This window comes from Sorex fumeus, unplaced genomic scaffold (assembly GCF_029834395.1).
Source record: "Sorex fumeus unplaced genomic scaffold, SorFum_2.1 ptg000122l, whole genome shotgun sequence".
NCBI lineage: Eukaryota > Metazoa > Chordata > Mammalia > Eulipotyphla > Soricidae > Sorex > Sorex fumeus.
This window is the reverse complement of record NW_026606179.1, coordinates 10259943-10327849: the sequence shown is the minus strand read 5'-3', so window position 1 is coordinate 10327849 and position 67907 is coordinate 10259943. Positions and strand designations below refer to the sequence as shown.

The 67907-nt window shown below is 53.9% G+C and overlaps 5 protein-coding genes and 1 non-coding gene across 6 annotated transcripts in view; all 6 read right to left on the bottom strand.

Annotated features, from left to right (window-relative positions):
- The window catches only part of LOC130043356 (kallikrein-7-like), a 4142-nt gene extending 2338 nt beyond the window's left edge, over positions 1-1804 (bottom strand). Inside the window, exons 1-3 of the mRNA XM_056135609.1 lie at positions 1741-1804; positions 1265-1428; positions 1-220 (exon numbers count right to left, since the gene is read on the bottom strand). The exon at positions 1-220 is cut by the window's left edge and continues 21 nt beyond it. Coding sequence (XP_055991584.1) covers positions 1-220; positions 1265-1428; positions 1741-1804 — 448 coding nt within the window. The remainder of the gene's footprint in view (positions 221-1264; positions 1429-1740) is intronic.
- A 17490-nt stretch (positions 1805-19294) lies between these two features.
- On the bottom strand, positions 19295-19397 carry LOC130044641 (U6 spliceosomal RNA). Its single transcript, XR_008795476.1, has one exon. It is a non-coding gene; the product is annotated as a U6 spliceosomal RNA (small nuclear RNA).
- Positions 19398-21014: 1617 nt separating this feature from the next.
- On the bottom strand, positions 21015-25045 carry LOC130043355 (kallikrein-8-like). The gene is made up of 5 exons (XM_056135608.1): positions 24967-25045; positions 24386-24545; positions 24005-24264; positions 22104-22237; positions 21015-21170 (listed from the first exon to the last, which is right to left on the bottom strand). Exons 1-5 carry the CDS (start codon positions 25043-25045, stop codon positions 21015-21017), a joined length of 789 nt encoding a protein of 262 aa, XP_055991583.1.
- A 1478-nt stretch (positions 25046-26523) lies between these two features.
- On the bottom strand, positions 26524-32324 carry LOC130043351 (kallikrein-9-like). Its single transcript, XM_056135605.1, has 5 exons — positions 32278-32324; positions 32003-32159; positions 28384-28649; positions 26965-27101; positions 26524-26715 (listed from the first exon to the last, which is right to left on the bottom strand). Exons 1-5 carry the CDS (start codon positions 32318-32320, stop codon positions 26563-26565), a joined length of 756 nt encoding a protein of 251 aa, XP_055991580.1. The 5' UTR covers positions 32321-32324; the 3' UTR covers positions 26524-26562.
- A 4844-nt stretch (positions 32325-37168) lies between these two features.
- On the bottom strand, positions 37169-40173 carry KLK10 (kallikrein related peptidase 10). Its single transcript, XM_056135613.1, has 5 exons — positions 40092-40173; positions 38727-38910; positions 37960-38234; positions 37622-37755; positions 37169-37346 (listed from the first exon to the last, which is right to left on the bottom strand). The coding sequence occupies exons 1-5, from the start codon at positions 40165-40167 to the stop codon at positions 37194-37196; spliced, it is 822 nt and encodes a 273-aa protein (XP_055991588.1). The 5' UTR covers positions 40168-40173; the 3' UTR covers positions 37169-37193.
- Positions 40174-42673: 2500 nt separating this feature from the next.
- LOC130043298 (transmembrane protease serine 9-like) lies at positions 42674-52177 on the bottom strand. The gene is made up of 12 exons (XM_056135553.1): positions 52128-52177; positions 51981-52036; positions 51354-51513; positions 50778-51037; positions 49826-49959; positions 48323-48467; positions 47038-47179; positions 45493-45560; positions 44993-45149; positions 44431-44696; positions 43724-43860; positions 42674-42910 (listed from the first exon to the last, which is right to left on the bottom strand). The coding sequence occupies exons 1-12, from the start codon at positions 52154-52156 to the stop codon at positions 42758-42760; spliced, it is 1707 nt and encodes a 568-aa protein (XP_055991528.1). The 5' UTR covers positions 52157-52177; the 3' UTR covers positions 42674-42757.
- Positions 52178-67907: the final 15730 nt, after the last annotated feature.

The window sequence follows — 67907 nt, the reverse complement described above, 5'->3', positions numbered from 1 at the left end:
CCCAGCCAGAGACCTGGCAGCTGGTCCCTGGGGGCTCACAGCGGGATGACAGGTTGACAGTCTTCAACTGGGCTGACATTCGTGCTGGCCGGTCCAGCCTGACCAGCATGAGGTCGTTGGCGTGGGTCTGTGTGTTGTAGTCGGGGTGGCGGAAGGACTTAGAGGCCTTGATCTTCTGACCGCCTTCACTCAGGGAGTCGCTGCCCATGTGAACCACGTACTCGCTGGGGGAAGAGCGGCCTCAGTCAGAGGGAACGGAAGGGGACAGAGGAGGACAGACAGGGGGACAGGGATAGGGTAAGGGGAACAGAGACCCAGAGAGAGGGACAGAGACCCAGAGAGGGGGACAGAGACCCAGAGAGAGGGACAGAGACCCAGAGAGGGGGACAGAGACCCAGAGAGAGGGACAGAGACCCAGAGAGGGGGACAGAGACCCAGAGAGGGGGACAGAGACCCAGAGAGAGGGACAGAGACCCAGAGAGGGGGACAGAGACCCAGAGAGGGGGACAGAGACCCAGAGAGGGGGACAGAGACCCAGAGAGAGGGACAGAGACCCAGAGAGGGGGACAGAGACCCAGAGAGGGGGACAGAGACCCAGAGAGAGGGACAGAGACCCAGAGAGGGGGACAGAGACCCAGAGAGGGGGACAGAGACCCAGAGAGAGGGACAGAGACCCAGAGAGGGGGACAGAGACCCAGAGAGGGGGACAGAGACCCAGAGAGAGGGACAGAGACCCAGAGAGGGGGACAGAGACCCAGAGAGGGGGACAGAGACCCAGAGAGGGGGACAGAGACCCAGAGAGAGGGACAGAGACCCAGAGAGGGGGACAGAGACCCAGAGAGGGGGACAGAGACCCAGAGAGAGGGACAGAGACCCAGAGAGGGGGACAGAGACCCAGAGAGGGGGACAGAGACCCAGAGAGAGGGACAGAGACCCAGAGAGGGGGACAGAGACCCAGAGAGGGGGACAGAGACCCAGAGAGAGGGACAGAGACCCAGAGAGGGGGACAGAGACCCAGAGAGGGGGACAGAGACCCAGAGAGAGGGACAGAGACCCAGAGAGGGGGACAGAGACCCAGAGAGGGGGACAGAGACCCAGAGAGGGGGACAGAGACCCAGAGAGAGGGACAGAGACCCAGAGAGGGGGACAGAGACCCAGAGAGGGGGACAGAGACCCAGAGAGAGGGACAGAGACCCAGAGAGGGGGACAGAGACCCAGAGAGGGGGACAGAGTGTGGCAGGGGCAGGTGACAGCGCGTGGGGACGTGCCTCATCTTGCAGTGTGCAGCTGTGATCACCCAGCGGGGGCTGAGTAGGGCCCCCCCGCAGTGCAGACTGTTCCCCTTGAGCAGCGCCACCTGCCAGGGGTTGGAGCCTTTCTTGCAGGGAACGCCATCGATGATCCTGTCTCCACTCTTGTTACCATCGTCTGAGAGAGACATGGAGAAGAAACGTGGGTGTCAGAATCGGGGACACAGATGCAGGACAGAGCCTGACGGGGTGGGCGGGGCCAGACGCCACCGCAGAGACCGGCGAGGGGCGCAGCTGCGGCTGCAGGCAGGGGCGCCGGCGGGACAGCAGTGGGCTGGGCACCCGGAGATCGTCTCCCCCCAACCCCCCTCCCGCTCAGGGTCGCACAGGCAGGAGGCAGAGTCTGGACGCTCTGGGGACGAGGGCGTCCGTCTCAGGATCCTGGGACAGCCACTGGGCAGGTCAGTGGGGTGGGGGCCCATCCACTGACCATCCTGCGCGGCGGACGCCGAGGCTAACAGCAGGAGCAGCAGCTGGACGAGGGGCCCCGCCATAGAGACTCCCGGGCGGCTGCAGTGAGGAGGGTCTTTCTGGAGGCGCTGGAAGGACAGAGTTCAAGAGGCCAAACCTCAACCCAGGCCTCAATGCCTCCACCCTCAGACTCTCAGGCTTCCTCCCTCAGACCCCCAGCCCCTCCTCCCTCAGCCCCAGGGGTCCACACGCCCAGCCCTGCTTCCCGTTGGGACTGAGAAGTTTGCCCCCATCACTCTGGTCCAGGAGTTCCCTGCGCCCCCAGATCCCAGGCTGGGACCTGGAGCCCCGTCCCAGCCCCCGCCGCGCCAGACCTCTCAGCCCGAGCGTCTCCGTGCAGGGTGCGTTGCGGGTGGGTGAGAACCGGGCTCCAGGTGCGTCTCTTATAGGCGGCCCCGCCCCCGCGCCCGGGGGCAGGTGGAGCTGGCTCGGGGACGCCCCTTCCTGAGCCGAGGGTTATCTCAGCGCCCCGCGGCTCCAGCCTCCTCCCCCGCACGGTCCGCAGGACCCGCCGAGGGTGGGAGCGGACTGCCAGGACCAGGACCCAGGGTGGCCGGGGGCCCCCTTTGGGGGGCTGCTTAGACCCTGAGGTCTCACGGGCCTGTGACTGTGGGAACTTGTCGAAGCTGAATCGCATCCCCGCCGTGCAGCCTGAATTGACTCCCAAATCTCAATAAACGAAGGATATGAATTAAAAACTGGGAGGCAGGGGCTGGAGAGCTGGTTCAGCAGGGAGGCACTTGCCTTGCGCGCGGCCGATCAGGATTAGGTCCTCGGCATCCCATAGGGTGCCCCGAGCACAGCCGGGAGTGATCCCTGAGTGCAGAGCCAGCCCTGAGCTCATCTGGATGGGGCCCCATAAACAAACCAACCAACAAAACCCTTGAGGGGCTGGAGCAGCAGGACAGCCCGCAGGGTGCAAACGACCTTTGCACATCACGGACTGGGATTCTATCCCTGACACCACATAGGGACCCCTGAGACCACCTGGAGTGATCCCTGAGCACAGAGCCAGGAGTCAGCCCAGAGCAGCGCCAGGTATGGACGCCCCAAAGAAAGGTGAATCCAGAGATGGTACCCATATGGTTTAGGGATTAAGGCTTGTCTGGCAGGAGGCTGACCCAGATCCAGTTGGAACTTTGTGTTCCACCGAGCACTGCCAGCATGGCCCAGTAATCCCCAGCACACGGACTCAGCAGCACCCCAACCACAGTCGAACAACTCCGTTGCTTGAGAATTGCCAAGTGGATCCCTGGGCATTCAGAGCACAGCTTGGGGAGGTGCCACCCCCCCAAACAAAGTGAGTATTGTGTGCTCTATCTGCACCCCACTAAATGTCACTGTAACCCAGCTGGCCTGGCTTTGCCTAGTGTACACTGATCTCTACATGCATACTAGTGTTTGTACAAAAATATCTGGGCGCCTCAGACGTGGCACAGGGCCTTAAGCTCTCCCCTTGCAAGTGGCCAGCCTGGCTTTGCTTCCTGACATGGTGTTAGGTGCGTGGAGCACCACCCAAGGAAATTCTGAGCACAGAGCTGAGAGCAGTCCTCAAGCACTATAATTTGCATTTAAGGCCAGAGAGATAGCCCAGTGGTCTGAGTGGGTGCTTCGCATGCATAAACATGGTTCCACCCGCTGATAGAACGTTCTTGTTTGTTTTTGTTGGATCACATCTGTTAGTGCTCAGAAGTCTACTCCCAGCTCAATTCTCAGGGGTCACTCCCGGAAGTGCTGGGGAACATGTGATGCCAGGGGTTGAACCTGGACCTCCTGCATGCCAAACATGTGCTTCAGATGTTGGAACATATCCCTGGCCCTAACGTAATATTTTTGCTCTCTGTAAAGTATCTTCAGCAATTTTCACTCTGCATGCACTTACTGGACAACTGTTTCCTCTTTCCTTAAACAATTGCATATTGTCTGGACCTTGGTTTATGCAATCTGTTTCAAATTCAAGAATCTTTGGGGCCCAGAGAGACAGCTGTGGGTGTGGAGGAAGGGGACTGACAAGTGCTTTGCATACAGGAGATCTGGGTTTGATCCCCAGCACTGCTGGGAGCCAAAATGAACACGGAGCTGGGAGGAGCACCTCTGGCAATGCTGCAAAGCCACAGAAATGAAAATCCAAAGGGAAGAAATTTTGATAATTTTAACTGTCATGAGGGTGAAGTTCCTGGCCTGTTCATGAATGCATTGAATGCTTGTAATTTATTTAATTGTAATGAGGTATTGGATATGCCAAACACAGTAACAACAAGTCTCACAATGGAGACATTACTGGGCCCGCTCGAGCAAATCGATGAACAACGGGAGGACAGTGCTATACAATTGCATAATTAATTAATAAAATATATAAATGTAATTTGTGCTAGAAACTCAGGTAGTTGAGGACATAGCCCCCAACAAAAACTAAACAAGCAGACCTGGCAAAATAGTACAATGGATAGGGAACTCGCCTTGCCCGGGGCAAACCAGCACTCAATCTCAGCATCCCATATGGACCCCCAAGTCTGCCAGAAGCAATTCCTGAGTGCAGAACCAGTAACCCTGAGCACTGCCAAGTGTGGCCCCCAAAACAACAACAACAAAAATCTTTTGTTTTTCATTTTATTTTCCCCTTACTCCTTATATAAACACTGTTTCTATAAAGGTTTACAAAGTTGTTCATGATGATTTGTTACAGACATTCAATATTCCAACACCAACTCTGCACCTTCCCACCACCAGTACTCCAATTTTTCCAACCACCCCTTAAGCCTGCCCCTATAGCAGGCCCTCAATAATTTATTTTATAATAAATTATAAGTTGAGTGAATTATAAATAATTATAAATTATATTCAATATGCCAAACACAGTAGCAATAAGTCTCATGATGGAGACGTTACTGGGCCCGCTCGCGCAAATCGATGAACAACGGGAGGACCGTGACTGTGAAATATAAATATATATAATTATAAATAATTCACTAAAAGAATGGTCAGAAAAATGTTTCCTTAGAAGAAGGTTAGAAAAGATTGTTGTATCTCATCATGGAGCCAGTAAGTCTTTGTATAAGAGATTACTAAGATGTTGTTGCAGGTTAAGTCTTCTGTATTTATATTTTGTTAGTCGAAATTGGTTGCTGTCTACATTACATCCCATTCAATCTGGTGTGCTGCTCCTGGTTTATCAGTGTTGTAGAATTTGAAATGTTTCATATGGTGAAAATGGCCATGTGCTCCAGGAAGTCCAAAGTTTTTCATAGAATAATACGGCTGAAGTTAAATTTTTAACTGGGTGGCAGTTTTGGGCATTTGTACGAATGCCAGGGCATCCGGAAGTACAAAGAGATGGTGGGAGGTTGCTCATCCCTGACTCCATGAAAGCCTGGAGATTCCAGTTGCAAAATTCACATACCTGAGACTTTCAGCAGATTAATTTCTGGATGAGGCTCATCCCTGGCAGTGAGGTCTGGCCCAGAGCATGGGAGAGATTATGGAGTGTGGAGGATTTCCACTGCCGGGCTCAAGCAACAAAAATCTAGACAAACAAACAAACAAACAAACTTTCTTCTTAAAGGCACGGATACTAGGTGAAAACTGAGTATAAAAATAGCACAAGGGGGTACGGTGCCACCAGCAGGTCAGTCTGTACCTGTGAGGCGAGTGCATCAGCAGCCTGATGGCACCTTCAGACTTCCAGATACCCCAAAATTGCTGCTGTGCCTTTGGCCAGACCCCAAAAACTTGGGGCAAAGTTTACCAAGAAAGTACACGGTCAAAAGTTAGGTATGTGGGAGACACACCCACAAACCACCTCCGGCTCAGCTATATAATTGGAGGTACGGCCTCTCTGGTTCCTGATTGAACTGCTTAATGGCCATGATCCCAGAGACTCAGAAACAAATCTCGAAACCCAGCGGCTTTTGGCAGAAATGCGTCCGGTCCCTGCAGTAGGTTACAAGTGCGGGGCCAACCCAGATGGGAATACATTTCGTGCCTTGGCCTGTCCCCCCTGGCGGCCCAGTGGTCGCCATCCTCCAGAGGCCACTGAACAGTCAGATTTGGGCCTGCAGTGACGAGACACACAGGGCCTCACGGGGTGGGGGTGGAGCTGGTCCTGTCCACCCCACCCCAACGAGACCCCAAGTCATCGCCCACGAACGGCTTCTCTGGCTCCTGATCAAGCTGTTTAAAAGCCATGATCCCAGAGACTCAGAAACAAATCTCGAAACCTTGAAACCCAGCGACTTTTGTCAGAAATGCGTCCGGACCCCACAGTAGGTTACTGTCGCCGGGCCACCCCAGGGTGGAAAGGGTGTTGTCACTCCGCCTGCTCACCCTTGGCGGCTCGGTGGCCATCATCCTCCAGAGGCCATGGGACAGTCAGGCTTGGGCCAGCAGTGACGAAACTTGTTGGGCCTCATGGGATGGGGGTGGAGCCAAGCTTGTCCTCCCCATCCCAAGGAGACCCCAAGTCATTGCCCACGAACGGCCTCTCTGGCTCCTGAACAAGCTGCTTAGTGGCCATGATCCCAGAGACTCAGGAGCAAATCTCAAAACCCAGTGGCTTTTGGCAGAAATCCCTCCAGATTTAAGTGTTGAAATTTTGGAATTTCAAAATCACGCGGCCACTACTACAGCTGTGTGACATCATATGTTATTCATAACCAGCAATAGAAAACAAATTGTCTACAGTTACCTTTTCAGCCGATCTGAGTGTTGGGGTAAAATCTCAAATAATAATGGTGGGTCTGGTGTCAAAATATTGAATGTGATCAAAGTAGAGAGAGAGTAATGTGGAAATCATCTGCCCCCACAGGTAGCGGGGAGGGTGTGGGATGGGGGTATACTGGGGTTGTTGGGGGTGGAGAATGGGCACTGGTGAAGGTATGGATGTTTCATTGTATGACCGAGACTTAGACCCAAAAGCTTTGTAACTGCTCTCATGGTGATTCAATAAATAAAATTATAAAAAATGAAAAAATATAGCATATAAGTTTTTACAAAAACAAGCTTCTTTGTTGCTAAGACTTGAATGGTGAATTCAAGCCTCAACTCACATCTCCTCTGATCCCAAACCAGGAATGCAAACCCCATTCGACCTCTAGGATCTTGGAGGCACATGAATCCACAAACTCACTCCAGCCTCCCAGTGCCTCTCAGACCCAATCCTTTATGCCTCTAAGAGATACTCATTTTTAAGAAGAAATACTGAGGCTGGAGAGATAGTACAGCAGGTAGGGCTCTTGCCTTGCACATAGTTGGCACCAGTTCAAACCCTGGCACCATATATATAGGTACGAGCCTGCAGTGATAAGAGACGCAGGGTCTCATGGGATGGGAGTGGGACCAGCTCCTCTCCCCGCCCAGATGGGACCCTGATTTGCCACCCATGAATGGCTCCTCCGGCCCCAGAATGGCCATGATCCCAGAGGCACATAAACCAATCTTGGAACTCAGCAGCTTCTGGCAGAAATCCCTCCAAACTTAATCACTTAATCACTTAACTTCCCGTTAGTCGTCGATTTGCTCGAGCGGGCGCCAGTAACGTCTCCATTTGTCCTTGTCGCATGCTAGTGTAGCCCAATGGCATCTGTTCGCTCCGGGAACATGAAGGGCCTCAAACCGATCGTTCATGATCTTGACGAAGAAGTCTGACCATCTGGTAGGTGGGCGGCCACGCGGTCTTTTGACATCCCGTGGAATCCAGTCGGTAACAGCTCTAGTCCAGCGGTCGTCTTTAAATCTCATTACGTGACCAGCCCATCTGATTTTCGACACCTTGGCAAATGAGACAGCGTCCCTGTAACTACAACTGGTCTCATTCACCTGACCCTCCAAACTTAATTACTAAAATATCAGAAATCCAAAATCTGCTGCGCAACATCATATGCTCTTCATTATCACTGTCACTGTCACTGTCCTCCCGTTGTTCATCGATTTGTTTGAGCGGGCCCAGTAACGTCTCCACTGGAGACTTTGTTGTTACTGTGTTTGGCATATCGAATACGTCACGGGGAGCTTGCCAGGCTCTGCCATGTGAGCGAGATACTCTCGGTAGCTTGTTGGGCTCTCCGAGAGGAGCGGAGGAATCGAACTCAGGTTGGCCATGTTGGCTGCGTGCAAGGCAAATGCTCTTCATTATCAAAAATAGAAAACAAATTATCTAATGATGCCTTTTGGGCAGGTCTGATTGTTGGGGGAAAATTCCAAATAATAATGGTGGGTCTTTTGTTGAAAAATTGAATGTAATCAAAGTAGAGAGAGAGTAAAGTGGAAATCATCTGCCGCACAAGCAGGAGGAGGGGTGGGATGGGGGATATACTGGGGTTCTTGGTGGTGAAACATATGCACTGGTGAAGGGATGGGTGTTTGATCATTGTAGGGCCAAGACTTAAACCTGAAAGCTTTGTAACTGTTCTCACAGTGATTCAATAAAAAAAAATTTAAAAAATAAAAAAAGAAATACTTTTTTTCTTTGTATGAACTTGGGGCTTTGCCCAGCTCTATGTTCAGGGGGTCTATCCACCAATTCTGGGAGGCCTCTGCAGTGCTGGGAACTGAACTCAGGCTTCCTGGATACCAGTATGCATGCCAGCCTATGGAATGCACTCTCTAGCCCTTAATAAGTACTTTCTCAGGGATTGGAGTGTAGAAAAGTGGGTAGGGCCCTTGCTTTGCACTTGGCCGACTGAAGTTCAACCCCTGCATCCCATATGGTCCCCCAAGCATCGCCAGGGGTAATTCTTGAGTGCAGAACCAGAAGTAACCCCTGAGCATCATCAGCTGTGAGAAAGAAAGAAAGAAAGAAAGAAAGAAAGAAAGAAAAGAAAAAGAAGGAGAAGAAGGGAAGGAAGGAAGGAGGGATGAAGGGAGAGAGGGAGGGAGGAAGGAAAGAAGGAAGGAAGGAAGGAAGGAAGGAAGGAAGGAAGGAAGGAAGGAAATAGGAAATCCTTTTTCATCTAGGAACTGGAAGTCTAGGGTAAAAGAAAATATAGATCGACAAATACAGAATCATACACAAAGTGTGCACTGAAAGAAAGGAATAGAGTTTCATGAAAATCCTTCTAGGACATTTTGTCCCAGGGAATGACAATGAACTGAACTGTCTCTCTCTTATTTTGGGCATTATGGTTTGCAATACAGATACTGAAAGGTTATCATGCATATCCCTTTACCTACTTTCAACACTCAGTTCTTATCCAGAGGGATAATTTCCAACTATTGTTGTCACACTGGAAGATCAGTAAACTTTAAACTGGAAGAGACTATAAGGAACCTGTGGAGTATATTGTGTTGCAAAACAGCACATGCTAAGGTCCTGAGACAGAGATAGGGGAATGGATGGAGCTCAGAGCACAGAGGTTGGCTGGCACCTTAGAACCAGACAACAATCTTAGACACAATGGTGAGTATGACTTTACTCTGCCTGCAATGGTGAGTTAATAAGGTTTTAGTCAGGGAACTGACACAGTAAGATTTGTATTTTCAAATCTGGGGCCAAAGAGAGAGAACAGCAGGTAAGGTGCTTGTCTTGTGCGCAGCTGATCCAGGTTTGATCCCTGGTACCTCATAAGGTCCCCCAAGCACCACCATAAGTGATTCTGAATACAGAGACAGAAATAACTCCTGAGCATCGTCAGGTGTGAACCAAAAAAAAAAAAAACAGACAAAAAAATCAAAATATTGATCTGGCTGCCAAATGAAGGACAGATTTTAAGGAGCTGTGAGGACCACTTCTGGTGTCTGAATAAGTTGATGGTGACATGCATGAGAGGCAGGATGATATGGTAGCAGCTGACAGAGTTATGCAACCCTGGTGATAAAAAGAATGGAGGCCATGTGGAGGAAGATGGGTGAGGGGGGACAACTTTGGGGCTCTTGTTCCATGGATGGTGGCACAATTCATTTTTTTTTCTTTTTAGGTCACACTCAGCGATGCACAGGGGTTACTCCTGGCTTTGCACTCAGGAATTACTCCTGGTGGTGTTCAGGGGACCATATGGGGTGCTGGGAATTGAACCCAGCAAATGCCCTACCCACTGTGCTATCACTCCAGACCCCTGGCACAATTCATTGAGGAAGATGATTGGATGTGATTGGAAGTTTGGGAGAGGATTGCATTCTAATCTAGTCCTTACTTTGCTGTGACTCTTGACAGTAATTTTTTTTTATTCTTTTTTTTTATTATTAGTGAAACACCATGAGGTACAGTTGTAGATTTACTATTTTTTGTGCTTGGGTTTCGATTATACAATGATCAGATACCCATCCCTCCACCAGTGCCCATTTTCCACCACCATGGATAATATCCCCCCCCACCCCCATCCCCCCAACTCCCCCTGCCTCTGTGGCAGGGAAATCCCCTGTGTTCTCTCTCTCTCATTTTGGGTGTTGTGTTCTGCAAAAGAGGCATTGAGTGGCAAACATGTTCAGTCCATAGTCTACTTTCGACATGCATCTTCCCTCCTGGGAGGATCCTCCGAACACCCTTTATTTGGTGCTCCCTTCTCTATCTGAGCTGCCCTTTCCCCTAGAATACCCGGCTGGCCTCTAAGTTATGGAGTAATCCTCCTGGTGCTGATCTCAGCTATTCTTGGGTATTAATCTCATATTTTGTTACTTTATATCCCCCAGATGAATGCAATCTTTCTATGTCTATCCCTCTCTTTCTGACTCATTTCGCTTAGCATGATACTTTCCATGTAGTACCACTTGTATGTAAATTTCATGACTTCATCTTTTCTAACAGCTACATAGTACTCCATTGTGTAGATGTACCAAAGTTTCTTTAACCAGTCATCTGTTCTTGGGCATTCAGGTTTCTTCCAGTTTCTGGCTATTGTAAAGAGTGCTGCAATGAACAAACAAGTGCAGATGTCACTTCGACTATACATTTTTGCCTCTCTGGGATATATTCCCAGGAGTGGTATTGCTGGGTCAAATGGGAGCTCAATTTCTAATTTTTTGAGAATCGTCCATACTGTTTTCCAGAAGGGCTGAACCAGTCAACATTCCCACCAACAGTGAAGGAGTGTCCCTTTGTAGCCACATCCGCGCCAGCATCGGTTGCTTTTGTTCTTTTGAATGTGGGCCAGTCTCTGAGGTGTGAGATGGTATCTCATTGTGGTTTTGATCTGCATCTCCCTGATGATTAAAGATGTAGAGCATTTTCTCATGTGCTTTTTTGCCATTCGGATTTCTTCTTTGAGAAAGTTTCTGTTCATTTCATTGCCCCATTTTTGGATGGGGTTGGATGTTTTCTTCTTGTGGAGTTTAACCAGTATTTTGTATATCCTGGATATCAACCCCTTGTCAGATGTGTATTCGGCGAATATCCTTTCCCATTCTGTAGACTGTCTTTGTATTTTGGTCACTGTTTCTTTGGAGGTGCAGAAGTTTCTTAGTTTAAGATAGTCCCATTTATCTATCTCTGTTTTCACTTGCTCAGCCAGTGGTGTGGCATCTTTGAAGATACCATTAGCTTCAATGTCATGGAGGGTTTTGCCAACTTTGTCTTCAATGTACCTTGTGGTTTCTGGTCTGATGTTGAGGTCTTTAATCCATTTTGATCTTACTTTTGTACATGGTGTTAGGCAGAGTTCTGAGCCCATTTTTTTGCATGTAGCCGTCCAATGATGCCAGCACAATTTGTTAAAGAGGCTTTCCTTACTCCACTTCACATTACTTGCACCTTTATCAAAGATTAGATGATCATATGATTGAGGGGAGATGTCAGTGTATTCAACCCTGTTCCATTGGTCTGCAGTTCTGCCTTTGTTCTAGTACCATGCTGTTTTAATTATTACTGCTTTGTAGTACAGTTTGAAGTTCGGGAGGTTGATTCCTCCCATTTTCTTTTTCCCAAGAATTGCTTTACTATTCGTGGGGGCTTATTGTTCCATATAAATTTCAGGAGTGTTTGCTCCATTTCTTTGAAGAATGTCATGGGTATCCTTATAGGGATTGCATTGAATTTATACAATGCTTTCGGTAGTATTGCCATTTTGACAATGTTAAGTCTCCCGACCCATGAGCAGGGGATATCTTTCCATTTCCTCATGTCCTCTTTTATTTCCTGAAGTAGCGTTTTGTAGTTTTCTTTGTACAGGTCCTTTACTTTCTTAGTTAAGCTGATTCCTAGGTACTTGATTTTCTGGGGCACGATTGTGAACGGGATTGTTTTTTTCATGTTGCTTTCTTCTCTCTCACTGTTTGCGTATAGGAAAGCCATGGACTTTTGGGTATTGATTTTATAGCCTGCAACTTTACTATACGAGTCTATTGTTTCTAGGAGTTTTTTGGTGGAGGTTATTGGGTTCTCTAAGTAGAGTATCATATCATCTGCGAATAGTGAGAGCTTGATTTCTTCTTGACAGTAATTCTGACAAAAACCTAACCTTCGTCAACCTTCATGCCCAAGCCTACCCACCATGCTGTTTTAGCCAGGCCAAACACAACCTCAGCCTCAACTGGAGGCCAAACCTGGATAAAGTTCTTGACCCCAAATATCTACTCAGGACAAACACCTCAACACCTGATTCTTTTGTTTTTTTAGAATTTTATTTATTTATTATTAGTGAAACACCATGAGATACAGTTGTAGACTTACAAACTTTCGTGCTTGGGTTTCAGTTATACAATTATCGAGTACCCATCCCTCCACCAGTGCCCATTCTTCACCACCAATGATCCCAGTAGCTCTCCCACCCCCCCCCCCACCCCATTCCCCTCACCCCACCCAGCCTCTGTGGCAGGGCATTCCCTTTTTCTTACTCTTTCCTTTAGGGTCAACACCTTATTCTTGACCTGAACCCCTAACTGGGAGACTCAATTGTGATCCAAATATGACTGTCCTCTGGCCTCTGACCCAACCAAACCTAAAATAAACTCAGAGATGCACAGTAACGTTCTCTCCATACTCTCTTCTCCATCCTGTCCCCAACTGTAGCCCAGCTCTAAATCTGGCTCTATTCTGCCTTCCAACTCAGTGTCATTTCTATGACCAATACCTTTCCTTGCCCCCACCAACAGATCCCTTCTGGACTAAAGTCAAGCTAAGTTCCCAAACCTTTGAAATACTTACTTTAAAATTCAAAATCAAATTCAAAATCAGACCCCAGGCTAGGGATGTGGAAAGCACGTGAGACTGGAGACCCCTCCCCACCCTTGCAAACAGATTAAAAATAACATACTAGGGCTGGAAATCTAATAGAGTAGGTAAGGCTCTTGCCTTGCAAACAGCCAACTGGGTTCCATCCCTGGCATCCCATGTGGTCCCCTGAGCCCTGATTCCTGAGCACAGAGCCAGAAGTAAGTCCTTGAGCACTATTGGGTGTGATCCAAAACAAAACAAAACAAAGAAACAACAACCAACAGATCAATTCAGACCCAATATCCTGAAATTGATCCTGGCCTCATTTATTCCCCATTCAGACTCTGGTCATTTTAGTTGTCCTGACTTGAGGTCTCAATAAACTCCAGACCACTTGGTTCCTTTTCTCCCCTGCCACATGCCCAGAATGTCTCCTGCTGTGCTGGGCCTAGCAGATTTTCTGTGGTTTGATGATTTCCTCTGATTCTGTGCTGAACACTGGTCTTCACCAGCAGAGGGAATCCGGGTATGTCAGTGGTCACTGGTGTTATTTTTAGCACTGAGCCCAGATTAGGAACACAGGAGGTGTTTAAATACCAGTTTGCAAAACACTGCTGGTCATAGACCTGCCAGCTTTAGCCTCGGTCCTTCTCTCTCATCCCTGAACCTTTCAGCCTCAGGTCAGACAGAACTTGACTTCCCAAGTCAGACTAACCTCCAGGTGAGTACTGGTTACCTTTCGTGATTTCAGGTAAGAGACCATTTTTGTGGATTGCATTTTGTCTCTCTCTTAAGTGGGGGGGGGGGGGAAGCAGCTACTTCTGAAGGTAGATTGGAGGGTTCGATTAAACTGCCAATAGGAACAGGCTGAGCACCCAGAAGACAGTGAACTAACATGGTTCGTTCCCTTACCCCATTGTCCAGCACCTATCTCCTCATTTCTGTTCCTTGGTGGGTGTATGTGAGGGTGCCCCATTTGATTGATGAGAAAAGGGATTTCCAATGAGATTAGACCACCCAAGAGAAGGTGTGCAAGCAGGAGTCAGAGGATCAGCATTCGGGGGTGACGCCCTGTTCCCACCTCCCTCCCCCACATGCCGGAAGGACATTTACCGGGCAGCCTCATATGCCTCTAGACTTCGTCTGGCTCAGAACAGGGTTGGGCATGAGGCAGACCCCCGTGTCAGTGGAACCCTGCACCCCAACCCTTCCATGCCCTTCGGGCTTCTCCCCAGGGTCTGCCCCGAAGTCCCACCCAGACTCCAGGCTCATCGTTCTCTTGTCCTCAGACCTGTGCCCTAAACTAATCCAGGTGACTCACCTTCCTACTCATGATCTCATCTGAGAACTGGCATCTTGCTCTGGGCCAGGTGTGCCTTGCCCTGTGGGAGCCTGGACACTCTGTAACCTCCTGATTCAGCCTTTGGGCTCTGAAGACCCATTGTTTCCCACCTCCTGGGTCCCCTTCTGTCGCCTTTCACAGACAGCTCACTCCTTTGGGGGAAGCTGCCCCGCTGTCTCTTCTGGTTCTGCAGAAACTGTCGAGCTAGTTCTCTAGACCTACTCACCCACCCTCCATTCCTGGGGACAGGCACGTGACCAGGGCCATGCCAACAAGAGTTTGGCAGCAGCGACTGATCCAAAGGGTGTGGTTAGCTCAAGGTGCACCAATCGACCTTCTGCCCTGGGATTAATATCCAGGTGCAGGAGAAAGGAGATCTTTGTCTCTGTGGGTCGGCCTTCCAGGCCTCTCAGAGCTACTCAGGTCCCTTCCTGAGAAGTGATCCGACTCCAGATGTAAGCTGAAGTCCACAGGAGAAGGAACAAGACGAGCAGAAGAGATGAGCAAGAGACAAAGATAACTCGGAGAGAAAGTACCAAGGGAAACACAAAGACAGCTGGTTGGCTTAGGTCACCAGCTGAGTGTTTGAGACTCTGCTGTCTGTCATTTCCTCTGAGATCTCTAAGCACTGCCACCAGCTTCTTGACCACCTCAGCCAACCAATTCCTCTTCTGCGTAAACCAGTTTGAAGTGGACTCTGACACCTGTGCCCACAAACTCCCTAAGTGGGTTGTTCCTGACTTTTATTCATTTCCGGTGCTCTCGTTTCCGGCCAGGCCATAGAGCCCAGATGAGGCTTAGATCTGATCTCGGATGAGTCTCTTCTCCTCAATCTTAGCCACCTACTTTTTTTGCTGTTGTCTATTTGTTGCTTGTTTGGGGGGTACACCCAGCAGTGCTCAGGGCTCACTCCTCGCTCTGCTCTCAGGGATCACTCAGGGGAGTCTCTGGGGAGCCAGGGATCGAAGCCAGTCAGCTGAGTTCAAAGCATGGGCCCTACCTGTGGTACTCTCACTCTGGCCTATCCTTTTCTAACATTTTATTTTATTTTTGATTTGGGGCCCACTCAGGGCTGACTCCTGGCTCTGAATTCTGGGATCACTCCTGTGGGCCTGTGGGACCATTTGGGTAACAGGGATCTAATCCAGGAGGGCCACAAGCAAGGTAAATGCCTTCCTTATCCTCTGTGCTATCTCTCTGACCTCTCTCTCTCTTTTTTTTAATCATAAATCAATTTTCAGTTCCTCTCTGGTTTGTCTCTCTTTGGTGACAGTTAACCATCACTTAGACATTAGATGGAATTAGGAATTGTTTTCAATTCTTTGTGCTGTGACAATGTCAGGTAGTTACTACCCTACAGAAGGTAGAGCAGAATTGGGCAAATTCATTTAGGATTTTAAGTTTGTGTTTTTTTCCAAACTCATTGTAAGGATTTTGGGGTTTCTGAGCCAAGCGACAGAACTTAGGGTGTTTTATCAGTACTTACATAAGAAGAGAGAAAATTAAATGTCCACTAATTTTTGGTTGAATGAAGTTCAAAGCAATGATTTAGTACAAATTTTTGTCAAACAGGCTGTAAGGGAGAAGAATGGCATTGTTCTGGAGGGTCACATCGGGCTCTGCTGTTATTATTTTATTTTGGGGTCACACCCGGCAACACTCAGGGGTTACTTCTGACTCTGCACTCAGAGATTACTTCTAGCTGTGATCAGGGAATCATGTGGGATGATGGGAAATGAACCTGGGTTGGCCGCATGCAAGACAAGCCTTCTCCCTACTGTACTGTCACTCCAGCTCACATCTGACTTAATAAGGGTGAAAAATTAGAGTGTCTTGGTCTTCAAGTCAAATAATAAAAATTCTTTTTAGGGGCTGAAGAGACAGCACAGCAGGGATTCAGTCCTGGCATCTTTTATGTTCCCCTGAGCACCGCCAAGACTCATCCCGAAGCACAGAGACAGGAGTAAGCCCTGAATACAACTGGGTGTGGCCCCCAAAACAAAATTAAAAAATAAATAGCTCTGCTAGCTGTTTTTGCATCTCCTCTTCTGAAATCCGGGCTGGCCTCCTTTCAAAGCACTCTGTGGACATTATGTTTCCACACCTGAAGGTCTGTGGAAACCCTGTACTTAGAAAGTGTGTTGGTGCCATTTTCTCAACCACACGTTCCACGTTCTTGCCTTCTGTCTCCACATCACACTTAGTGATGGTACACCCATTGTTTTCTCAGACACGGTGTGCTATTGCACACTTAACAGGCTACAATATGGTGAAAACAACTTTTATATGCACTGGAACCCCTCAGAGTCCTATGACTTGCTGTATTGTGATATTAGAAGGTGAAACTAAGCCTGCAATTATCTTCAAGGTGTGTCTGTATATAATGAAATGCTGAAGAATGAAATGACGACTGGGACCAGAGAGCTAGTGCAGCGGGTAAGCATTTGCCTTCCAAGTGGCTGACCCAGGTTTGATCTCCAGCACCCCAACTAGTCCCCTGAGCACCAGCAGGTCCCTGAGTGATCCCTGAGTACAGATCTAGGTGTGGTCCCACACAGCAAAAAAATAAGATAAAGGGAATAGAACGATGGCTGAGGTTTGCTTCCATATGTTCTAGTGTTAGCAAGAGTGAGCAAACAACAGTGCAGAGCCAGGCGTGGGTTTGTACTATTAATTAAGTTGGGTAGTGGTCCATGGAGGTTCCATTCCAGTATTTGATTTTATACATGTAGTTGGAATTTTTTCCGTAACAAAACCAGGACAAAGTAATGCTTTTGGGTGAGCTAACCCTGGGGTTGCCTCTCCAGAACTGCATCCCTGACACTGGGGTTTGGTATCAGGATGAAAGACTTGTGGACAATTTCTGTTGTTAGGGGATACTCACAGGGCAGAGAGAGAGAGAGAGAGAGAGAGAGAGAGAGAGAGAGAGAGAGAGAGAGAAAGATAGGTAGGTAGATAGATAGATAGATAGATAGATAGATAGGGTGATGTAGGTGAGATAGACCAGACCCGCAAGGTGATATAGGCGCCTCATGCATACACACCCCGCCCTTGTGCAGAACAGTTGCCAGAACTGCCGGTTTCATCATGCATGAAGCTGAAAAGCCACTGGCTGCCCAGAGTTGGTCACTTGAGCAGAATGCAGGCAAACCACTGGGCATGCAGTGTCCTAGAAGATGGCCCAAGGAGGAAAGCTGAGATTGATTCCTTTGTTTGGATTCAAAGGAAACCTGCTGTGCTCAGGGCTTACTCCTGGCTCTGTTCAGGAATCACTCTAGACAGGGTTCAGGGAACCATATGGGATGAAGGGAATCAAACCAGGGCTGGTCACATGCAAGGCAAGCGCTTACCCCATGTACCAAATCTCCAACCCTATTTATTTGGTTTTGAAGTGTCATGATTTACAGTAGTGCTATTGTACAATGCGATGGTACTGCACCCCACAGTCCAAGTGCCAAATTCTTTCCCCACTGTCCTTTGATCCTTTCTCATCTGCTTCTCTCCCACCACGCACCCCCCTCCAACACCTCAGCTGTTGTCAGAAGATCTCTCAGATATGAGCAAGATCATCCTGTATTTATCTTTTTTTTCTGACTTATTTCATTTAACATAGCACCACGTAATTTGATCCATGTTGTAGCACAATGCAAGATTTCATCTTTTCTTAAAGCTGAGAGTATTTTACTTGTATATAGACCAAAATTTCTTTTCCCACTTAACTGTTTTATATACTTGGTGGTTTCCAAATCTTCATTATTATAAATAGCATGGCAATAAACATACATGTTTTCAAATTAGTGGATTATAAGTATTGATTTCTGTTATTATTTATTATTATTATTATTATTATTGCTTTTGGTCCATACAAAGTGGTGCTCAGGGGCCATTCCTTGCTCTGTGTTTGGGGGTCACTCTGATGGGACTTATGAAATCAAGTGGTAGCCAGGATTAAGCCCTGGCCTCCTGCATGCAGAGTGTGCTCCATCTGTTGATCTAGCTCTTCAGCCCTATTTTTTATTGTTCTGTTTGGGGGTCATACCTGGGAGGACTCAGGGGCTATTCCAGTTGGTCTCCTGCTTGCAAAATATGTACTCTAGCCTGTTAAACTATCTCTTTGACACAATAAATTGTTAGCTTGGGGGCCACTCCTGGAGGTCCTCAGAATCTATCCTTAGAGAGAGACTCTGTGCTGGGGGGAAGCATGGGAGGTTACTCTTGGCCATGCTTGGGGTTCTATGCAGTGCCAGGGCTTGACCCCAGGCTTCCTGCAGGCAAAGCCTGTGCTCAGCCCATTGAGCTCTCCCCCCCGGCCCCTATTTATTTATTTATTTATTTATTATTTTTATTAGTGAAACACCATGAGGTACAGTTGTAGACTTACAAATTTTTGTGCTTGGGTTTCGATTATATAATGATCAAATACCCATCCCTCCACCAGTGCCCATTTTCCATCACCATGGATCTCAGTAACCCTCCCACCCCCATCCCCTCCATCCCACCCTGCCTCTGTGGCAGGGCATTCCCTTTTGTTCTCTCTCTCCTTTGGGGTGTTGTGGTCTGCAAAAGAGGCATTGAGTGACAATCATGTTCGGTCTATAGTCTACTTTCAACATGCATCTCCCATCCTGAGAGGATCCTCCAAACACCCTTTATTTGGTGCTCCCTTCTCTATCTGAGCTGCCCTTTTCCCTAGCATGCCTGGCTGGCCTCTAAGCCATGGAGTAATCCTCCTGGTACTTATCTAGGCTATTCTTGGGTATTAATCTCCTATTTTGTTACTTTATGTCCCCCAGATAAATGCAATCTTTTTATGTCTGTTCCTGTCTTTCTGACTCATTTCACTTAGCTTGATACTTTCCATGTAGTACCACTTGTATGTAAATTTCATGACTTCATCTTTTCTAACAGCTACATAGTACTCCATTGTGTAGATGTACCAAAGTTTCTTTAACCAGTCATCTGTTCTTGGGCACTCAGGTTTTTTCCAGATTCTGGCTATTGTAAAGAGTGCTGCAATGAACAAACAAGTGCAGATGTCACTTCGACTATACTTTTTTGCCTCTCTGGGATATATTCCCAAGAGTGGTATTTTTAAATTTGGAATGCTTCATGAATTTGCGTGTCATCCTTGCACAGGGGACATGCTAATCTTCTCTGTATCGTTCCAATTTTAGTATATCTGCTGCCAAAGCAAGCATTCTGGTCCCTATTTTTATTTTTTTTCTCATTTTTGGGCCACATCCAGCAAAGACACTTCTGCCTTTGCACTCAGGAGTTAACTGGCAGTGTTTGAGGAACCCTATGGGATACTGGGGATTGAACTTGGATCAGTCACATGCAAAACAAATGCCTTTCCCGCTGTACTATTGATCTATTTAAATATTTTTGAGACGTCTCTTCTCGCTCCTGTTTTTTTGGCTTTTGTTTTCTTTCTTTTTTTTTTTCTTTTTGGGTCATACCCAGCGATGCTCAGGGGTTACTCCTGGCTCTGTACTCAGGAATTATTCTTGGCAGTGCTTAGGAGACCATATGGAATGCCAGGGATCGAACCCGGGTTGACTGTGCAAGGCAAATGGCCTGCCCACTGTGCTATCGCTCCAGCCTCTCTCCTGTTTTTCATAGACCAGTTTACAATTCCACCAACAGTGAATCATGAATCAACACAGTGTTGTAGTCTCTTTCGTAAGAGGCTGGGAGTTCTGAAGCTGTGAGTGTTGTTGAAGGGACCCATTCATAGATTATGAAACAGGGAAGGAGATGAGGCAGGGAAGGAGCAAACACTATGAAAACAGAAAGGAGGCAAGGACTCAAATCATTTAGATTCTGGGCATCAAGAAAGGACTGCGACATGGTGTAGCCCGGTGCAATATGGACTCTGAGGGGAGAGAGTCCCTAATTTGTTGTGATCTATTTATAGCTTTAGAATTACTAATCCCCCTGCCCACATCCCTGCCCTACACACACATCTTTCCTGAGATACATTCAGGAAATTCACCTTTGCTCAGAAAACTCCCCCTCAAATGCCTTTCTTTCTACTCTTTAATTTGAACACCAGCAGTGACTACTTATTGCCTTCTCTGCTGGTACTTACCTCCATGCTGCTCTGTGATACCAAACTGTAAAAAATGTTACAACCTTTTTTTGCTTTTTTGGGGGGGAGGGTCACACCCGGCGTTGCACAGGGGTTACTCCTGGCTTTGCACTCAGGAATTGCCCCTGGCCGTGCTGAGGGGACCATATGGGATGCTGGGAATCGAACCCGGATCGACCACATGCAAGGCAAACGCCCTACCTGCTGTACTATTGCTCCAGCCCCTCAACTTTTCTTGAGAAAAACAAAATACTGCTTCTGGGAATTGGCTGTGCTCTATTTCTTGACCTGGTAACGGTGGTCTCATGGGTGTTTGTGTGTGAATGTTTAAACTGTTCATAGGTAAACAATCTGCATACCTCATCATTATAAGAGCCTGGGAGGAGAAATTGTCTCATCCACCCCCAAATTAGAAATACTCTAGTTGCTCAGAAAAATACACACACTAAAACTCCTCCACATTCACCTTCTGCAGATAGTCCATTGGCTATTTGAACACCTTTACCTGGATTCTCTCTCTTGAAATTAATATCCCATTCCTTCAAGTCTTTATAGAGAAGCAGGTGATGGCCAAAGTGACCACAGGGATCCTGATTTCCCATCAGACTTCCCAGAGGAAGCCAACCTCAGTCCTTCCACCCATCCTAGTCAAAGCACAGACAAGCATGGAGCCAGGTGTAGGGTAGTTTATTTAAGAGGGATCCAGCACTTGTCCTCAGATCAGCCCCTGCTACCGATGGTCTTCTTGATCCAATCCAGATAGCGGCAGACATTGGTGTAGACACCAGGTCTCTCAGGCCGACCGCAGGGGTCTGAACCCCAGGAGGTGATACCCTGGAGGCGGTTATTACACACCAAGGGTCCTCCAGAATCGCCCTAGAGGGTGAGAGTAAGAGTTTGCTTTGAGAATGCCCACAAATTTTCTTTCCCCACAGTATCCAGCCTTGATATCAGTTCTGTAATATAATTGGTCCACTCCAACCAATGGGATAAGAGTATGGTCCCAGAGCTAGGTGATGGAGGGGGTGGAGCTTCCAGGAATGTAGACACAGATTTAAGATGTATAAGAGCAATTGGGGTGATATTAACCAATGAGAGAAGAGAATGCTGTCTGAGCATCCAATCCAGTGAAGAACCGGTAGGGATTACATTTCTGGCTAATGGTGACGGGACGATCGAGTTTTTTTTATCAAACATAGGTCAACCGAGCCAGAATTTCTGTGAGTGCAGCTTCCAGGAAGGGGCACAAAACCAGGGGATCCCATAAGAACTGGAGCTACAGCTAATAGGAAAGAGAACGTTATGTGTGTATCAAATCCTGAGATGTGTCATCTTAAGAACAGGGCGCTCAGGGTACACTGAGGTCAGTGATGCCATTTTTGGGTCAATTGGGAAGAGGGCACTTGTTTCTTTCAAAGAAGCAACTATAGAAAAAGAGAAGACACGCTAGGAGCCCAGCGAGGTCAAAAAGTCAACTGGCTGACTACTAGTCAGCTCTGGGAACCAACGCGTTGAAAGACACAGACACTTACACCCCTGTTACCTCATGCCTGCTCCTTCATGGACCTCTCTTCCCACCCCTTGAGAGCCCACCTCTGCCCTGCACCCCATCTTGCTGGCAGGGTTCCCAAGAAGAGACCAGCGACAATTCAACATTTCCAAGTGCTGCTCTAGGACCTCCAGAGAGAACAATCCTATCTGGAAACCTGCTTCCCATTCTATCAAGACACAGGTGACTTCCTGGGGGGCTCTTTTTCCCCTTCTTTCAAGCTTCAGGCCTGTTCTGCGAGCCAGTTAAAAAACACTCACCTGACACGTGTCAGCCCCAGTGCTGTCCCCTGCGCAGACCATGCCGTCCGTGACTTGGCCGGGGTAAGCTTCCTTACACTGCTTTTGGGAAAAGATTTCCACATGGGCACAGTTGAGGGTGTCAGGAAAGTTCTCTGAGGGGGAAGAGATTGTAAACTCCCAGTTGCAAGTGCCCCGCTCCCCACCCCCCGTCTGCGTCTCTTTTCTTTCTGTGCATACATGTATATTTGAGGGGAGACATTTTATAACACTTCCCTTCTTACCCCCTTAAAGAAATTATGCCCCCTTTTCTCCTTCTAGGGCAGGATTTACCTTTTCTTCCTTGCCCTGAGTCATTTTCAAATGAAGCATCTGGTGACTGGAGTTGCGGTAATTTAGGGGGTGATGTCCCTTGTGGTAACTGATTTCCTGTCCCCATTCCACTAAGTCCTAGTCTGAGCTAAATCTTTGCTTTGCCTAAAAGTCATCTCTTCCCAGAAGGCTCCACTGACTATTCCAAGTAGAACACCATCTCTCCGTCACTCCCTCACCTCAAAACCTCGAAACATTTCTTCATACATTTAATTCTGCCTAGTATTATGTGGCATGTTTATTATCTGTAGGCTTTCCCTAACAAGTGACCCTGTAAGGAACGGGACTTTGCATCTGACAACAGCCGGGTAGACCAGATGCCTACAAATTAAGATTAAATTAACAACTGAAAGTGAATTCATCTTCTGAGAGCCTTTGAGGGACAGATTCCAGTACAGCAAAAGTTCTTCCTGGCACCTCTATATGCCAAAAGTGACATAAGCTCACGACCTCAGTTAATACTCACAAAGGAGGGATTCATTCATTTTCTCGTTCATTCATCCAAACATTCAGCCCACACATATTAATTGCACACCAACAATAAATATCATACATCACACAGGAGCAGACAATGAAGACAAGGAATGTGGTGTGAGTCTTTAAGTAACCTATGGGATTGAAAACTCATTGAAAAATTATTCCCCCTTTGGCAGATAAGGCAAGAGATGAGGGAACCATGACTTGGACGGGTCCTGAACTGGGGGGCTGGGGCGTGTCTCCACAACACACTGTTGCTTCCTTAGAAGATGGATTCAGACTAGGAGGGAGGCAAATCCTGGCTTTTCTGCTTCATGGAGAACCACATCACATATCTGAGCTGAGCCCCAATGTTTTTACAGTGAAACAGAGGAGGGGCTTCCTGGAATCCCGAAGGGAGGATCTCAAGGAATGTCCAGACTTTTGGATCCAGAATGAAGAGCAATCTGCCAACCTGCTGTTGGGGGTTACAGGGGAAGAAGGGCTTGGACTCTTGGGGATAAAGGACAAGGGGATCTGGGGCCAGGAATCTTGGCTTCCAAAGGGAAAAGAGCTTAGGCACTTGTTTTCTTGGGCCACTGAGGAGCCATATCTTTTTCCTGCTAAGGAGGTTACGTAAGAGATCGGAGAGACAGTAAAAGAGCTAAGGCACTTGCCTTGCATATGGACAATCTTGGCTTGCAGGGCCTGAGCAGCATTGCATCCTTGGGTCCTTGCAGTGAACTGGTTGAGAACTGCCCAGAGAAGCCCCTGGGGCTACCTGAGCACTGTTTCGGAAATGCTCCCCCTCCCAAACATTCTATAAAATCCTATACAATAAAGGGTCATAACATGCTATTCTCCTATAAAGGAGGGGTGCATTCATTCATCTACTTATCCATCTACCCATGCATGCATGCATCCATCCATCTACCCACCAAACCATTTTTACAATGTATTCTTCACTCTTTATCCCCCACCACTCAAATGAACATTTTGCCCCTCAGCGTTTCCAACAAGGATGACCTGGGCATGGCAGCCCCACTGAGGAGCAAAGCTGGGGGCCAACCACCTTCTTCTGTCCCCGCCACTACCTTGAGGGCTGGTGACTGTGCCCCAGCCTGAGATGGTGCACTTCTGTCCAGCTTCAGGACAGTGGTCAGGCAGCCTGATGGGCTTCACATTGGGCCCTAAGGAGGCCCGGCCACGCAGTCGAACGAGCATGATGTCGTGGCTGTGGTCCTCACTGCTCCTGTTGTAGCAGGGGTGCGGGATGGACTGGGCCACGGCCATTTCCTGCTCCGTGCCTTCATTGTTCTTCAGACTGTGATCCCCCAGGCGGACACTGTACTTCCTGTGTGTTGAGGAAGCTTGGCACCCCAGCAGGAGGCCCCTGTTCACCCTCCCCCAGAGGCCACCCCACTCCCTCCTGCCGGTGGGGAGGACCCAGCCCCCAGCCCGCCTGCCCCACTCACGGTTTTTTACAGTGGGCAGCAGTGAGCACCCAGCTTTCGTCTATGAGAACCCCCCCACAGAGCAGCGAGATACCCTGGAACAAGGCGGTCTGCCAAGGCTGAGAGTGAGCACTGCACTCCTGACCTTCCAGCACCTTTGAGCCCTGTGCTCTCCAGTGGCCTGGTGGAAGGAGAGAGGGAGAGAGGGAGAGCTTGGTCACCTCTGGGTGATGACCCAGGGAGGTGGGGGCAGGAAACCCAGGTATCCACCAGCCCCTTCACGGGCAAATGCTCTCAAAGCGCGGGGCTCAGAGCTCACCTCTCCACACCATTCCTCAATTCCCCAAAGCACGCTCCCACATGCCTGGGACGTTCTTGCCCCTCACCTTGCATTCAAGGGTGTGTTCCTGCAAATTGGCAACATGCCCCAGACACTCCTTCCTGCTGCGCAGACCCACTCATGCTCACCCCCCTGCTCCCCCTAGCCCAGCAGATAACTGCCAAGGCAGCCTCTCAGGCGCACCCAAGGCCACCCAAAGGCGCACCCATGGCCACCCAAGGCCGCGCGTCCCCAGTGCCTTCCGGGGAGCCATACCCCTCACCTGCCCAGGCTTCTGACGACCACAACAGCAAGAGCAGAAGTGTAGGGGTGCAGGCAGCGGCTGGTGGGGGTTGTTCCATGGCGGGGTCTGGGTAGGGGAGGAGGAAAATCTGATTGGATCTGGGGCTTGGGGAGGGAGCGGGACATCCGGAGCGGCTCTTGGGGTCCGCTGGGGACCGGGATTCCTATGTCCGTGGGAATGGGGATGGGGGAGGGGGCGGGGCGCCTCCCTTCGGAGGTGGGGGAGGCAGTTAGGGCCCGGACCCGTGGTCTGAAGGAGCGAGCCAGGACCTAAGTTAGGGAAAGTGGGATCCTGGGCCCCGTGTCTGGGCTGGGAAAGGAAGGACCCTAGAGAGGGGGTCCCGGGTCCGAGGGGAGGAGCCATCCCGATGCGGGTGCCTGGGAACTTACAGCGTCCAGGGGGCGGGGTCACCTACTGATTCGGACCCGGAACCTCAGTTGTCTGCCCTGTACTGGATCTGGAGCCTTTTAACTGGGAATCCCCGCCCCCCGCTCCGCCCCCTCCACTCCGAGCATCCTGGGCCTGGAACCCCGGCGAGAGTGAGGAGGGGCTGCGCGCCAAGCGGGGCGTCTGGGGAGAAGAGAGGCTGGGGGTTGGGGCTCGGGGGGGCGGGGGCTCGAGAACCGGGCTGGGGGCGCGGACAGCTGCATTCCAGGTCGGGGCTGGGGGAAGGAGCTGGCGATGCCTGGGTGACCGGGCTCTGGATTCGCTGGATTTGTAGACAGAGAAAGACGGAGACTGCGGATGAATTCTCACTTTTATTTTTGCTCTGGAAAGAGGGTTTTGGCGCGTGGGCTCTTGAGGGAGGAGGGGCTCCTGCCACAGGGACGGGTGCCTGCTGGCGGGCCCGCCAGCAGGGCGGAGAGCGCCGGGAGCCGGGAAGGCAGGTTTGGGAGGCGCCGTGACCTGGTTTCCCCTTCCCCGGGGGCGACGGGCCCAGCCCGAGCGGAGCCTGGAGGCGTGCTGCAATCGGATTGCGGAGAGCGGCGGCGGCGCGGGCTCAATCAAAGGTTCCGAGGGCCCCGCCAGGCAGCGGCGGCCCCTGGACGCCCCCTGGACGCCCCCCGCTCAGCCCCACGCGCAGCAGCAGAAAGGCGGGCGCGGCGTCTCACGTTTATTGAACCCTCCCGGTTGGCTCGCAAGGGACACTCCCCACGGCTTCTCCCACGCCGCTTCCCGCCGGGACTTCAAACCCAGGACACGCCCGCGCGGGGGCGGGGCGGACCCAGACAGCTAGAGCGAGCGAGAGCCGAGCCCACCACCGTGACGTCATGGGGAGGTGCCTCGACGTGATGGGCGGGGCCACGGAGGGCGGAGTCCATATCGAGAAATATCATTGGTCCGTATTTTGAGGGGCGGGGCAATAAGGCGGGTCGGTGGGGCGGAGTCCAAAGGGGGTGGGTCCAGTTTGGGTGACGTCACGGAGCCGGGCGGGTCACGACGGGCGGGTACCGGGAGCCTCTGCCCGGGTCCCAGGGTCGCGGCTGAGTGACCAGCGAGTGACCGCGACAGCAGAGGCCCAGGCTGGGGCTGGCGGATACTGGGACTCTGCAGATTCCGCCCGCACTCGAGGGCTCAGTCTTCCTGCATGGTCTTACGGATCCAGTCCACGTAGTGGCAAACGCTGGTGTAGACGGCGGGGCGCCCGGGTCTGGAGCAGGGCTCGGCGCCCCCGGACACTACCCCTGCCAGAGTGCCGTCGCACACCAGGGGGCCCCCTGAGTCACCCTGTGCGCGGAGCAGAACCTGGTCACGATTACATGGGCCGCCCTGCTCCCATCCCCCCGCCCCCACCAAGCCCGAGCGTCCAGCTCTGTAGCGCCTCCACCCTCAGGCTCTGGATTCACGCCCTCCGCCCTCAGACCCTAAAGGCAGCCCCATTTCAGTCCCACCTTTTCCTCTGTTCCTTTGAAGGGGGGGAATCCTGGGCCGGCACCCACGAGCCATGACCCTCCCCGCCCCGTCCACTGCACCTACCTGGCAGGAACCGCGGCCCCCTTCCCACAGGCCGGCGCAGAGCATTCGGTGCGAGATGTGGCCCGGGTAGGCCCGGCGGCAGAGTCTGGGCTCCAGGATGCTGATGTTGGCACACTGGAGCGTGACTGGGTACTCAACTGTGGGCAGCAGGCCAGCAGCTGGTCAGCGGCCGCCCCCACGCCTCAAACAGCACCCGCCCCCACCCCCAACCCCCTCCTGAGGACCACCTGGAGGCAAAGCTTAGGGCTCTCCAGCAGAAGAGCAAGAGACCAGATCTTAGCAGTCAACAGCTGGGAGGAGGGAGAGAGAAGACTAGGCAGAGAGGCCAGAGAAAAGAAGACAGAACATACTAGAGAGACAGACAGACACGTGGACAGACCATGGCCAGAGACAGTTTTTCCAGCGAAACCATGAGGACACGGGCAGCCACAGGCCAGAGATACCAAAGGAGGAGGATGACTCAGGAGAACGTTTACTGTCTTTGAGAGAAGCTGAAACAATGATAGTAGCACAGACAGCCCGTGGACACAGAACTGTTCCTTCCAGAGGACGAATGTGTGTGAGCTCCTGGGCCCCCAGTTCTGATGGGGGGAGGGGTAAGAGAAATAGGAGAGCAGGGAGGACTCTTGCCTTGCACCTGGCATACCCAGGTTCAGTCCCTAGCATCCCATATTGTCCCTTGAGCACCACCAGGAGTGATCCCTGAGCATCACTGGGCGTGGCCCCAAAATAAATAATCCCAAACGCCCCCCCAAAAAAGAAGTGGCTGGTGGGTGGTAGAGGGTGAGATGGGGGTGGAGGGGAGAGCGGTGGAGGTTGGGGTGAACTTTAGCAGGTGCAGAGGACCCACTTCTTGTCCAAGGACGCTGTCCAAGGATGCCTCTGCTGAGGTCAGACACCGGGTTACTCTTCTATGGGAAATGTCAGCCTCCCTGGCCAGCTGGTGAAATTTTTTCAAGTCTCTCCAGATAACTGGTTTGTGCTTAAATCTCTTAGATTAGACACTGGCAGGGAGAGGATTCCGGCCTGTTCACTGCTACATCCCCCTCCCTGATCCAGATAACTGGGTCTGATATTCAAGCCAGACTTGGCAAGGTTGCTGGCTTATAGAGAGGGAGGGATGTTCTAATTCTACTCCAAGGTGAAGATGGGGGGAGCAGTGCTCAGGGTGGAGGGCCACACCTGCCGGGTTGGCAGTGAGCTGCCAGGAGTGTTACACTTCAACGTCTCTGAACTGAAGACCTAGCTAAGAAATGGGGTCCCCAGAGTTCACTGGTGGCTCTCAGTGGGCAGGCAGCCAGGAGGGGGCCTGTTTTATGTCCAGTGTCTTAGATGTGGCGGAATTGCTGGCAGAGGACAGCCAGAGAGCTGACAGAGGGGCAGGCGCAGACAACACAGAGTCAGGGAGGTGCTGTGTACCCTTGGGGCTGGACACGGCCCCCCAGCCTGCAATGAGGCACTCGGTGCCAGGGGACACACAGGTCTGGCTGAGGTTGAGGGGCTTCACGGCCGGGCCCAGGCGTGCCTTCCTGGGCAGGCGGATGAGCATGATGTCATGGTTGTGGTCGTGGGCACTCAGATCTTCGTTGAAGCTGGGGTGGGGGAAGAATTCTGTGACCCGGAACAGCTGCTCCGGACCCTCCCACTGCCACAGGTGGTGCTCCCCGAGGCGGGCCCACAGGAACCTGTTGGCACAGGTGCAGAGGGTCAGTCACATTGGGCCTGCGTGCTGTGTGTCCTCCAGCATCCGCACACCCTCTCTGTTGTGCTTCCCCGCCATCCCTTTCCTAGCCTCCCCCTTGTGGCTCTCCCGCTTCTGGAGCCCTAGGACAGGAGCCTTGTGTGACCTGGGTGCCCTGGAACTTAGTGGGTATGTGGGGGCTCCACCTACCGTCAATAACAGCCGCACCCCTACCCCCACAGGTCAGGCGGCTGTGTGGGGAGTGGCCCAGAGTGTGTAAATAAGTGCAGGAGTGGGAGCGGGTATGGAAAAGTCCTGGGTTGGGGCTCTTGCCGCCTCAGCGCTGTCCTGCCCACCATGTCCCGCACTCCTCGTGCGTGTTTTAACCCTCACCTTCCACCCCAGCTCACTCGTCCTGTCTGGAGCAATGCCCTAACAGTGGACGCCCTCGTCCAGGGGCCTCACTGTCCCCCACTCAGTTCTCTGATCTCTGATTTTAGGCATTGTGTTCCTTGCCACGGAGCAATGCCCTAACAGTGGACGCCCTCGTCCAGGGGCCTCACTGTCCCCCACTCAGTTCTCTGATCTCTGATTTTAGGCATTGTGTTCCTTGCCACGAACTCAGGCTTTGAGGAGTAGGAGAGATTATTTTCTTTTCTTCTGTTATTTATTTTGATTTGGGGGTCACACCTGGATGTGCTCAGGGCTTGCTCCTGGCTCCGTGCTGAGGGATCACTCCCAGCAGATCACTTGGGGGACCATCAGGGATGCTGGGGTTGGAACCTGGGTCAGCTATGTGCAGGGCAATTGCCCTTCCCGCGGTACTACCTCTCTGGTTCCTGAGAGATTATTTGAATTTCTTTGTCCTTCTCTGCCTTGGTTCTGTGTCCAGGAGCCCAGATCCGCTGCTCTACCTTATCCCTGCCCCCTGAATCTCCTCTACCGCCTTTACAGTTTCTCTCCTTCTTTGTCCTTGGGGGCTAAAATCTGAGTCTTGTTCTCTTAACCTGAGGCTCAGATCTGGTATCTGAGGAGCAGTGCATGATGGGAAACCCCCACTCAGCACCCAGCAGCGGTCCTCCATTTGGGGGAAGGAGGGCATAAAGGGCAGAACAAGATGGGTGGTCCCTTCCAGAAGGATGATTGAGTATTTAAATCAAAATAATTTGAATATTTAAATATCAAGATAATTTGAAGATCTGATCCACTCTGGGCTCATAAAATAGATGTACCTCTCATCCAAAGACCATAACACCACAGGAATCCACGATTCTATAATTTTATGGGACTCATATTCTATGTTATAAAAACAAGACTCATACATTCTGTATTTTTTCTTGATAGGGGAGGGGAGTTGTTTGATTTTAACTGTTCCAGGGATCCTTCCCAGGGCCTCATACACACAGCGCACCAGCCCTACCAGTGAGCCAATGTTCCCCGACCCTCACCTGCCCAAGATTCATACATTCTAGATTTTTCTGAATCAACAAAAGTCTAGGAATTTATCATTAGATGAAGGGTTCTAATATACTGGGACAATAGAAATCGTATCCTACCATTCTAGACTCCTGCAAGTCTGTGATTTTAGAACTTAAAAGCCTAAGATCAGTACATGGTCCCCTAAGCACTTCTAGGAGTGCTCCCTGAGCAGAGTCAGGAGTGAATCTTGAGCACAGAGTCAGGAGTAAGCCCTGAGCACTGCTGGTCATAGCCCATAAACAAACAAAACAAAAATAACCACAAAACAAAACACAAACAAAGAAAGCATAGGGCTCTAGTAGTTTGAGACTCAAGAGTTTCTCTGAATGAAATCTCTGGAAACTTTAAGAATCCATCTGTTCTACCATCCTGGGCTCTATCGTCCACAGAGCACAGACACCTATGAACGTGAGCTTCTGAAATTCTCTTGGAGCAAGATTCTGTAGTCCTGCAAATCCCAGGGCTCTGGGGGCAGGGATTCCCAGATGCTGAGACTATCGGCTTCTCAGTGGCCACAGACAGGTTACTCAGGGTCTAGGATTCTAGGGTGGTGCTGTCCCAGTCACTGGGCATGTGGAATGCGGCCGACCCTATTGGGTGGTTCACTCTGGGCAAAATACATGTTGGTGTAAAGGGTTACTGGAAAAAAAAAACCAACACAAACAATGTCATTCACACATACTCAAAAATAGATTGCATGTTAAAATACTATGAGTATGTCTATTTCAATGTTTCAATTAGCAGTAATCAATGTAATAAATTAGTTGAGGCAGACTCCTCTGTCGCTTGCTGAATTCCTGCTTAGGGCACATTCTCTCTCTCTCTCTCTCTCTCTCTCCCTCTCTCTCTCTCTCTCTCTCTCTCTCTCTCTCTTTCTCATGTTCCTAAATAAAACTATTTTACTTCCAAAATCATGATTTTTCCCCCTCATTAACAAGAATTGATTGATTGATTGATTTTTTGGTTTGGGGGGGGCCACACCCGGTAGAGCTGAGTCAGGGCTTACTCCTTGGCTCTGCATTCAGGAATCTGTCCTAGAGGGGCTCAGAAGACCCTATGGGTTGCTGGGGATTGAACTGATGTAGGCCTTGTGCAAGGCAAACACCCTCCCTGCTGTGCTGTCTCTCTGACCCTCATTAACAAGAATTGAATGTGTCACCAGAAAACTTACACCTGATGCCCCTAGCTGCTGTCCTGTCTCCAGGGCAGTGCTGATCTGGATTTTAAAGACTCTTACATGGGGGCTGGGATCCACTCACAGTGGATCCCTGCTTGAACCCGGGCACTGGAGAGGATCCCTCATGCCCCACCAGGAGTGATTCTTGAGTACAGAGGCAGGAGTCCACCCTGCACTCTGCTGGGTGGGCTTCTCTCCCCTCCCTACAAAGGTTCTAAATAGTCTGAATCCATTGAAACCTCTAAAACCAATGTCCGATGTCAGGGGATCTAGGACCTCGTGACCCTGTGGCTCAGAGGCCAGGCTGCCAGGGGGTCTGTTTAGTGTCTTTGCCCTGTTCCAATCAGACAGAGGCGGCTGGAGAGATGAAGCTGCGGAGAAGGGACTTGCCTGGCACGTAGCTAAGCCCAATGCCGCCCCCAGCATCACACAGCATCCCCAGAGCCTCACCAGGAGTGATCTTCGAGCACAGAACCAGGAGTCAGTCAGCCCGAGCACTGCTAGGTGGGGCCCCCAAGAGAACAAACACAGAACCAGAAACAAAAAGCAGATGGTTGAGGACTCCCGGAGAGCCGCTTCTCATTCTGAGAGTCGGACTCAGGGGTCCCATCTCTCCAGCTTCTGCCACCTCCCCTGAGGCCCTGCCCTCGCCCTGTGGCCCTCCAGCCCCCCACCACCCCAGGGGCTGTCCCCTCACTCACGGCTTGCGGCAGTGTGCTGCGGTGAGCAGCCATTGGTCGCTGACGAGGGTGGCCCCGCAGAAGAGGCGAGTGAGGGAGAAGAGCCCCACGCACCAGGGCTGGGAGTTGGGACGACATTCCTCGGCCCCGATGGCACGGGTCTCTGCCCCGCTGTGCCCTGGAGGACAGAAGGATCAATCGCCAACAAGGTCAGAGAGCAGGGTGTGGTGGGGAGGGCCGCAGGGCCCATTGGAGGGACCCCGGGGTCTGGGCCGGGCGGAGGGCAGCGGCCTCACCAGTCAGGAGGGAAAGCAGAGCGCAGGCAAATCCTAGCCTCATGGCCTCCGGGGATCTGGAGCCTCCGCCTGGCTGGGCCCCAGCTTCTTTATGGCAAAGCCCAGGCCATGTTCTTCCTCCTCCCTGGGGCCGCCCCGTGATTAATCTGGGTTGGGAAATGTCCTGGGGGGAGGGGGAAGGCCCCAGAGCCCTGACTGCCCCCCTCCAGGAAGGGGGTGGGGTTGGGGTACCCCAGGAGGCAGAGCAGGGGGACTGAGTCAGGGTGGTCTTGGGGGGCTGTCCAGGAAGAGGGAGGCCTCCTTCCCCAGGACCTCAGGAAGTGCGTCTGGTGCAGGAGGATGAGGAGAGGAGGAAGATCTCAAGGCACTATCTAAGTCTGATGGATGGTGACCCCAGGCCCAGGTCAGGGGCGGCTGGAGGGATGCCCAAAGCAGGTCAGTCGGGGTGGAGAACCAGGCATGTGGGCAGACTGGGGGTGAGGCCAGGTAAGGGAGAGAAAGGGAGGGAAAGGAAGCAAACAAGGAACTGGACTAAAAAATGCAAAGGGTCCAGGGCAGAGAGAAGGGCGAGTGGGCGTGGGAGAGGAGGAAGGAACCCAGAGCCAGGCTTGCTCCTGCCTGCAGTCCCCGCCCCCACACCCCTCACCCAGGATGACAGCCAACCTGCGCCCATCAGAGATGCTCCTTAAGACCACATATGGGGGGCTGGAGCCATGGCCCAGGAGGAGGGGGGGCTTGCCTGGCATAGAACCAACCCAGATTCAATTCCAGAGTCCCCCAAACACCACCAGGAGTAATTTCTAAGCATCACCAGGTGTGGCATAAAAAAAAGAAGAAGAAAAGAAAAGAAAAGATGGGGGCTGGAGCAATAGTACAGCTGGTAGGGCATTTGCCTTGCACCAACCTGGCCAACCCAGGTTCGATTCCCAGCATCCCATATGGTCCCCCGAGCACCACCAAGAGTAATTCCTGAGTGCATGAGCCAGGAGTAACCCCTGAGCATCGCCGGGTGTGACCCAAAAAGCAGAAAAAGAAAGAAGAAAAAAAGACAAGGGGGGAAGACCATATGGCAATAGGGAACATTCTCCAGTTTCCCCCCACCCGTTTCTCTACCTTCCCTCCTCACCAGATGGACAGCCCTCCTTCAGGATCCGCTGTGCAGACTCATCTCTGGCTGCCCTCAGCCGGTCACCCAGGCAGGGCTGGACCCAGGGGAGGGAGATAGTAATTGAATGAGTGTGTCTTTCTCCATATCCTTCTGTTCCTGGTGAACTCCTGTGCAACCTTTAAGAGCGAACCTAAATGCCTCCTCCAGGAAGCCTTCTCTGGTTTCCTCAGACAGAAATCATCTTTTGTTCCCTCTGGGAATTCACATTTTTGTACACATTCTGTTGCCACTCGGGTTGGCTCTGAGTCCCCCTTGAATGTGACCTCACTATTATATATTTTGTATGTGGGCTGGAGTGATAGCACAGCGGGTAGGGTGTTTGCTTTGCATGTGGCTGACATGGCCGACCCAAGTTCAATTCCTCTGTCCCTCTCGGAGAGCCCGGCAAGCTACCGAGAGTATCTCGCCCGCACTGCAAAGCCTGGCAAGCTACCCGTGACATTTTCGATATGCCAAACACAGTAACAAGTCTCACAATGTTACTGGGCCCTCTCGAGCAAATCGATGAACAATGGGAAGACAGTGATAGTGATTTTGTGTGTGTATGTGTTTGGTGTGTGGGGGAGCCAGTGAGGGTGACTCTCTGCTCTGTGCTCAGAGGTCACCAGAAGGCGGTGCTCAGGGCTAAGGATTGAACTTCCTCTGGCTGCACACAAGACCAAAAAGTTTTCAGCCCTGGGCTGTCTCTTTGGCCCAGGTGCAGTGGTTCAGGGTCCGTCTCTGATCAGGGGCTCAGGTCCAAATGTCCAGGCTGACCATGAGCAAGTGCTACAGCCATGAGCAAGTCCCTGGGCTGCTCTGGCTGTCCCATCTATGCAGCATCTGGAACTCTAGGGACCACCAGAAGGGACACGTCTGGACCCCCAGGCGGCCTGGTGCGTGGTGACACCCAAGCCTGTCTGCTGGGAGCCTGCACTGCCGCCTTGGTGCCAGCACGAAGCCCCCTGACAGCACTGTTTGTTTGTTTTTGTTTGTTTGAGGGGTGGGGCACACCTGTGATGCTCAGGGGTTACTCCTGACTCTGTGCTCAGGAATCATTCCTGGCAGTGTTCGGGCGACCCTCTGGGATCTGGGGATCAACCCCAGCTGACCGCATGAAGGCCAATGTCCTCCCTCCTGTCCTCTCGCTCCTGCCCCCAGCCTCTGGCGCAGGTCTCGCAGCTTCTCCCGCCTGGTCACTGAGATCCGACTGAGGCTCCAGGCTAAAGGCTCCACACGTGTGCTTCCCGGGCTCCCTACTGTGCTGTGCGACTGTGCCAAGCAATTAGGCAGGTTTCTAGCCCATTGCTTCCTCACCATCCCCAGAGGCGAACCCCCTGCTTCCCAGAGAGGGAGCTGGGGGGAAGAAGGCACCGGCCGCTTGCTCTGGTCACACAGTAAAGGGCACTTCCCTGCACCCTGAGCTCCCAGTCGTCCCCTGAAGCCTGGGGAAAGGGTTCTCTCGTAGACCAACCTTCCCTAGTGGCTGCAGGAGTCCTTGGGCCCTCCCAGGGGTCCTTCTACTCACTTCTGTCACCCAGTAGTGCAACCATACTGCTCTAGACTCTGCCTGGCAGCCCAGTGGGTAACTCAGAGACGCTGCACAGAGGGCCTGGGTGCAGAGAGGGGGGGCTAGAACAAACCAACACCTCATTTATTTTTGCTTTTTGGGTCACACCTGGTGATGCATAGGGGTTACTCCTGGCTCTGCACTCAGGAATTACCCCTGGCGGTGCTCAGGGGACCATATAGGATGCTGGGAATCGAACCCGGGTTGGCCACGTGCAAGGCAAATTACCTACCTGCTGCTAACACCTCATTTCAGCTGTAACTGCTGCCAAAAATTTTTTTTCCTTAAAAATAAGGACAAATATGAGTGGAACAGATGGGGAGAGAAGGGAGCTCTCCTTGAGCCAGAACTTTAAAATCCTGGAAGGCTTCCTGGAGTAGGTGACCTTTGACTAGGCCCTTGAATGGCAAGAATGTAAGGCTTGCCAGGCTCCCAGACCTGACCAGCAGCTTCCTGAGGGTAGGACCTGGTCTGAATCATCTCCAGGGCCTGGTGTCAGGCACAGCTCAGGAAATGCCTGTGGCATGTGACTGAAGGATGGGGTGAAATGGGTTTTGAAAATGAGCTGGGTTTCTGAGTTTCCACCTACTTGGCTTCTGATTCTCACATGACAAATGTGACAATTTCCTGGTTGTATTTATGGGGTGGGGCAGGCATGTGTGTGTGGGGGGTGGGGGGTGGGGAGAGGGGATAGTTCCTGAAGCCAAGGCTTAGACCAAGGGCACTTGTCCTGGGCGGATTCTGGGAGCCAGAACCAGCACTCAGTGCCAACAGATGCTCAACAGATGGGGGTGCACACACCGTCTGCGCGGGGGGCAGGGGCACTGCCCAGGCCCAGGGCAGGCGAAGAGCACAGCCAGGAGTGCACTGGGCTGTATGTGGAGAGACCCGAGCCCGATACTTGCTCCTGAGCCCTGCCAGGCATGACCCCAGCACAGAGCCAGATGCAGCCCCTGAACAGCACTGGGTGTGGCCTCAAGTCAAAACATAAAAGTAGGGGCTGGAGCGACAGCATAGCAGGTAAGGCGTTTGCCTTGCACGCGGCCGACCCGGGTTCGATTCCCAGCATCTCCTGTGGTCCCTTGAGCACTGCCAGGAGTAATTCCTGAGTGCAGAGCCAGGAGTAACCACTGAGCATCACTGGGTGTGACCCAAAAAGCAAAAGCAAAACAAAACATAAAAGCAAACAACTAGGCTTGGCTCTAGGGTCAGGCAACTGTGCTCTTCCCCGAGTGCTCATCTGTCCCCTGCCCTATCCTGCCCTGCCTGAGAACACTGCAGGCAGAGAAGCATCCCTCCCTCCTCTGGATTGAATTTCCAAGCTCATCTGGGGGCCAGTGGGGGAGGCAGGGATGTGACTCAGTGGCCCAAAATAGACGCCTTCCACTGCATGAGCCCCCGGCTTCAGTCCCTGGCGGTGGTCCACAGGCCAATAGGTTAACTCAGAGCCCGTCGGGAGCTGAGCAGGCTGCAGCGGGAACCCCGAGCGGGGGGTGGGCAGGGCTGCGATTCCCGGGCCCCCCTGGAGGTGGGGCTCTCAGCTCCAGGCGGCTGACCCCTGACCCTCCGGAACTTAGCAAGTGGCCTCAGGTGTGCCTGGGGGCGAGGCAGGTCAGGGATTCAGGAAGGCAGAGCCCGGAGCAGCTGAGTCAGGATGGCACAGGCTGGAGGCGCCGCGGTGGGCGGGCCCGGTGGGCGGAACCGGACGCGCGCAGACAGTGGGAAGGGGTGGAAGCGGCTCCAGGGGAACGCTCTGAATCTGGGGGGTGGGGAATGTGATTCTTCCATCTGCCCAACAGGAGGGCGGGGTGCAGGGGTGGGATTTGAGGTGACCCCTGAGTGTTTCCCTCTGGAGCGAAGTCACACATTCTCGCAGGACCTCACTATGTTCGCGGTCATAGCAATAGGCAGAGGTCAGCGCCCACTGAGTGGTGCTTTCCGTGACAGTTGGCATGGCAGCGCGCGCACACACACGTCATAGCATCATCTCACAACACACCGATGAGGTAGGCACTTCATTGTCCCCATTTTCCAGGTGAGAAAACAGAGGCCCAGAGCCGGTGTTCAGCCGACTCAGCTGAGCCACACAGTGGAAATGGGGAGCGCGGGGTGGGGATAGAGGAAGTCACGCTGGGTGACAGGTCCCTCTTCTCTGCTGTGCCAGGGGGGTCCCAGTGTGGGAGAGTGGGGCAGGGGGGCTCAGTGGGTGCGGATGGTCTTCTCAATCCAGGGCACGTATTTGCAGATCTGCGTGTAGACAGCAGGGTGCTGGACGGAGCCACAGGGGTACGCGCCCCATGAGAGGATGCCGTGCAGGGTCTCCTCACACACCAGAGGGCCTCCGGAGTCACTCTGTGTGGGCGGGAGGAAGGAGAGGGGTCCAGGCACTGTTACCTCCCACGGTGGGGGGGGGGGGCGAGGCCAGGCAGGGGCTGGGTAGACCTGGGCGTTTCATATGAATTGGGGTACAGGGTACAATGTTGGGATGTTGGCTGGGGGCAGGAGTAAGGAGGGCTAGTCTGGGGGTCTGGGGAGCGGATAAGGATGGGGACCCTGGGCAGGGCCAGGGGAGGGGGGCCCAAGGAGGAGGTAAGGGGACCGAGGGACCAGTCGTGTCCCACCCCTACCTGGCAGGGGTCCTCGCCCCGCTCCAGCCCTGCACACATCATGCCACTGCTGAGCACGCCCGGGTAGAAGACGTTGCACTCCTGTGGGCTCAGGACCCGAACTCCGGCACAGTGCAACCCCCTGTTATAGTTCACTGATGGGGAAAGACAGGGTGGGTGAGGGCCGCGGGTCCGAGAAGCAGCGACCCCGTCCCAGCCCCAGGCCCCCAGCCCTCCTCCTGGAGACCCGGAAGTTTGGAACTCCAGCTTCCACCTTCAGACCCAGAATTTTGGGGCCCCCAGCCTCCTCCCTCTGACCCTTCTTCGCAGAGACACAGGCCTCTGGGTCCCCGCCTTGCCTCTTCGAGTGGCCGAGGTGCCCCAGCCAGCCACCTGGCACCAGTCCCCGGGCTGGGCACAGCGGTAGGGCAGGCGCAGGGTCTGCACGCGGGGTCCGAGCACCACGGGCCTGGCCAGCTTCAGCAGCATGAGATCGTGCTCGTCTGTCCGCCGGGGCAGGATGGGGCCCGAGCCCTGGCGGTACTTGGGGTGGAGAAACGGCCGGGAGGTCCGGCGCAGCTGCTCACCCTGGAGAAGCAGCAGGTGGTCGTCCCCGACGCGCGCCCACAGGGGCCTGGGGAGAGAAGCGTGGAGCAGAGCCGGCTCGGCGCGCGCGCAGGTAGCGCCAGACCCGGAGAGGCGGGGCCTGGACACCTGAGTTTCGGAAGCAGAAGCAGTGGGGAGGGAGTCCAGTGGGTGTCGGGGCTGCTGTGTGTGGCAGGAACTGAGGACTAGAGGGGTCTGCACGGGAACCCCCTCCACTAGTCCCTCGGGGGTAATCGAAAGGCGAGCATTTATTCTGACTTCTGAATTCCGACAGTGCTAAGCAGAACCCAAGGAGAACTGGCATGGGATGCCGGCTGGCAGAGACGCATCGAAGAATCACACTGCCCTCTGGCGGCCAAAGCACAGCCCCACCGTTCTCCTATAGGAAGGCCGCCTGGACTGGACAACCCCACTGGGCAGCTGGGAGCGTTTCACCGACTCAAATGTCCCTTCCCTCCCCCGCCGCTCAGGACCTGACTCCACAGCCCCCCCGCGGTGTTCCCCAAGGGCTCCTCCCTACTTGCTGTTCCCGCAGTGAGCGGCCGTGAGCACCCAACTCTTGTCCACCAGGACGCCCGCACAGTGGAACGAGAGGCCGTTGAAGAGTGAGACCTGCCAGGGCTGCGAGCCGCGCGGGCACGGGGAGCTGGAGGCCGCGGGGTCCCGGGCGGTGCCGTTTGCGAGGAGCAGCCCCGCCTCTGCGGCTGCAGGAGAAGGGGCGGAGATCAGACCCGGCGCGACAGCCCGGCTCGGGCGTTCTGAGCGATCCCCGGTGGGTTAGCAGAAAGGAAGATGGGCGGCGGGACCAGGAGAGGACCCCAGGGGAAAACTCAAGGGACGCGGTCATTCCTGAGTGCAGCGCCAGGAGCGACCCCCGAGCATAGCTGAGTGTGAACCCCAACGCCCCCAGTAAAATAAAAGAAAGAAAACGGGACTGATGTTCAGTGGGCGGGGATAGGACGCGAAGGGGCGGGATGATAGAGCGAGAAGGCGGTCGGGGGCGGGGTCAGGAGTTGAGGGGGGTGGGGTTATCCGCGGAGGGTAACGGGGCGGGGATAGGACGCGTGGGGGGGTTGGGCTATAGAGCGCGAAGGCGATCAGGGGGCGGGGTCAGGAATGAGGGGAAGGGGCTAAATGCTGTGGGTAATCAGGGGGCGGGGATAGGCTGCGAGAGAGCCGGGTTAGAAAGCGGCGGGTAATCCGGGGCAGGGATAGGACGTGAGGGGGCGGGGTTAGAACGCAGCCGGCGATTAGGGGGCGGGGACAGGACTGAGGGGGCGGGGTTAGAACGCGGCTGGCGATTAGGAGGCGGGGACAGGACTGAGGGGGCGGGATTAGAAGACGGCGGGTAATCAAGGGGCAGGGACAGGACTGAAGGGGCGGGGTTAGAAGACAGCTGGCGATTAGGGGGCGGGGACAGGACTGAGGGGGCGGGGATAGGAGGCGGCTGGCGATTGGGGGGCGGGGATAGGATCGAGGGGGCGGGGATAGGCTGCAAAAGGGCGGGCCTAGTGAGCGGCTGGGTACGGGGACCCTGCAGACGGCGACAGGGCGGCCCGGGTGTGGTGGGCTTCCCAGGACCGCGACTGACTGATGGCGACTGAAGAATGGGGCAACTGAGCTCGCCGGCGGGGGCTGCGTGGGAACTGGGGTGGGCGCACGCCACGGGCCGCGGGGACAGTCGCGGGCCAGAAGCCGGGAAGCTGGACCTGGGAGGGCGGCGTGAGAGGGGGCGGGGACGGGTGGGCGCGGTCCGGACACCGGTGGGGCGGGCAGCCGGGGCCCGGCGGGCAGGGGCCTGGGTGGAGCGAGTGCCGGGCTGTGCGGGCCGCACGCCCCGCACCTGTCCGGCCGGCGCCTCCCGCCCGCTCCGTCCGCGCCTCACCCCACGGTTGCGCCATCAGCAGCGGCAGCAGCAACTTCGCCAGGGCGGCGGGGAGGTGGCGCCGCGGCGGTCTCATGGGTGCAGTCTGCTGGGGGGTGGGGAGTGGTCAGGGCAGCTGCAGGGGCCGAGACCCCCGCCGCCCGCAGCCCCCCGCGTCGAGTCCAGACCTGCCGGGCGGAAGGACAGGCGGCGCGGCCCCGGCGGCCTTAATAGGCGCAATTTCCCGAGGGACGCCCCTCGCCGCGTCCTCCCCGCCCTCCCGGCGCCCCAGCCCAGCGCTCCAGTGCCGGCCACAGCGCATCCCTTCAAAGAGAACTGTGGCACGAACGGGCTCCCGCCCGAGGTCCCCGGGGGCCCGCTCCGGGTTCCACTCCAGCCTGGCCGAGGTGAGCGTGGCCTCACCTGGGAGAGTCCGGTGGTGGGCGGGAGGGAGGAGGCTTCGCGTGGGCCTTCGGAGCCTCTGCCCGGGACCCCGGCCCGACCTTCCCTTTTAACCCCCGAGAAGCCCGGAAATTTCCCACCCTCCGCTGTGGACTCGCCCCCTCCTCTCTCTCCTCTCCCTAATTATGCCGTGGGTGGGGCTGGCACCCAACCTGGGCCCAGATTCCTGCCCTGGGAGGGGCCCCGGGACACAGCGCTGCTCCCAGGGGCAGAAACGCCCTTTTTGGATCTGGCATCCTTGGGGGATTTCCCGGCGATCCACAGGGCAGCTTCCAAGAAGACGCTGCAGGTGCGGGAGAGGGGGTGGGAGTCTTGGGGACAGTGTTAGAACCAGCCTGGGGAGAATAAATAAACAGAGAAGCATGTCTGGGGGGTCAGTTGCCAAGGAGAGGGGGGTCAGCAGAGCCGCCCAGAAACCAAAGAGGGAAACAGAGGCAGGCCCGGCAGAGGAAGAGCCGTCACCCCGCCCTGGCAGGCTGCTGCAGGCTCGGGGGAGGCACCGTAATGCTCCCTTTGTGGGACTCGGGCCTCTAGGTAGCACTCAGGGCTGTGAATCACACAGGACATGCCACTGTGGCCAACTCCCTTCTTTCAGACCGATGGGAGGCTGAGAGCGGGCCCTGAGTGATAGGAGGTCACACGGCATACCCACCTAACAACCCCGGCCCCGGATCCAGCCCTGGACTCTGGCATTCCTTGGCCAACAGCCTCTCCTGCCAGGCAAGCAGAACCTCAGCAAAGATCCTGACTTCCGGTGCCAGCGAGATAGTGCTTGCCACGAAGGTGGTGGAAGCTGGTTGGAACAGGGACCCTGTTAACACGCAGGGCTGTAGTCGCTCTGAGCACCATGAGCGATGGCTCCCCCCTCCCCAAAGGTTCAACTTCCACACTGGGTGAGGGTGTCATCCCAAGGAAAAGCGGGGGAAACTGAGTCTATCTTGTCAGCACTGTGTTGAGCTGTCAAACCTTCTGGAGCCCTGAAAGGTGCTGTCCAGCTGTGTGAGCCACTGCCAGGTGGGGTGACCGTGTTTGACATATGGCCAGCATGAAGAATCACATTTGGGGTAGTGGGGGGCTTGAGTTGAAATTGCCTCATCCGACAAATAGCCCCATACCAGCCTCATGGGGCTGGACAGAAAAGGATGCTGGACACTCCCACTTTGCTAGATTGAAGCAAAAGACTTAGGGTTCCATTCCTGATGCCACATAGGGTCCCCCCAACCACCACCAGCAACAGTGCTCCCTGAACACAGTCAGGAGTCAGCCACAGCTGGGTGTGGCCCTAAAACAAAAACTATGTAACGCACTGCCTGGAGAGACAGCAGCGGAGGCAGCACTGACCTTGCATCTGCTGACCCTGATTTAACCCTCGGCACCCCATAGGGTCCCTGGAACAACTGAGAGCGCCCGCACCCATCTCCCCCACTGAATTATAAAAAAAAAAAAACTAAGAACAAAACAAATAGCAAATGTGCAGGTTGATATAGAGTGCTCACCTACTTTTACTTGGTCAATTTACTCCAGAGGAAACTGGGTTCCAGGAGTGAGTTAAGCACCTCGCTGGCTGCTGGGACCCAGGACCATCGGGAAGGTGCTTGCTTTGCACGCAGCAAATGGGGTTTGATCCCTGGCACCACACAAGGTCCCAGGAGCCCTCCTAGGAGTGATCCCTGCGTGCAAAGCTAACCCTGAGCACTGCATTATGATCCCCAATAAAACCAAGAAGAAAGCACTGGTCTCAGCTTCCCTTTTATTCACTGACCATGTGAATAAAAATAAAGAAATCTGCCTTTCTGTGCCTCACTGTCTCCATCTGCAGAGAGCGTCTAATGATAACAGCAACCTCCCAGGTGCGGCCCTGTGGAAGCCCCTCAGCCAGAGGCTGGCTCAGCAGAAGCAAACACTTCAGAGAGGTGTCAATCCACTTGGTTTTATTGATGATCCCCCCACCCCCCACCCCGGGTTCTTGTCATAGTTGGAGACACAACAGTGAATCAAATCATGACACCCCCCCACACCTTAGGGCAGTAACTCAGGGTGCCAGACAGGACTTGGACCCTGGTGTCACTCATTTCAAAGCCCGAGTTCATTCATAAAATCTCTCACAGTGAAGGAGAACCAAAGATGAGGCCCTGGCCTGACCTTTATTATTCACTGACTGGTGGAGATGGGGGTTTGGGGTGGGGGAAAATCAGGCGTGTCCTGCTCTGCTGGGCTGGTCTCGGCTAATTCCTGTTCATAGTCTCATGGATCCAGTCCACATATTTGCAGACTTTCGTGTAGACGCCAGGCTTTTTGGTAACAGCGCATGGATCCTGGCCCCAGGAGATAATGCCTTGAAGAGACCCATTGCAGACCAGAGGGCCTCCAGAGTCGCCCTGGGAAAGACAGAGAGAGAACCGGTGAGAGAAGAAGGAGCAAGGACTGGAGCTGGAGCAGAGGAGAGGGCGTTCACCTTCACGTGGTCAACCCGGGTTTCATCCCTGGCATCTCATAGGATCCCCTCAGCCTGACAGGAGTGATCTCCGAGCACAGAGCCAGCAGTCAGCCCTGGGCCTTGCCAGGTGTGGTGCCTACCCTCCAACACCCGCCCCCCCCCAAAAAAAAGAGAAGAAGAGAGAGGGAAGGCCATAGAGAAGGACAAGGGCTAAGCTTAGTGCTGTGACAGGTTGGTCAGGGCAGGGCAGACACTGAGGACGGGGTTGCAAATGGGTCATGGGAGAAAGCAAAGATGAGGGTAGCACTGTAGCACTGTCGTCCCATTGTTCATTGATTTGCTCAAGTGGGCACCAGTAACGTCTCCATTGTGAGAATTGTTGTTACTGTTTTTAGCATATCAAATACGCCACGGGGAGCTTGCCAGGCTCTGCCGTGTAGGCAGGATACTCTTGGTAGCTTGTCAGGCTCTCCGAGAGGGATGGAAGAATCAAACCCGGGTCAGTCGCGTGCAAGGCAAGTGACCTGCCCGCTGTGCTGTCGCTCCAGCCCAAAGATGAGGTAGAGTGGAAAATGAAGTTGGGGTTGGACATGGGTGTGGGGAGAGGAGTCGGGATCATGTTGCAAACAGAAATGGGATCTGGGCTAGAGGTGGGTGCAGGGCTGCTGCGGGGAGATGGGGCTTGGGGCCTGGGGGAGGGGGTGGACATTGAGGCTGGGGAGGTGCAGGGGGTGCTCAGGGCTGCCCCTCTCACCTGGCAGGAGTCTTTGCCCTCTTCCCGGACGCTGGCACACACCATGGTGTCCGTGATGTTGCCAGGGTAGGCGTTCTCACACTCCTTATGCTCGATGATGGTGATGTTGGCGCAGCGCAGGGTATGGGGCAGGTGCACTGCGGGAGGAGCAGGGGGAATGAGTGCGCCCCACTCTCCCCGAGCCCAGCCCTCTTCCTGCCCACCAGCTGCCTGCTCCTGAACAGGGCTCTCCTGCCCACCACCTGAGGGCCTGGCGGTGGGCGTGAGGATTCATTCTCAGTTTGGAGAGAAGAAAAACAAAGAGCAGAGCCATCAGAGTCTGACTCCAGGCCCAAACTTTGGTCTCCACCAACCCAGCTTACTCGTCCCCTCTTCTACTCTTGTTTATTTGGGGGGGGTTACTTGGGGGCCACACCCAGCAGTGCTCAGGGTTTAGTCCTAACTCTTGGAGATCACTTCTGGCAGTGCTCAGAGTTTGCTTGGCAGTACAAGGGATGGAACTGGAGTTCGCTATATCGAAGGCCAGTGCCCTACCCACTAGACTATCTTTCTGGCCCTTCACACTCAACACACCCCATCAACACACTATTGATGCCCCCTCTGGTATCACAGGAGTCCACCTCTGAAGGTTCTCTCTCCTCCTACCTGTCCACCATCACAAATGCCCTCCCCCCTTCCACCCCCACGTGCCCCTCTGGAACCCCTACACTGGGGGCTGGACGTGGTGCCCCAGCCAGAGATGAGGCAGCGGGTGCCAGCCGCGACACAGCGTGATGACAGGGTGAGGGGTTTCACTGCCCGGGTGATGAGGGCAGGCGTGGCCATCTTCACCAGCATGATGTCATTGCGGTGGTCTTTGTTGGGGAGGCTGTTGTTGAAGTCGGGGTGCGGGAAGGACTCCGTGGCCGTCCGCATCTGCTCACAGCCATCCTGTCGCTGGAGGTTATGTTCTCCCAGATGGACCAAGTACTGGCTGAGGTGAGGAAGGGGGTGTTCAGAGACAGCAGTCGGGAGAGGCGGGAGGTGGACAGAGACATGGCGAGATGGACACAAAGGAAGACGCCTGAGCTGAGCCCACCACCTGCCTCGCCTCATCATTCCCCAGGAAAGCCCCCCTTCCGGGGCCCCTCGAAACTTCCACCCACCTTCCCCAGGCACCACCTCTGCTCCAGCCCTGACGTGGGGCTCCCCTGCCCGCATGCACCCTGCAACATCCCCCCACACCCCGTTCACGTCCCCCTCCCAGCCCGCGCTGGCCCCCGCACCCACGGCTTGCGGCAGTGTGCGGCAGTCAGGAGCCATCGGGGGGCGATGAGCGTGGCCCCACACAGCAGCCGGGTTTTCTGGAACAGGGCCACCTGCCAGGGTTGCGAATGGGGGCGGCACTCGTACCCCTTGATGATCCTGGTCTCTCCTCCCACATGCCCTAGAGCGTGGGGGGAAGCAGGGGGGGATGTTCAGACATGCCCAGACCCCTGAGATAGTCAGGGTAAGGAGGCAAGGTCAGCAGACCAGCTGCCCGGAAGGGGCACTGAGGGGCTGGCCAGGGCTCAGAGGGGAAGGACTGCCATGCACTTCCACTGGCTGGTCAGTGACCAGTGTCCCCACCCCCTTCCCAGCAGTCCTGGGACCCTCCTGGCTCCCTCCCCATTCTCAGCTGGAATCACACCCAGACTGTGTCCACACACAGACCCGCTCTGGGTGTGTCTCTACTCTGAGTCTCAGCCCAGTAAACTCCAGACATAGGGGGCCCCGTCACCCCGCCGTACCTGTCATCAGAGCAAGCATGAACAGTCTCACGAGCTTCATGGCCTGGAGAGAGGAGCCCCAGGTGCTTCTAGGAATGGGGGAACACAGGGCCATGTCACCCTCTGGGGAAGTGGGAGACTGTTCCCACTCTCCAGTACCCCTGATTTTCCCTGACTCTCCCCACTCCTCCCGCACCCCGGGAGCCTGACCCTGAGCTCTCTAGCACACTCCAGAGCTTTCCAATAACCCTTGGGTGGAGGATAAACCCTCGGAGGGACCTGCCCAGTGCCAGAAACTTCCAGTCCCCAAGGGTGACACCAAAGTGGCTGAGAGCCCTTGACTGGGCAAGCGACAAACAAGCTTCTGGCCAGGCTGGTCTCCTGACTGTCACCACAAAACGTACTCTGAGGCCCATTTTGGAGAATGTCCCTCCCTGGGACCTGGCCAGACCCCAGCAGCCAGAGACAGGAGGGGAAAGGAAAGAGGGGACCTCCCCAAGATATAGCCCTTTGTGGCATGACGGGGTCTAAGAGAGGGCTGGGGGTGGGGTGGGGGGCCTTCCTCTGCAGAACCCCCGCCCCGCCCATCCTGCGAGAGGCAGCAGCTGGGAGGAGCTCAGGGTGTCCTGGGCTGCCCTGGTCAGCGGGGGCGGGGGTGCAGGGCTGGACCCGGTGACCGGAGCTGAGGTCACAGAGTTGGGGGTTGCATCTGGTAAGAGACCCAGAGAGAGGCCGGGGTGGGGTGGGGGGCTGCCCCGCAGAGCTGACAGGGACAGAGCAGAGCGAGGGACAGAGGGCAGAGGGGAGCAGAGGTGTGCTGTCCCCCCACAGGCAGACACCGAGGGGCCTGCCCTTCCCTCTGGACTCACGGGGCGCTGGGGCTGGGACTCAGGGGGCCGGTGGTGGTGGTGGCAGCTGCGGCAATCTGGGTCTTGGCGCCAGGCAGCAGGCTGGCTGGCCCGCGGCCGGTGACTCGGCCTCCCGGCCCTGCCTGCTCGCCTTGGGGGTGGGGTGTGCGTGGGGGCCCTCCCAGGCGGCCCGCCTGCCTCTGTCACCTCTCCAAGTCCCCTGGCTCCTGCTTCTCTCAGTGCCTCTGCGCCCGCCATCCTCCCTGCTGCTCTCTCCCCGCCCCGTGGCTGTCCCTGTCCGTCTGCGGCTCCTCGGGGCTGTCCCTCTCTCCTCCGGCTCAGACTCAGTCTCCCTGCCTCTCCCCAGCCTCGGTTACCGCCTCCCCAGCCGGGCCGAGGGGGCCTCTCCAGCCTCCCGGGGCCCCTCCCCTCCCCGCGCTCAGGTGAGGGGGGAAACTGGGGCGCCGCGCAGGTGGGGTTGCCGGGGCGGGCGAGGGGCAGGACCGGAGGGTGCGGAGGCAGGTCGGGGCCTGCGGAGCCGCCAGGCAAACGCCGGGCAGCGCCGGCCCCGTTGCCGAGCCCACCCGCCACCCCCGCACCGTCTCCTGGGGGCTCCGCAGCGGCGCGGGTCCGTCCCCGCGCGACCTTCTCTCTGCCCCGTCCGGCTGCGGGACCCCCAGGCCCCCTCCACGTCGGGCCGGGGCTCCCGGACACTTACTGGACTTGGGCCCTCGGTCCGACGACTTCCCGGTTCAGAGGCGCCCCTGTTTCCCCGCTCCTTGGCTCTGGTCTGGGTCTCCCTCGGCTCCGGCCCTCCAAGCTCCCCTCAGCAGCTGTGAAGCAACGTGTGGGGTAGCAGCCTGCCTCTTCCGACCACGGTGACGCGCGCAGCCGGCTCCACCCTGGTGAGGCTCAGTTTCTTCATCTGTGAGATGGGGGTGCCGGCCCTGCCTTGGGGAGAGGGAGTGGGGGGCCACCACGGAGTCCAAGAGAGCCCTTGAGCCTCCTGCTCACCCCTCACCCTCGCCCCCTCCTGAACCTCCCTTCCACACATCTAGGGAGAGGACACCCCAGGTTTGGAGGGTCCGGACCCTCTGAAGACTCAGGCCGAGGGGTTTTTGCTCTCCAGGGCTGCGCCCCATCACCGTCAGCACAGACCTGTTAAAGTGAACCCACATCCCCCATTAAACATAACTGTGCCGGCTCACCTCCAGCCAAGTTGCAATTGGCTAGTTGGAAGAATGTTAGATTTTATAGACATTCAATTAAATGGCCATGAATTTCGATTTTACAGTTTTGTTTGAGAGTTCTGGAGCCCATAATTTCTACCCGCACCCCTTCTGGTCCTTCACAGGTGCTGGGAAGGTTGTAAGTGCTGGGTGCTCTTTCCTCTTGGATTGGCCCTCGGTATTATTGGGTTTTGGTTGTTTATTCCTGTATTTATTGCTTTTATTGTTATAAGAAAGTTTCCCTGACTGCAGAGAGAACTCAGTGGGCTGGATTACATGCTTTGCATACATGAGACCAGGGTTTCCCTCACAGGGGTCCCCTGAGCACTGCCAGGAGCAACAACTTGCACCAAGCAGGGCAGGGAACAGTCCCTGAGCACTGGTGGTGTGGCCCCAAAATTTGTTAAAATTAAAAAAAAACATATATATGTGTATAAAATCTTCTTCCTACTCTATTCCGGTGTACCCCATACCCCAGGGAATGCTCCCTTTCCTGATCTTCACCTCTGGAGGTGAGAGAAGAGACGGTCCATCCTCAAGATTACACCACAGGGGATTACACAGACAGACACATCCTTCCTCTAGTTTTATTGCATTTATTCCAGTCACAGAATTGTTCTTTTCCCAACTGGGGTCTAGAAGGGCTTCCTGGAGGCGGGATGGGGGGTTCAGAAGAAGATTCCCAAACTAAGAAGAGGAAGTGCGGTGATGCTGCAGGAGCTGGAGTGGCCCTCGGAGTGCGTGCTGGACGCCAGAGAGCAGCTCAATTGTTCCTTATGACTGTCCGGATCCAATCCACATATTTACATATATTGGTGTAGACTCCTGGGATGCCGCTCTGGCCGCAAGGCCCCACGGAGCCCCAGGACACCAGACCCTGCAGGACGCCCCCGCACACCAGGGGGCCCCCGGAGTCTCCCTGCAAGGCAGAAGAAGGAGCACATCCAGATTAGGAGAAATGCTGCCCCAGTTTCCCACTTCCCCTCCCGCCCTGTCCATTCCTAGGCCTCGAAGACACAACCCCAGTCGGGTCATCAGAGAAAAGAGCACAGACAGGTTCCTCAAGGTCAGTGCTAGCAATGACTAACCAATAGGTAGAAACATACTGTCCCTAGGGGCCAATACCCAAGAAGGAGGGAGGGGCTCCACCAAGGGTAGCGAGTTCCCTCCAGGACAATGACTGGGTACTGGCCAATGAGGGAAGAGAGCACCCATCATCAATGACCAATCCCAGGGAAGGAGGGCGGGACTCCATGAAGGGTAGAGGGTTCTCTCCAGGACAAGGGCTGGGGGCTAACCAATGAAAACAAGAGGCACCCGTCACTAATGACTAATCCTGAGACGGAAGGCCGGACTCCGTGAAGGAGAGAAGGTTCCCTTCAGGACAATGACTGGGAGATGGCCAATGAGGGAAGAGCGCACCCATCATCAATGACCAATCCCAGAGAAGAAGGGCGGGACTCCGTGATGGAGAAGAGAGTCCCTGCAGGACAAGGGCTGGGCCAATGAAAAAAGAGACATCCATCACTAATGACCAATCCCAGGGAAGGAGGGCGGGACTCCATGAAGGTAGAGGTTCCTTCCAGGACGGGCTTGGAGATTAACCAATGGAAAAGGGTTATCCGCCATCAACGCCAATCCTAGGGGAAGGGGGCGGAGTAATAACCAGGGTTCTGACCAATATCCAGAGACCCCAGACAACTCGCCAATCCCAGGGGAGGAGGGCGGGACTTCATAAGAAATCTCTCAAGGACAAAGGCTAGAGCTGGGGCCCGCAGAGTATAGGGGCAACCTCCTCTCTGGAGGACCCACAGGGCAAGGTGGTCCCGAATTAGAGGTTAAAGAGGCCCCTAGCCTCCCTCCCAGCTCCACCCCCTTTCTGCTCACGTGATCCAGCAGAGTCTGCAGGGTGGGGACCGTTGGCACCTGTCTGCACCTCAAAGCCCAGCTCCTCTCTGCCTCTCTTTGTGTCTCCTTTTGTTTTTTAGTTTTGGGGCCACACCCGGCGGTGCTCAAGCTGACTCCTGGCTCAGCACCCAGGGATCACTCCTGGCAGGGCTCAGGCGACCCTCTTGGGTGCATGCCTGGTGAGCAAGATCCCCGCTGTTCTGGCTCAGCCCCTCTAGTCTTTTCTTGCCTGCTCCTGCCCTCCCCCTGTTCTCCGCCCTCGCCCTTCCAGTCTGTCCCCCCCCCCCATTCCCTGTCATGTTCTGTGGCTGCCACATTTGCTTTCAGACCCATCTCTCTCCCTGCTCCCACCCAGGGGCCCTTACTCACCTGGCAGGCATCAGCCCCTGCAATGCCTCCAGCACACACCATATTCTCAGTGATTCTCCCCGGGAACACAGCCTGGCAGGTGTCTCTGGAGACGATGGACAGGTTGAGGCACTGGAGCCGATCAGGGAATGGGCCTGTGGTGGAGAAAGGGAGATGCTGCAGGGACCCCCAGATCTCCCCACTTGGGGGCCACACCCTTTTCTCCCCTCCCCACCTCAGCATGCTAAACCTCTGAGAGGCTGAAGTACAGCACAGTGCAGCAGGTAGGGCACTTGCTGTGCACACAGCACAACCTGATTCCATCCCAGACCCCCGAGTACTGCCACAAGTGATCAGTGAGCACAGAGACAGGAGTATCCCCCAAATTAAATAAAATAATAAAATCATCTCTGATCTTAACCCTGGCACCATACTCCAAAACTCCCATGTTCAGGTCCCAAACCTGAAGGTGCTTGGTTTCCCTCTTCAGACCAGCTTGTGTGACATCTGGATCCCATGATCTCAACTCTTCCTTGACCTCTGATCTTGAGGTCCTATTTATGCTTTTATCTTTTATTATGAGGGGGAGGGGTTGTTGTTAGGCCATACCTCTAGGTGCTCAGGGCTTAATCCTGGCTCTGTGCTCAGGGGTCACTCCTGATGGGGTTCTTGGGACCCTCACAGAGCCAAGAACTTAGCTGTGGTTGGCCGCATGCAAGGCAAGTGCCTTAAGCCCTGGACTCTCACTCCAGCCCTATAACTGCCTTTTGCTTCCTGATGCTACACGAACCTGTAACCACATTTCCAGCTCCCGACCTTTCACACCACATCCCCCCTTGGACCATCTTACTCCCAAGACTCTTGGTCCATCATGCTCTCTGGCCCCTGCCCTCGTTAACCCTGAAAGCTTGGCCCTGAGCCCCGTTTCCTCTGAGACACCTGCTCCCCTGCCCCCAGCCCAGGGCCTCCTTACTCCAGGGCCGGTTGGTGGTGCCCCAGCCTGAGATGTGGCACTCAGTGCCGGCAGCTGCACAGTTGCTGGCCAGGGGCAGGGTCTGAACACTGCGGGTCAGGCGGGCGGGGGTGCCCAGACGAAGCAGCCGGATGTCATGGTCATAGCTCTGGGACGCTCCCTGGTAGCTGGGATGGGTCAGGGAGAAGCCGCTGCGTCGGATCTGTTCGGTCCAGTCGAGCTGGCTGAGGCTGTGTTCCCCCAGGCGAACCCAGTACCTGCTGTGTGGGGGGGTGTCACAGGGACTCAGCGGGGGTTCCCAGTGCCTCCTCCCACCCCCTCTCTGCTCTGCCCGCCCCTCTGTCCCTTAGCTCACTCCTCCTTCTGCTGTTCTGTCTCTCTCCCCCCTTCTCTTTTCCACTGGCTCCACCCTGGTTTGTTTTTCTATCTGTGCTGGGGTTTGAACCCAGGACACCACAGTTGGCAGCAGGCACACCACAGTCCAGCCACACCCACCCCACTGTGCCCTCCACATGACCTCTTCTCTCTGCTCCTCTGCACCCTGGGACAGAGGGGCGTGCGGGGAAAGGGGCTTACCTGCCAGTGCAGTGGGCAGCTGTGAGAACCCACCTGCGGTCAATGAGGACACCCCCACAGCGCAGGTTGGCACCCTCAAACAGCCCCACCTGCCAGGGCTGGGAGTGAGGGACACACTCCGTGCCATTGTAGATCTTCTCTGTGGCCGCGTGGCTGAGTCCTGGTGGTGGGTGCGTGGGCAGAGGGGGAGTTAGGGACCGCCAGGGTCAGGGACCAGGAGAGAGGGGGAGACAGGGAGGGAGAAAGTGACAGAGTGAGACCCCCTGAGACTTGGATGCTGAGAGGAGATGGAGAGACAGACAGGCATGGGTAGACAGACAGACAGATGGACACGGAGAGACAGAGACAGATGGACATGGAGAGACAGAGACATGCGCGGAGAGGGAGATAGACGGACATGGAGAGACAGACAGGTGGAGAGGAAGGACACAACTTCACTAACAGCGAAAGGAGCCGGGAATAAGGACTCTGACAAGGTCTGCGCTGACCGCTTGAGGACCCGGAGACCCATCTGAACGGGAAGGAAAGTGCAGGCGTGGCCCGCTCCCTGCTCAGCACCAGCTGGAGTCAGAACTGGAAGAGATGTGGGGGGCATTCCCCTGTCCCCACTTCTCCCCAGGAACTTACCCACGAGCCCAAGGAGCAGACAGATGCGGACACTGAGCGAGGCTGGCATCGGGGCCCTGCGGGAGAGGCCAGGGCTGAGCGGCTCCTGCCCGCCCTCCCTCCCGCATCCCTGCCAGCCCGCCCCGGCGCGCCCTCCGCGGCTCCCACCTGGCCCGTGCGCCTGCAGGGCGGTCCATGCACAGCGCCAGCCAGCGGCTCTCTGCAGTTTGCGCCTCTCCTCAGCGGGCCGCGCTGGCCATCAGCTTCCCCGCCGCTGCCCACCAGGCCAGCCCTTGCGGGTCATACCGTTGGGCCCCTCCTCCCGGCCACAGCGGACACGGTCTTTAACCGGCCCAGCCTGTTTCCGGGTAGAGGGAAGAGGATGAGGAAGACATGAAGACGGGGGTGTGGCGCCTGCCCGCCCCTCCACACTCGCTGCTGAAGAGACTTAATTGGACCTGGCAGCTAGTGGAGGGGTGGGGTGGGGGGAGCAGGAAGAAGCCTCGGGAGACTTGGGAGACTGACCCACCCGCATCTCCCGCCTCACCAAACAGCCAGAGGCCCGGCAGATGAGTCAGGCGGCACTGGGAGCTGAGTTCTAATCCCGACTCAGTGACAAGGTCGCAGGGAGGGGCACGGAGACGCCCCAAGACCAGAGGGTGGAAGCGAGGGGACGAGAACCAAGCACCCAAGGAAGAGAGGAGCGGGAGAACAGGGCACCCGGGAGAGGGGAAGAGGGTTTCCAAATCATAGGGTTCCCTGGGAACCTGAGTTTTTGTTTGTTTTGCTTTCTCAGAGCTGGGCAAGGAGCCCAGGGCTGCACACGGTGGTGAGCGACAGCCCAGGGCCCTGGGAGCCTGAGGAGTTGTGTGGTTGGGCGGGAGAGACAGGACAGGGGTACGGCCTGGCCTTACACACAGCTGACATGGGTTCGATCCCCGGTGCTCCATATGGCCCCCTGAGCATTGCCAGGAGTGAGTCAGGAGTAAGCCCTGAGCACCATTGGGTGTAATCCCAAAAATCAGAAATAAAAAAAGGAGGAAGGAAGGAAGAAGGGAGGGAGGGAAGGAAGGAAGGAGGAAGGAAGGGAAGGAAGGAGGGAGGGAAGAAATGAAGGAGGGAGGGAGGGAGGGAAGAAGGGAGGGAAGGAAGGAGGAAGAGAGGGAGGGAAGGAGGGAGGGAGGGAGGGAAGGAAAAAGGGAGGGAAGGCAGGAGGGAGGGAAGAAAGGAAGGAGGGAGGAATGGAAGGAGGAAGGGAGGGAGAGAGGGAAGGAAGGAGAGAGAAGGAGGGAGGGAAGGAAGGAGGGAGGAAAGGAAGGAGGGAGGGAGAGAGGGAATGAAGGAGGGAAGGAAGGAAGGAGGAAGGGAGAGAAAGAAGGGGGGAGGGAAGAAAGGAAGTAGGGAAGGAAGGAAGGAAGGAGGAAAGGATGGAGGGAGTGAGCAAAAGAAGGAGGGAGGGAACAAAGGAGGGAGGGAGGGAAGGAAGATGGGAGAGAGGGAGGGACAGGGCACGGAGTGGGGGGGGTGGGGAGAGTGTGGCCGGGGAGTCTGCACTGGTTCTCCTGCTGTCTGGGAGAGGGTTCTATCCCCACTACTGCAGAGGGTCTCCTGATGCCCCTTGAGCATGGAACCAGGAGTAGCACCTGGGCACTGTGGGCGCGGCCCATCAGTAGAGCAGATGGGCATGCAGAGGCTCTGTTCCTGTCTCGGTCCTCCTCAGGCTTTGTTCTCTTCCCCTCTCTGATTCCAAAATCAACAAGCCTTTGCTTGGGTCAGAGTGACAGTACAGCGGGACAGCCTGCTTTGCACAAGACAGACCCTCTTCCACCCCCAGTGTCCTATATGGGCTTCCGAGCACCACCAAGAGAGATTCCGATCACAGCGCTAGGAGTAAGCCCTGAGCCCTGGCAGGTGTGATCCCCAAAATTATCAAACAAAAACACTTAATGACATATAGATGATTAAAAGGTACACATAATATATATATATATATATATATATATATATATATATATATATCTCAGTTGGGCTGGAGTGATAGCACAGTGGTAGGGTGTTTGCCTTGCGCACAGCCAGCCCAGCCGAGCCAGGTTTGATTCTTCTACCCCTCTTGGAGAGCCCAGCAAGCTATCGAGAGTATCTCGCCCTTACGGCAAAGCCTGGCAGGCCACCTGTGACATATTCGATATGCTAAATACAGTAACAACAAGTCTCACAATGGAAATGTTACTGGGCCCGCTCGAGCAAATTGATGAACAACGGGAGGACAGTGTTTGTTGGACAGTGTTTGTTTATATCAGTTATTACTGGGGAACACAAAACCCAAAACCACAAAAAGTTACTATATCACATTGTGAGAAGGGACTTAAATTAAAAAGGATAATTATAATAAGTATTGGTGACAGTAAAGAGAAAAGGGGCCCTCCTTACCCTGTTTAAAAAAAAACCATTTTTTTACAGGCATATTTTGGTTTGGGGAGGGGGGAATGCAGGGGGTTTCTATTTATTTGGCTGTAATGAATTTTTTTATTTTGTTTTGTTTGGGGGCCACATCCAGCAGGGCTCAGGGATCACTCCTGGCAGGCTCAGGAGACCATATGGGGTGCTAGGGATTGAACCCACGTTGGCTGTGTACAAGGCAAACTCTCTACCCACTGTACTATCACCTGGGCTCCTTATTCTTTTTCCCTTTTTCCTTTTGGTATTTGGGGTTACACCCAGCAGTGTTCAGGGCTTACTCCTGGCTCTGGGTTCAGGAGTTACTCCTGGCAGGGCTCAGGGGACCTATGGGGTGAGGAGGATGGAACCCAGGGTCGACTGAGTACAAGGCAAACGCCCTCCCAGCGCTACTGTCTCTTGGCCCAGGGTGTAACTAATTAACATGTAATAAGACTCTTATCCTCCTGGGATGGGGCTCAGCACTGACAAACCCTCTGACTTCTCAGGAAAAGCTGGAAATTCAGGCTTATGATGGAACATTTCCTGATTTAAAAAAAATGGAGTAAAAGTCCCAAATAAAAAATACAATAAGACCAACACAAAATTCTTGGCTTTCTCTGTCTCTGTCTCTCTCTCTTTCATCTCTCTCTCCCTTTCTCCTCTTTCTCTCTCCCTATCTTTCCTCTTTCTCCCCCGTCCCCTTTCTCTACCCACTGGCCACCCCTCTCTCTCTACCTTAATCTTTCTCCTTGAAGCCAATTTCACTTTACAGGATATTCAGCACTCACGCCACCAGTGAGTTCGTCCAGATGCCCAGCACCACAGTCATTCCTGGGAACGTTTGCCATGTCCCCACCAGAATCCCCCACGCCCATTGAGTCTCTGTGGCTCAGTGGGTGTTGGATAAATAAAACGTGGCATATCTCATACTCGGAGAATGTGCCAGCCGCCACGCAGACCTCAGGGAGGATGAATCTCCAAAACATCTCCCAGGGCTGGGAGTGAGCTCAGTAGCACCTGCTTTGCACATGGCTGACCGCTGGTTTCATCTCTGACACAGCCCGGGGTCTTCTGACCCCTGAGCACAGAAGCAGGAGTCAGCCCTGAGCATAGTGTCAGGTACGAACCCAAACAAAAACATTCCCACACCCCACAGGTGAAATAAGCCAATTATCTGGAAAACCGTGAATGCAGTTGCCTTTGACAGAACTTGGATTTTTTTTTTTTTTTTTTTGCTGTTTTGGGTCACACCTGGCGATGCACAGGGATTACTCCTGGTTCTGCACTCAAGAATTACTCCTGGCGGTGCTCAGGAGACCATATGAGATGCTGGGAATTGAACCCGGGTCAGCTGTGTGCAAGGCAAACGCCCTACCCGCTGTGCTGTCACTCCAGCCCCACCTTTGACAGAACTTGAGCAAGTGCAGAGACGTGGGGACAGATGAGGAGTCCACGGGGGTGTGAGAGTCAGGGATAGGGAGATCAGTGCTCATGCTTCTCTCTTGACAATCCTTAGAGTTTCCGTAAAAAGACAATATCTTCCTCGAAGCTGGAGACTCAGAAGAGGGCAGAGACTGGCTGGCTCGCAGCTGCATACTTGCTACCTTGTGAGAAAGCACTCGGTACCCTTTGTCACCTCCCACAGGGAGCCCTCCCTACTCTCATGCCCGAGGGTCTAATGCTTTTAAGAGTCCACCATTGTCAGTTCCGTAGAAAGCCCATTCCCTTGGGAGAAGCCGGCTGACATCCAGGGAGCAGATGCAGAGCTGGGATCCCATCACAGGTGTGGGAGCCGAGGCTTGTGGAGGTGAAGTCCTTGGCCCCCGTGACACAGCTGGCAAGCAGCAGAGCCACAGCTCGGACCCAGCTAGGCTGGCTCCAGAGCCGGGGCTGTGAATCATTCTCCAAATGCACGAATGAGCAAGCAAGGGAGTGCATGCCCAGGTGCGTGTGTCCACGGGATTCAGAGAAGGCAGCTGGTCCCGGGGCTCACTCAGACTTGGGTGGAAAGTCTCACACAACCTACTCAGAATGACCTCAGCTGACTCATCTGGGAATTAGGAACAGCAGGACAGGGAAAACGATTCAGGTGTCTTCAACTCTCTTCTCTCTCTCTCTCTCTCTCTCTCTCTCTCTCTCTCCTCTCTCTCTCTCTGGGCTGTGTGTGTTTGGACCACACCTGACAGTGCTCAGGGCTCACTCTGGCATTGCTCGGGGCCCCTATGCTAGGGATCAAATCCAGGTTGGCTCCATGCGAGGTAAGTGCCTTAATCCCTGGAGGCTCTCTCCAGCCTCATGGAAATCCCTAATTTCATTCTATTTTATTCTTGGCTTTTGGGGTCACACCCGGCAATGCTCAGGGGTTACTCCTGGTTCTGCACTCAGGAATTGCTCCTGGCAGTGCTTGGGGAGTATGGGATGCCAGGAGTTGAACCGGGGTCAGCCGCGTGCATGGCAAATGCCCTCTCTGCAGTGCTATTGCTCTGATCCCCCTTATTTTATTTGAATCTGCTTTGGGAAATACCTGGCAGTTCTCAGGGCTGATTCCTGGCTCTGGAAGGCTCCAGGTACCATATGGGCTGCTGGGGATCGCACCCAGATTGGCCATGTGCAAGTGGTAGGTACCTGAGCCCTGCCCTATCGGTGGCTCCAGCACACCTTCAACTCTTGGGCTCACTGAATTAGGCAACAAAGGGGATGGGAACATGATGAGGCGTCATATGGACTCTCTGAAGGCTGAGCGATAGCACAGCGGGTAGGGTTGTTGCCTTGTACGCAGCCGAACCGGGTTCGATTCCCAACATCCCAAATGGTCCCCTGAACACCGCCTGGAGTAATTCCTGAGTGCGAAGCCAGGAGTAACCCCCGTGCATCGCCGGGTGTGACCTAAAAAAGCCAAAAAAAAAAAAAAAAGGAACTAAGGTGAGAGTGACAGCGCAGCAGGAAGGGCACTGGCCTTGAGCAGCCAACCCTGGGCTTAATTCCCCAACACCCACTCTGGACTCCCAGCCTTGGCAGAGGTGACCCTGAGCACAGAGCCAGGAATTAGCCCCGAGGACCCCAGGTGTGGTCCCCAAATCAACAACAACAATAAAATATTTTTTCAGAAGAGAGAATTTCTGGCACTGATTTAGAGGGATGCCAGCTTCAACCTGGCCCTTATTGTCTTCTGGATCTTTCCACTTTCCTGTTTCGGTTCATTCCTTCCTTCGCTGGGAGGGCCAGGACCCCAGAACCAGCCCTCAGCCCCTCTGTTTCTGCCATCCCCCCTTACCCCTCTTAGCAAGACTCAGCACCCGCATCCCCTCACAGACATGGGTATTGGCGAGTGGCAGAGGTCTGCTTGTCAATGGGGCTAGTGTTTCCTTTCCAGCTCTCCCGGCTGCCTCTTCCTGTAGCCCTGAACCGTGTGTGTGTGTGTGTGTGAGCGTGGGTAGGTATGAATGTGTGAGTGTATGAGTGTGGGTGTGTGTGTATAAGTGTGTGGGTGTGAGTGTATGTGTGCATGAGTGTGTGTGTTCGTGATTGTGGAATGTGTGTGAGTGTGGCGTGAGTGTGTGAACGTGGATGTATGAGTGTGTGTGAGTGAGTGTGTGTGTGCGTGCGTGGATAGGGGGTGTGATGCGTTTCTGGCCTCCCCTTCTTGCTCAGCTCCCTCTTGTCTTGTATGAATAGGCCCTTCTTTCCTCCTACGTGGTGTCTGTACAAACAAGGAAGTTTCCAGGCCCTGTCTGCCCATCCCCCGCACTGACCGCGTTCACCTGTGACTGGGGTGCAGGGGTGCCCTGTCTCACCGGTTTCAGGCCATGCTCCCTGCAGCTGCCCTGCATGCCTGTTGTCTCAGACTCACATTCTCTGTGCTCCTGGCCGCCCCCGGGAGCCCATTTCCCTCTAAGATCCAACTTCTTTCTTTTCTCTTTTTCTTCTTTTTCCTTTCTGTTTTTGGTGAGTGGCCACACCTAGCAGTGCTCAGGGATGACTCCTAGCAGGTATCAGGTATCAGGTATCTGCAGTGCTGGGATTGAACCCAGTCTGGCCTTGTTCAAGGAAGCACTTTAATGCTTGTACTGTCTCTCCCTTTCCTTCCTTCCTTCCTTCCTTCCTTCCTTCCTTCCTTCCTTCCTCCCTTCCTCCCACTCTCCCCCCTTTCTTCCTTCAGAGTCATTCCAGCCCCTTCCAAAATGCCTTCAGTCACTCACCTCTCCTAGCTCTCAAGTCTGTGCCTGGGCCAGCACAAAAAGCAAAAAAAGAAAAACAAATAACCCAACCCCCCCTCCTTTCCCAAAACAAAATAAATGACCAATCAAACTTGGGTTATGCACGCTGGGCTAGCCCGCCCTGCCCCCTGTAACCCGGAAGCCCAGCACTCTCCACCCCACCCCTTCATCTCAGAGGGGACCTCAGCACCTGACATCTTGGCAGATCCCAGACACTTCCCTCCACTCCTCAGCCTTATTTCTCCTGTCTCCAGATGCCTGCACAGGGCCCCGGCCTCCTTCTACCCTCCATCTTCCCTTGGATTTTCAGATTCCATCTCCTCCTCTTCCCTCCAGACTCCCATCCCACAGCCTGGAGAGAACTTTCTAGAAGAGTGCCCTCTTGTTTCTCTTCCACCTCACCTCTCTCATGGCTCCCTGGCATTAGGTTGGGGGTCATGACCTAGAGTTGCTGAAGCCTTGGGGTTCCCTGAGTGGCAGGTTTGGGGGTACATGTATGTTCTGGCTGGCAGCCGAGTGGACCCCCCCCCCCCCCCCCCCCGAGGAGGGTCCTGGGCCTGATTCCGTGCTCTAGCTTGGGTTGCCGAATCTTCTCAGGCCACTCGCTGCAATGATTGACATTCTGGGGACGGTTTCTCCAGCCCCTTTCTGAAACCTCCTCTGTCTCTGGCCTCTTCAAAGCTTCTTCCAACCCACTTGCTTCTCTTGCCTCTTATTTTATTTTGTTATTGAATCACTGTGAGATACATAGTTACAAAGTTGTTCATGACGGGGTTTTATACAGTGTTCCAAGACCAGTCCTTTCACCAGTGCACATTTCCCACCACCAATGTCCCCAGTTTCCCTCCTGCCACCTCCATCCCCAGTTTTCAGCCTCCCTCTAAGACCCTCTTCCTCTTCCTCCTCCTTCTTCTTCTTGTCTTCTTCCTCCTCCTCCTTCTCCTCCTCCTCTTCCTCCCCTCCTCCTCCTCTTCCTCTTCTTTCTCTCCTCCTCCTTCTTCTTCTTGTCTTCTTCTTCTTCCTCCTCCTCCACCTCCTCCTCTTCTTCCTCTTCTTCCTCTTCTTCTTCTTCTTCTTCTTCTTCTTCTTCTTCTTCTTCTTCTTCTTCTTCTTGTCTTCTTCCTCCTCCTCCTCCTTCTCCTCCTCCTCTTCCTCCCCCCCTTCTCTTCTTCTTCTTTTTCTTCTCCCCCACTCCTCTTCCTTGGGCATTATGGCTTGCAGTACAGGTACTGAAAGGTTATCATGTGTATCCCTTAACTTCCTTTCAGCCCTCAGTTCTTGTCCAGAGTCATCATTCTCAGGCATCATTGTCATAATGGTCTCTTCTCTTCCCAACTGCCTTCTCCCCTCCCACTTGTGGAAAGCATCCAAGCATGGGCCTGTCTTCCTGGCCCTCATTTCTACTGTCGTCGGTCATTGGTCTCATACTATGTTTTTCATATCCCACGAAAGAGTGCAATCACTCTGTCTGTCCCTCTCCCTCTGACTCATTTCACTCAGTATGATACTCTTCATGTCTATCCATGTATAAGCGAATTTCATGACATCATTTTTCCTGGCAGCTGCTTCCCTTGCCTCTTAGAACAGAAGTTTGGGATTGAGGGGCTCCTGTGATATTGCAATTCACAAGAAATGTCATCTTTCTTTCTTTCTTTCTTTCTTTCTTGTTGTTTTGTTTTGGCCACACCTACCAGTGCTCAGGTTTTACTCCTGGTTCTGTGCTCAGGGATCACTCCTGGTGGGATCAAGGGACCCTATGGGATAGAACCCAGGTGGACCACATGCAAAGCCAACACCCTACCACTGTACTATGGATCCGGCCACAATAGATTTTTTTTTTTTTTGCTTTTTGGGTCACACCCGGCAATACACAGGGGTTACTCCTGGCTCTGCGCTCAGGAATTACCCCTGACGGTGCTCAGGGGACCATATGGGATGCTGGGAATCGAACCCGGGTTGGCCGCGTGCAAGGCAAACGCCCTACCCGCTGTGCTATTGCTCCAGCCTCCACAATAGATGTCTTATTCCGAGGGCCAGAGTGGTAGCTCTGTGGGCTGGCCACAGGCTTTGCGTGAAGCAGGCCCAGACTGTCTCTGGTCCTTTCGCCCTCCCCCTCTCTCTCATTTCTGGGCCACACACAATGCTCAGGAGCTACTCCTAAGCTCTATGGTTGTTGGTGTTGGGGTCACCTGCTGGTGCTCAAGGGACCCTGCAGGACCAGAGATGGGACCTGGCTCTCTGACCTGCATGATACGCGCATCGCCCCCTGGAGCATTTGCTTCTTAGGCCCCACAAGAAAAATCGTATTTAGTCCGCATTCCTGGTTCTTTTTGGGCAGGCAGAGTTCCAGGAGCCCTTGAGATCTCCTCAGGGAGGAGGTGATAAAGGCCTCTTTTGTTGTGCTGGTGTTGAGTTAGGACCCCACCTTAGGGAAGGCACCTGTGATGAGAAGGCTGGAACTTTCCTGCCGCCCCCAGACCTTGGGCTGGAGGAGGAATGAGTCGTCCATGGCCAGAGGTCTGCGCAGCTGCCTATATAAGGCAGGTTCTGCGGACTCTGGGCTGGGAAGAGTGGCCGGCCTGGAGGCGGTGTGGACGCAGCTCCATCCCACACCCAGGCCTGTGCGGACCTGTGCTCCTGAGTTAGGCCTTTGTAAGAAAATCCTTCATCGAGTGAGTAAACGATTTTGGTGTTTTTTTTTTTTTTCTGTGTCCTGTAAGTGCCTCTAACAAATGGACGAACCCAGTGAAGGAGCCTCTGATTTGAGACCTGAGCCCTTAACCTCACCGTGTTGGCAGATCATGCCAGAGTTGAACGGGAGGATGGGCTGCCCTGCTGGTGATGTGGCAGAAACCCCTGCACTTCCCCGCTGTGCTGGAACTGAGTGCTGCGGCCACTTGCTCCCTTTCCTCAGGAGGCTCCAATCTTGCCTACACATTTGGCACAGAGGCAGAGTACAGCTGGGACCTTGCAGACAGGGGCAGGGCAGGGTAAGAGGTAACAGCCCCATGACCTCCCAGGGGCATCTCCATCTGGGGCAGGTAGGTGAATTTTCCTTAGTGCAGGGAAAACCCAGGGACTGCATTGTGCATTGCTCTGTGTGTGTGTGTGTGTGTGTGTGTGTGTGTGTGTGTGTGTGTGACACCTGGCCATGCTCAGGGGTTACTTCTGGCTTTGCACTCAGGAATTATTCCTGGCGGTGCTCAGGGGACCATATGGGATGCTGGGAATCGATCCCGGGTTGGCTGCGTGCAAGGCAAATGCCCTACCCGCTGTGCTGTCGCTCTCTAACTCTCATATTGTTCATTGTTTATGGCTTGCAGTTGAGAAATGGGGGTCTAGATTAGACTTCTGTGAAATGGAGTGGTGAAGTGGGGGAGGAGATGCGCCCCCTGCCCATGTTTTCAACGGGCTTCCTTCAAGCTGGCTCACTCAGAGGGCGGGATCCGTTAAGGGGCGGCATGATGGGGCTGAGGAGGGTATTTGGGATGCCCTCAACATGGGCGGTGTCTTGTTGAGACCTCGGTAACCTGGGCTCTTGTGCCAAATGTGCTCATGGCCTTGGAGGGGGTCCTGCTTTGCAAAACAACATGCTTGGAACTTTTCTGCCGCTGCCTGCAAGTGCCCCAACCCTGCATGGGAGCTCTGGCCTTTGTTCTGGGCCCAGTGCTGGAGCATGAGTGCATTCGGTACACCCATTCCCACTTCTCAGGGTGGGCTGCTTGGTTTTCCGCTGGCTGACAGGTGGGAATTTCTGTGACAATACTGCTCCAGCTGGGGTCTTGGGAAACACAGACGAAAGGGCAAGGGCATTAGAAGCCAAGGCACAGCCTGGTTCCTGCCCTGGGACAAGACCCTTCCCCCTTCTGCTCCACCTGCTACTCCCAAATAAATCCCTTCCCACACAGGCTCCCATTGTCATTAAAATCGCCTTGGGCCAAAAACCAGGACTAGAAGGACTGGAAACTTCCAAGTCTCTGGGAGGGAGTCTGAGGAACCAACCTGGCCCAGCCGCCCTCCTGAGTTGAGGTGACGGCTCTGGTCTGTCATTCTTTTCTGTTCCGTGGGAAGGATCTGGGAGGTCACCTTCCGCTCTCCTAAATCCCCAGCTGTCACCTGCGGCTGCTGACTCTGGCAGCTGGAGCCTTGGAGACAGAGCCTCGTAAAACGCATCAATCAACGGTTCCCCTGACAGTTGCGGCTTAGTAAGCGCCTCACTCAGCACCAGGTACTTCTGGGACTTCCTGCAGGGCTACGCGGGCAACCCCCCCAAGGGTCTTTTTAAGCAGGTACCCTGTACAGGCAACGTTTACTCCTGAATGTAGATGGTTCCTAATCCCCTGGCAGGTGGTTATCCGCTGTGCTTTGGCATTCTGTAGAAACTTCCTCTGTTTCCTCCTTCATCTCAAGGGCCCCCACCCGGCTCTTCTATTCTCTCCATCACTGATATCTTTTGCTACTTCCTGTCTTTTGCTATTTGGGTTGAGGATGTTGTGTCTTTGGCTATATTGTCTAGTTCTCACATAGCTTCTTTTATTGGCTTATTGGGTTTTGCTTTCTCTCTACAACTGGCTCTGTGGTGTGGGGGTCACTTCTGGTGGTGTCCTGCAGCACCACAGATTAAACCCGACACTCCAATATGCAAAGCATGTGCTCCAACCCTTTAGACTGACTCGCTCTGGTTCTCACATAGCTTTGTTTAGGGGGGAGCCTCTTAAACAGTGTTCATGGGGCTGGAACAATAGCATAGCGGGGAGGGCGTTTGCCTTGCACATACATGGCTGACCCAGGTTTGATTCCCAGCATCCCAGATGGTCCCCCAAGCACCGCCAGGAGTAATTCCTGAGTGCAGAGCCAGGAGTAACCCCTGTGCATCGCAGGGTGTGACCTGAAAAGAAAAAAAAAACACCAAAAAATTAGTGCTCAGGGATCACCTCCAGTGGTTCTTGGCTAGCTGGGTGCAGTTGTTGAATTCTAATGCTAGAGCTGGGGAATAAGGGGTGAGAGGGCTCTGCCGGGGAATCACAGTGCTCAGGGGCAGTGCTTGGGAGCAGTGCTCTGGGGTATCCAGAGCTGCAACTGGTGATGTTCAGGGGACCCTTGTGGCGCCAAGGGTTGAGCAGGAGTCCATTGCATGCAAGGCATCTCCTCCTTCAGCACTGCACTGTCTCTCTGACCACTTAAAGTTTTTTTTTTAATTTGCTACTTTGGGTGGGGTTCCTTCCAGTATGGTATTGGGGTCGGTCCACAAGTTTCGGGGTTCATGCAATCCACAGGGTGGAAGAGGGAGCAGACCAGGCCCTGCAGCCCTGAGCATCTCCTCCATTAAACTTTAAAGATCTCAGAGCTCTGTAATTTGCACTTCTTTTCTTTTTAAAATTCTCCTTTGATAAATATGAGTGAGAAAGTGTTGCCATTTGTTCCGGTTCACAATTGGAACATTTGGGAGCTGGCATGAAAATCTACAGATAGCACAGGGGGGCTGGAGCGATAGCACAGCGGGTAGGGCATTTGTCTTGGCACGAGGCTGACCCGGGTTCGATTCCTCCGTCCCTCTTGGAGAGCCCAGCAAGCTACCAAGAGTATCCTGCCTGCACGGCAGAGCCTGACAAGCTCCACGTGGTGTATTTGATATGCCAAAAACAGTAACAAGTCTCACAATGGAGACATTACTGGTGCCCGCTCGAGCAAATCGATGAACAATGGGAGGACAGAGCTACAGTGCTACAGTACTACAGTGCCAAGAGATGGTCCAAAGGGTGAGAGCATGCTTTGAACATGAGTACTCAGACCCTGGTTCCATCCCGGAATGACACGGTCCTGTTGCGCATAGCTCCATAAACTAGGGGGCAAGGGAGGTGGAAAAAAGGGCTCCCGCCTCTCTGCTTGACCCATAGAGCCAGCAGTGTGAGGAAAGGGCCGGCTTCAGTCAGGTCAGGCCTCACCTCTGCACAGATGTTCTGGGTCTGTCGCCATCCCTCATTGAAAAAAAAATTCAGGGGCTGGAGTGATAGCGCAGCGGGTAGGACGTTTGCCTTGCACACGGCCGACCGGGTTTGATTCCCAGCATCCCATATGGTTCCCCGAGCATCACCAGGAGTAATTCCTGAGTGAAGAGCCAGGAGTAACCCCTGTGCATCAATGGGTGTGACCCAAAAAGAAAAAAAAAATTCAGAAAAAAAGAAAAAAATTCAGGAGGAGGCTTTCATAGTAAAGCAAAGTAGTTTTTGTTTTGTTTTGTTTTGTTTTGTTTTCATTTTGGGTCACACCCGGCGATGCTCAGGGGTTACTCCTGACTCTGCACTCAGGAATTACTCCTGGCAGTGCTTAGGGATCCATAGGGAACCATATGGGATACTGGGAATTGAACCCGGGTCGGCCGTGTGCAAGGCAAACGTCCTACCCGCTGTGCTCTCACTCCAGCCCCAACAAAGTCGTTTTTTTGCTTGCTTTGTTTTGGGGGGTCACACCTGGCGGTACTTGGGACTTACTTCTGTCTCTGCATCAAGGGATCTCTCCTGGAGATGCTCAGGGAATCTCATGGGGTGCTAGGATCAGCTGCATGCGAGGCAAACTCCCCACCCTCTGTACTACGGCCACCCCCCAAAGACAGTTTCTAATGAAAGTTTAGAAAGATGTGAGGAGAGAGAAAGAAAGGAAGGACATGCTCAAGAGAGAATATGGGCTTCTCCAGGGAAAAAAGGAAGAGACACAGAGATGGGTAAGCGAGCTGTGTTTTCCGGGAGCACAGAGGTGTGAAGATGAGCCTGTTATTTGCAGTTTTTAGATAATCCTGACCGTGGACATTTTCTTTTTTTTTTTTTTTCATGGGATTTGCTGGGTTTGCTCTTCTGCAAACCTGTTCATATTCTCTAATGCTTTTCTCCCTTTTGGGGGGGGAAGGGGAAGGGGGAGCCACACCTGGCAATGCTCAATGGTTACTCCTGGCTCTGCACTCAGGAGTTATTCCTGGTGGACTCAGAGAACCATGTGTGATGCTGGAGATCAAACCCAGGTCAGCTCTGTGCAAGACAAATGCCCCACCCCCCGCCCCCCGCTGCAGTATCTCTCTGGGCCCACGTTTTTCTCCTTTCAAGTCACCGGTTAGGCATTTGCTTTGCATGCATCCAACCCAGATTCAATCCCTGGTTTCCCATAGGGCCTCCTGATCACTGCCAGGAGTGATCCCTGAGCACAGATCCAGAAGTAAGCCCTGAGCACCATGGGAGGTGGTCAGAAATTAATGAATTAATAAAATCCCAGGTCAAGTGAGGCTGGAGCTAGGAGTCACGCCGTGGACTCAGCAGAGACCTTCCCAGGTTCTGAGCCATGTTTTGGTCTCTGTATTTATGGGGTTTTGGTTCTTAGGCTGTTCCAAAGGGGATGAGAGCCTGGGGCCCTCCAGATGTGGATGGAAGCTGGAGCTCCCCAGGAGCTCAACCCCCTGATGGCTCTCTGTTACCTCGTGCAGATTTTAGAGGTCAGTTTTCCACAGGATGCAAATCCACGATTTTGCTGATGATCCGAAATCTCTTGGGAACCCTCAAACAGTGGGCACTCTACAGCGTGCTAGGGTGGACAAGGTCACCTGGTGGTCTTCGGGAGCTCCAGAGATGTACCCGGTGATATTTTGGGAACCACATGGTGCCAGGGATTGAGCCGGGGGGAGGGGAGCTGTGTGCCAGGCTGGGCTTACTCCATGCTCTCTCTCCCGCCTCCTCTCTCGACTTTGCAGGACACAGTGTGAGTGGGGATCAGCTGCTTCACTAAGAGCCTCTGACATGGACGCGGCTCTTTCCCATCTGTCTTTTCTCTCTGCTTCTGCCCTGGCCCGTGACTGCTCTTCCCACTCAGGGTTCTAGGGTGCCCTATTTGCATCCCTTTCCCTTACCCCCTCACCAGGTCTAAAATGCTCTGGATGAGTTGCCCCAGCTGAATCTTCTCTGGTCCGCCCTGCCAAGCATTCAGCATTCTGCTGTCACTCTGGTCCTGAGTGTGCTCAAAGAGGCTAACTGAGACGTTCTGTCTTGGTGGCTTCCTTCTGAGATACATTCCCCTATACACACATGCACACACACACACATACTCTCACACATACACGCACATAGACTCACACACACATCACAGACTCACACACTCATATACACATAGACACACACATATACACATACACTCATATACTCATAACACACATGCTCACTCATCCAGACTCGCACTTGGTCACACCCACGTGTACTCATACACACATACTCACACTCAGACATACTCATACATGCTCATTCATACACACTCACACACACCTTTCTGTTCTTTGTTTTGTTTCCTTTTTGGGTCACACCTGGCGATGCTCAGGGATTACTCCTGGCTCTGCACTTAGGAATTACTCCTGGCAGTGCTTGGGTGACCATATGGGATGCTGGGAATTGAACCCGGGTTGGCCACATGCAAGGCAAATGACCTACCCGCTGGACTATCGGTCCAGCCCCCCCTGGATTCTTTGTAAAAGTGTTTTTTTCTTACCCTTTTTTTGGGCAGGATGGGGGGAAGACTTGGTTATTTCTTACTTTTCTCTTTCTCTCTCTCTCTCTTTGCTTTCTTCTCTTCTCTTTTTCTTCTTATTTTGGTCTTCAGTCAAATGCCTCCTTCTCCCAGAAGCGCCCCTCCCCCCACAGTTTATTTAAAACAGTCACACCTCCCCCATTATCCAACATCAAGTTCCTGAATCACATCTACTATTACTCAGAACTTATCACCACAACCTGCAATTATTCCATTTATGTCTTGTTTATTTTCCACAAATCCCCTGTAGGTAGAGTTTATGGCACGCAGCTGGTCAATAGTTTACAAACAATCCAAACCAGGGATAGGGTGCCTTGTCTCAGAAAGGCAGTTAGCTGCCCCTTGTCCTTTCCTGATCACAACAAAGTTGGGTGTCATGCTCGACCCTCCCCTTCCTCCCAACATGGGGTGTGGGGGGAGGGGTCAGGGTCAGTACCAGAAACCGAACCCACAGCCTCGGCTTGCAAGGGAAGAAAGTGCTCTTAATCGGAGCCCAGGCCCATCCTCACTCTCCCTTCCAACTCACCTGATGCCACAGACACAGCAGCATCACCCCTGCGGGGGCTCCTGAGTCGCACTCACCCCTGCTCTGGCCTTCAGACACAGCAGACAGGCTCCTGCCTCAGACTTTTGCCCTGGCTCCTTCCATTGCTTCAGAAGCTGCCTCTTGGCATTGTGGGTAAAGTAATAAATGACAAGGACATCGGAGAAGGGAGTTTGTGGATGAGTAAAG

Excerpts from the sequence above, each read along its gene's own strand:
- LOC130043355 (XM_056135608.1), bottom strand. The coding sequence starts at position 25,045 with ATGGAACAACCCCCACCAGCCGCTGCCTGCACCCCTACACTTCTGCTC. Across the intron at positions 24,546-24,966 it reads GTCGTCAGAAGCCTGGGCAG|GCCACTGGAGAGCACAGGGC; the intron begins GTGAGGGGTATG and ends TCCTTCCACCAG. Across the intron at positions 22,238-24,004 it reads CACAGTCACCAGCCCTCAAG|AGAACTTTCCTGACACCCTC; the intron begins GTAGTGGCGGGG and ends CTTCCCCCTCAG.
- LOC130043351 (XM_056135605.1), bottom strand. The coding sequence starts at position 32,320 with ATGAGGCTAGGATTTGCCTGCGCTCTGCTTTCCCTCCTGACTG. Across the intron at positions 32,160-32,277 it reads TCTGCTTTCCCTCCTGACTG|GGCACAGCGGGGCAGAGACC; the intron begins GTGAGGCCGCTG and ends TCTGTCCTCCAG. Across the intron at positions 27,102-28,383 it reads GGCCGTGTCCAGCCCCAAGG|TTGAGTACCCAGTCACGCTC; the intron begins GTACACAGCACC and ends TGCTGCCCACAG.
- KLK10 (XM_056135613.1), bottom strand. The coding sequence starts at position 40,167 with ATGAGACCGCCGCGGCGCCACCTCCCCGCCGCCCTGGCGAAGTTGCTG. Across the intron at positions 38,235-38,726 it reads GCTCACTGCGGGAACAGCAA|GCCCCTGTGGGCGCGCGTCG; the intron begins GTAGGGAGGAGC and ends TTCTCTCCCCAG. Across the intron at positions 37,756-37,959 it reads CACCTCGGCCACTCGAAGAG|TGAACTATAACAGGGGGTTG; the intron begins GCAAGGCGGGGA and ends TTTCCCCATCAG.
- LOC130043298 (XM_056135553.1), bottom strand. The coding sequence starts at position 52,156 with ATGGACCGCCCTGCAGGCGCACGGGCCAG. Across the intron at positions 51,038-51,353 it reads GCTGCCCACTGCACTGGCAG|CAGGTACTGGGTTCGCCTGG; the intron begins GTAAGCCCCTTT and ends CCCCCCACACAG. Across the intron at positions 49,960-50,777 it reads CACCACCAACCGGCCCTGGA|GCCCATTCCCTGATCGGCTC; the intron begins GTAAGGAGGCCC and ends TCTCCACCACAG.